This window comes from Manis javanica, chromosome 3 (assembly GCF_040802235.1).
Source record: "Manis javanica isolate MJ-LG chromosome 3, MJ_LKY, whole genome shotgun sequence".
Lineage (NCBI taxonomy): Eukaryota > Metazoa > Chordata > Mammalia > Pholidota > Manidae > Manis > Manis javanica.
Window position 1 is genome coordinate 165000620 of NC_133158.1, and position 68457 is coordinate 165069076.

General features: G+C 43.4%; 1 protein-coding gene across 1 annotated transcript; it reads left to right on the plus strand.

The window, feature by feature from the left end:
• The first annotated feature begins 24465 nt into the window (after nt 1-24465).
• Nucleotides 24466-57851, plus strand: GRK7 (G protein-coupled receptor kinase 7). Its single transcript, XM_073230435.1, has 5 exons — nt 24466-25104; nt 25397-26150; nt 27408-27845; nt 52765-53039; nt 57462-57851. The coding sequence occupies exons 2-5, from the start codon at nt 25539-25541 to the stop codon at nt 57796-57798; spliced, it is 1662 nt and encodes a 553-aa protein (XP_073086536.1). The 5' UTR covers nt 24466-25104; nt 25397-25538; the 3' UTR covers nt 57799-57851.
• Nucleotides 57852-68457: the final 10606 nt, after the last annotated feature.

Below are 68457 nucleotides of genomic sequence, written 5' to 3' on the forward strand. Positions count from 1 at the left end.
ACTTTTTCCCACCAAAATGGTGGGTTGTGTCTAGGGAAGTTCTGAACTTTCCTAACTGACCAATGTACAATATTTTAAATGTCAGTTGCATATTAGGAAATTTCAATGAATTTTAAAGCTGTGCAAAAAACTTTGGGTTTATAAGTAAAAAGGGTTTCAAGGTTCAGATCATACAGATTTTTCCTCATAAATGGACATTGAGATGTGCAGGATTCTGAACTACGTTTCATCCCGTGAGACTGTCACATACATCACAAGATATCGTGCTTTCCTGGCCCCCACCCACCACGTGCCAATGGTGCCATCAGTCTTTGTGCCATCCAAAGAAAATATGTTTCCAAAACGTCCCCTTGAGAGGTAGTATTGGCTGCTCTGGGAGCAGTGATAAGTGCTTGCAGAGGCAGCTACCATGTATACTTTGCTGTCACAGTCTCCTGGAAGCATCTGAAAATAATAGACACAAATACCTTCTTTAAAAGGTATGAAGGGTTCAGAATTTTTAATAGCTGCTTTCCTAAAAAGAGTTTACAAAAAAAGTTTACAGAGCCAAATCTTGCTGATCTGTGCACTCTTCTCTAGCATGTGAACAACTCTTAGGTTTAATATCCAGAATACACACGTGGTGGGAAAATATTCACTTAGCAATCTTCTAAATAATAAGTTCAAAATTGTTTTATTTAACTGAAGCTAATGGAGAAGTATTCAGGATCAGAAAAATATTTTTTTAAGTGTCCTTTTAGAAGTTTAGTACACCTCTGATAAGAAAGGAAAACACTGTTGCTTCCTAAAATGAATTGCCAAGGGCCAACTTGGGGCAATGCTCTGAAAAGAAAATTAGAACATTTGAATGTTCACCTTAGTAGCCTTTGTTAAAAATATATATTTAAAGGAAAAATGTTGATATGAGGAAAATTGTAATTAAAATACAAATATATTTTAGATTTAAGCAATATTTTATGTTGAGCATTTGAATAATATATTCATATGTTCAAAATGCATGAGAAATGCCTGGAATTCCCCTTGCCATTTTTACTTCATTCCATTCCTGCCATGCTTAGGTTTCGTTAAAAAAAATACGTCTTGGGGAGCCAAGATGGCGGCGTGAGTAGAGCAGTGGAAATCTCCTCCCAAAAACACATAGAGCTATGAAAATATAACAAAGAAAAATCTTCCTAAAATAGAGACCACAGGACACAGGACAACATCCAGACCACATCCACACCTGCAAGAACCCAGCGCCTTGTGAAGGGGGTAAGATACAAGCCCCAGCCCGGCGGGACCCGAGCGCCCCTCCCCCCGGCTCCCGGCGGGTGGAGAGAAACCGGAGCAGTTTTTTTTTTTTTGGCGAGCGCTTTTTGGAAGCCTTAGAGGGACGGGCCCCCGTTGCTGGGGAGGCAGGGTGGCGGGACCGGTGAGGAGGTGCCTGGGAACGGCGCCGGAGGACAAAGAATATCCCGCGTTTCTCCCTGCGAGACCTGGGGGCGGGTGCCTGAGACCGGTGCCTGAGGACGGAGGAGGTCGCGCGTTTTTCCCCTTTTTTTTTTTCTCTTTTTGGCAAGCGCTTTTTGGAAGCCTTGAAGGGACGGGGACCCCAGTGCTAGGGAGGCACGGTGGCGGGACTGGTGAGCGGGTGGCTGGGACCGGCGCCTGAGGACAAAGAATATCCCCCGTTTTTCCCTGCGGGACCGGTGGGCGGGTGCCTGAGACCGGCACTTGAGGACAGAGGAAATCGCGCGTTTTTCCCCTTTTTTTTTTCTCTTTTCTGCAAGTGCTTTTTGGAAGCCTAAAAGGGACAGGGACCCCGGTGCTAGGGAGGCAGGGCGGCGGGACTGGTGAGCGGGTGCCTGGGACCGGCACCTGAGGACAAAGAATATCCCGCATTATTCCCTGTGGGACCGGTGGGTGGGTGCCTGAGACCAGCACCTGAGGACGGAAGAAATCGCGCGTTTTTCCCCTTTTTTTTTCTCTCTTTTTGCCAAGTGCTTTTTGGAAGCCTTGAAGGGACAGGGACCCCGGTGCTAGGGAGGCAGGGCGGCGGGACTGGTGAGCGGGTGCGTGGGACCAGTGCCTGAGGACCAAGAATATTGAGCGTTCCTTCCCTGCGGGACCGGTGGGTGGGTGCTTTTTGGAAGCCTTGAAAGGACAGGGACCCTGGTGCTAGGGAGACAGGGCAGCAGGACCAGTGCGCGGGTGCCTGGGACCGGCACCTGAGGAAAAAAAAAAAAAAATCGCGTGTTTTTTCTTTTTTTTTTCCTTTCTGTTCCCTCTCTCATTGTTGCTGTTGTTGTTTTGGTTTGGAGAGTGCTTTTTGGAAATCTTAAAGGGGCAGGACAGGTCACTTAGACCAGAAGCAGGGAATCTGGGGATCTCTGGGCACTCTAACCCCCTGGGCAGCAGGGAGCACAGAGGCCCCTTACGGAGATAAATAGTCTCCTGGCTGCTCCCCCTCTAACGGGGCTCCACCATTTTGGAGGAACAGCCCCAGCCAGGCCAAGCCCACAGCAACAGTGGAGATAAACCCCAAAGCAACTGGGCAGGAAGCAGAAGCCCTGTCTGCGCACAGCTGCCCCGCACAAGCCACTAGAGGTCGCTATTCTCCCAGGAAAAGGCCACAAACCAACAAGAAGGGAAGCTCTTCCAGCGGTCACTTGTACCAGCTCTGCAGACTATCTCTATCACCATGAAAAGGCAAAACTACAGGCAGACAAAGATCACAGAGACAACACCTGAGAAGGAGACAGACCTAACTAGTCCTCCTGAAAAAGAATTCAAAATAAAAATCATGAACATGCTGACAGAGATGCAGAAAAAAATGCAAGAGCAATGGGATGAGATGCAGAGAAAAATGCAAGAGCAGTGGGATGAGATGCAGAGAAAAATGCAAGAGCAGTGGGATGAAGTCCGGAAGGAGATCACAGATGTCAGGAAAGAGATCACAGAAGTGAAACAATCCCTGGAAGGATTTATAAGCAGAATGGATAAGATGCAAGAGGCCATTGAAGGAATAGAAGCCAGAGAACAGGAACGTATAGAAGCTGACATAGAAAGAGATAAAAGGATCTCCAGGAATGAAACAACACTAAGAGAAATATGTGACCAATACAAAAGGAAAAACATTCGTATTATAGGGATACCAGAAGAGGAAGAAAGAGGAAAAGGGATAGAAAGTGTCTTTGAAGAAATAATTGCTGAAAACTTCCCCAAACTGGGGGAGGAAATAATCGAACAGACCATGGAATTATACAGAACCCCCAACAGAAAGGATCCAAGGAGGACAACACCAAGACACATAATAATTAAAATGGCAAGGATCAAGGACAAGGAAAGAGTTTTAAAGGCAGCTAGAGAGAAAAAGGTCACCTATAAAGGAAAACCAATCAGGCTAACATCAGACTTCTCAACAGAAACCCTACAGGCCAGAAGAGAATGGCATGATATACTTAATGCAATGAAACAGAAGGGCCTTGAACCAAGGATACTGTATCCAGCACGACTATCATTTAAATATGATGGTGGGATCAAACAATTCCCAGACAAGCAAAAGCTGAGGGAATTTGCTTCCCACAAACCACCTCTACAGGGCATCCTACAGGGACTGCTCTAGATGGGAGCACCCCTAAAAAGAGCACAGAACAAAACACACAACATATGAAGAAGGGAGGAGGAGGAATAAGAAGGGAGAGAAGAAAAGAATCTCCAGACAGTGTATATAACAGCTCAATAAGCGAGCTAAGTTAGGCAGTAAGATACTAAAGAAGCTAACCTTGAACCTTTGGTAACCACGAATCTAAAGCCTGCAATGGCAATAAGTACATATCTTTCAATAGTCACCCTAAATGTAAATGGACTTAATGCACCAATCAAAAGACATAGAGTAATAGAATGGATAAAAAAGCAAGACCCATCTATATGCTGCTTACAAGAAACTCACCTTAAACCCAAAGATAAGCATAGACTAAAAGTCAAGGGATGGAAAAACATATTTCAGGCAAACAACAGTGAGAAGAAAGCAGGGGTTGCAGTACTAATATCAGACAAAATAGACTTCAAAACAAAGAAAGTAACAAGAGATAAAGAAGGCCACTACATAATGATAAAGGGCTTAGTCCAACAAGAGGATATAACCATTCTAAATATATATGCACCCAATACAGGAGCACCAGCATATGTGAAGCAAATACTAACAGAACTAAAGAGGGAAATAGACTGCAATGCATTCATTGTAGGAGACTTCAACACACCACTCACCCCAAAGGATAGATCCACCGGGCAGAAAATAAGTAAAGACACACAGGCACTGAACAACACACTAGAACAGATGGACCTAATAGACATCTATAGAACTTTACATCCAAAAGCAACAGGATATACATTCTTCTCAAGTGCACATGGAACATTCTCCAGAATAGACCACATACTAGCTCACAAAAAGAGCCTCAGTAAATTCCACAATATTGAAATTCTACCAACCAATTTTTCAGACCACAAAGGTATGAAAGTAGAAATAAATTCTACAAAGAAAACAAAAAGGCTCACAAACACATGGAGGCTTAACAACATGCTACTAAATAATCAATGGATCAATGAACAAATCAAAATAGAGATCAAGGAATATATAGAAACAAATGACAACAACAACACTAAGCCCCAACTTCTGTGGGATGCAGCGAAAGCAGTCTTAAGAGGAAAGTATATAGCAATCCAGGCACACTTGAAGAAGGAAGAACAATCCCAAATGAATAGTCTAACATCACAATTATTAAAACTGGAAAAAGAAGAACAAATGAGGCCTAAAGTCAGCAGAAGGAGGGACATAATAAAGATCAGAGAAGAAATAAACAAAATTGAGAAGAATAAAACAATAGCAAAAATCAACGAAACCAAGAGCTGGTTCTTTGAGAAAATAAACAAAATAGATAAGCCTCTAGCCCAACTTATTAAGAGAAAAAGAGAGTCAACACAAATCAACATAATCAGAAATGAGAATGGAAAAATCACGACAGACTCCACAGAAATACAAAGAATTATTAAAGACTACTATGAAAACCTATATGCCAACAAGCTGGAAAACCTAGAAGAAATGGACAACTTCCTAGAAAAATACAACCTCCCAAGACTGACCAAGGAAGAAACACAAAAGTTAAACAAACCAATTACAAGCAAAGAAATTGAAACAGTAATCAAAAAACTACCCAAGAACAAAACCCCGGGGCCGGACGGATTTACCTCGGAATTTTATCAGACACACAGAGAAGACATAATACCCATTCTCCTTAAAGTGTTCCACAAAATAGAAGAAGAGGGAATACTCCCAAACTCATTCTATGAAGCCAACATCACCCTAATACCAAAACCAGGCAAAGACCCCACCAAAAAAGAAAATTACAGACCAATATCCCTGATGAACGTAGATGCAAAAATACTCAATAAAATATTAGCAAACAGAATTCAACAGTATATCAAAAGGATCATACACCATGACCAAGTGGGGTTCATCCCAGGGATGCAAGGATGGTACAACATTCGAAAATCCATCAACATCATCCACCACATCAACAAAAAGAAAGACAAAAACCACATGATCATCTCCATAGATGCTGAAAAAGCATTTGACAAAATTCAACATCCATTCATGATAAAAACTCTCAGCAAAATGGGAATAGAGGGCAAGTACCTCAACATAATAAAGGCCATATATGATAAACCCACAGCCAGCATTATACTGAACAGCGAGAAGCTGAAAGCATTTCCACTGAGATCGGGAACCAGACAGGGATGCCCACTCTCCCCACTGTTATTTAACATAGTACTGGAGGTCCTAGCCACGGCAATCAGACAAAACAAAGAAATACAAGGAATCCAGATTGGTAAAGAAGAAGTTAAACTGTCACTATTTGCAGATGATATGATACTGTACATAAAAAACCCTAAAGACTCCACTCCAAAACTACTAGAACTGATATCGGAATACAGCAAAGTTGCAGGATACAAAATCAACACACAGAAATCTGTAGCTTTCCTATACACTAACAACGAATCAATAGAAAGAGAAATCAGGAAAACAATTCCATTCACCATTGCATCAAAAAGAATAAAATACCTAGGAATAAACCTAACCAAGGAAGTGAAAGACTTATACTCTGAAAACTACAAGTCACTCTTAAGAGAAATTAAAGGGGACACTAATAAATGGAAACTCATCCCATGCTCATGGCTAGGAAGAATTAATATCGTCAAAATGGCCATCCTGCCGAAAGCAATATACAAATTTGATGCAATCCCTCTCAAATTACCAGCAACATTCTTCAATGAATTGGAACAAATAATTCAAAAATTCATATGGAAACACCAAAGACCCCGAATAGCCAAAGCAATCCTGAAAAAGAAGAATAAAGTAGGGGGGATCTCACTCCCCAACTTCAAGCTCTACTACAAAGCCATAGTAATCAAGACAATTTGGTACTGGCACAAGAACAGAGCCACAGACCAGTGGAACAGATTAGAGACCCCAGAAATTAACCCAAACATATATGGTCAATTAATATTTGATAAAGGAGCCATGGACATACAATGGCAAAATGACAGTCTCTTCAACAGATGGTGCTGGCAAAACTGGACAGCTACATGTAGGAGAATGAAACTGGACCATTGTCTAACCCCATATACAAAGGTAAACTCAAAATGGATCAAAGACCTGAATGTAAGTCACGAAACCATTAAACTCTTGGAAAAAAACATAGGCAAAAACCTCTTAGACATAAACATGAGTGATCTCTTCTTGAACATATCTCCCCGGGCAAGGAAAACAACAGCAAAAATGAGCAAGTGGGACTACATTAAGCTGAAAAGCTTCTGTACAGCGAAAGACACCATCAATAGAACAAAAAGGAACCCTACAGTATGGGAGAATATATTTGAAAATGACAGATCTGATAAAGGCTTGACGTCCAGAATATATAAAGAGCTCACACGCCTCAACAAACAAAAAACAAATAACCCAATTAAAAAATGGGCAGAGGAACTGAACAGACAGTTCTCCAAAAAAGAAATACAGATGGCCAAGAGACACATGAAAAGATGCTCCACATCGCTAATTATCAGAGAAATGCAAATTAAAACTACAATGAGGTATCACCTCACACCAGTAAGGATAGCTGCCATCCAAAAGACAAACAACAACAAATGTTGGCGAGGCTGTGGAGAAAGGGGAACCCTCCTACACTGCTGGTGGGAATGTAAATTAGTTCAACCATTGTGGAAAGCAGTATGGAGGTGCATCAAAATGCTCAAAACAGACCTACCATTTGACCCAGGAATTCCACTCCTAGGAATTTACCCTAAGAACGCAGCAATCAAGTTTGAGAAAGACAGATGCACTCCTATGTTTATCGCAGCACTATTTACAATAGCCAAGAATTGGAAGCAACCTAAATGTCCATCTGTAGATGAATGGATAAAGAAGATGTGGTACATATACACAATGGAATACTACTCAGCCATAAGAAGTGGAAAAATCCAACCATTTGCAGCAACATGGATGGAGCTGGAGAGTATTATGCTCAGTGAAATAAGCCAAGCGGAGAAAGAGAAATACCAAATGATTTCACTCATCTGAGGAGTATAGGAACAAAGGAAAAACTGAAGGAACAAAACAGCAGCAGAATTACAGAACCCAAAAATGGACTAACAGGTACCAAAGGGAAAGGAACTGGGGAGGATGGGTGGGCAGGGAGGGATAAGGGGGGGGAAGAAGAAGGGGGGTATTAAGATTAGCATGCATGGGGGGGAGGGAGCAAGGGGAGGGTGGGCTGCACAACACAGAGAGGACAAGTAGTGACTCTACAACATTTTGCTAAGCTGATGGACAGTAACCGTAATGTGGTTGTTAGGGGGGACCTGATATAGGGGAGAGCATAGTAAACATAGTATTCTTCAGGTAAGTGTAGATTAAAAATTAAAAAAAAAAAAAAGAAAGAAAGAAAGAAAAGGGGGATTACTCCTTAACAGGATAAAACTATTGGTAAATCAAAGATCAACGCATGCTTTAAATATCCTTAATGTTGATCACTTAAAGGGTGTCAGATGATCAGCTATGGAGGTACTCTTTTCTGATAATATTCCTTTCTCTTAATTAAAAAAAAAAAAAAAAAAAGCAGTTACTGTGTGCTGACCTCCAATGAGTTCTGCACAGTGGTATAGAGGGCATGTCAAAGTGTGGGCAAAGGGTCTGTTTGTTTCTACGCAGAAGATCAAGGCCTAGCTTGGATACCCAGAAAATGAACTAAGATACGATATGAGGAGGAGCTTCCGGCATCAGCACTCTCTGGAGGACTCGTGCCGGGGGATGATCATCAAAAAGCCTCCACAGGGATCCGGACGATGCTGCGGTTGTGGCTGCATCCAGCCCACCATCTCCTGGACTTGCCATGAGAAGGAGGAGGGAGATGTCTAGGCTGGCATGTGCATACAGTGAGACAACGAATTTGACTGGATCTGTACTGTTGGAACTCAACCAGGAGTTGGGAGGGGTGCAAGTTGTAGCACCCCAAAATCTCATGACTATAGACTATCTATGGTTAAAAGAACATATGGGATGTGAACAGATCCCAGAAATGGGCTGCTTTAATTTGTCTGATGGTTCAAGTACAGTTGGAAAATATCCATCATATCATAGATAAATTTTCACAAATGCCTAGGGTGCCTAAATGGTTTTCTTGGCTTCACTGGAGATGGCTGGTAATTATAGATTTGCTTTGTTTATGTCACCGTATTCCTATTATGTTAATATGTGTGTGCAAATTAGTTAGTAGTTTAAAACCTATACATACTTAAGGTACTATACAAGAAGATATGTCAAAGAAATAATCAATCCTCCCAAGTTTCCTTCATATGCTACATCTATAGCTTTTCTTCTTCCTTCCTAATTACAAACTTTAAATAGAATTCGTGCCTCATATCGAATTTACCGAGTATCATAATTCCTCCAGGTGGTAAAGATACCTCGAGACAAGTGCTGGGCATAGAAGCCACAGGGCATAAATCTGCAAAGAAGTAAAAAGCTAACCTTTGCAAACAATATGGCTTCTCTCTCACTTACCAACTTTACATTTCCCTGTATGGCCCCGGAAGATGACTGGTTAGCCAGAGACGGGTAAGATTCCTCAAGGGAGGAACAACCTAAGACAGGCACAGTCGCAGGGGGGCCATCAGGTGAGAATTTGGGGATCAACAGAGGTGAGGCTCAGAACCTCACCCCCCCTGCTTTGAGAGAAATCTTCTGCATCCGTGGATGTCTTGCTGCCCTTGTCTAGCCTGGATTAATACTTAGTCCATAGGCACACACCTGATCATCTGATCATCTACATTTGCCTTCTTACAGCACTAAACTATGTTTTCTACCTTTATCTTGCATCTACCTACCACTTCAGCATTTTATTAAAAATAAAAATAATAATAATAATAGGAGAAATGTGGGATCAACATATAAATCAAGTACAAAAATCAAATGAATATTCATATTTGACCTGATGGTTTATAGGTCATATTGCATGATCAAAACCGAAAGTTTCTGTGATGACTGCCCTTGTACTGTTCACCATGTAAGAATTTATTCACTCTGTAAGAATTCGTTCACCATGTAAGAACTTGTTCGTTATGCTTCAGAAGATTGGAGACTGACGAGAATTAGGCTTGAGATGGATTAATGATTGTACATTGAGCATTGACCCCCCTATACTGAATTTTATTGTTGTTAACAACCATTTGATCAATAAATATGAGAGATGCCCTCTCAAAAAAAAAAAAAAAAAAAAAAAAAATGATCACAAAAAAAAAAAAAAAAAAAAAAAAAAAAAAAATACGTCTTACAGAAGTATCTTCCCTGGATTTTGACACTCAGTGGCCAAGAGCTGGGACTGGAGCCAGGATAGCTGAATTTGAATTCCAGTGCCACCACTTCCCTGTGTGACCTTGAGCAAGTCACTTCTGTACCTGACTTCCTCATGTGCAATGTAAATGATGATGATAATACCTATCTCACTAGATCGTTTTGAGGATTGAAGACTAAATGTGTTAATACACATGTAAAATTCTGAGAACAATTTCTAGCACATGGTAAGTGCTACTATTATTTCATTTTAGTCATTCCTGGCAGCTGTTTTAATAGAAGTGACACTTTAAAAACAATGTGTTTTTAATTATGGAGTAAAACACTCCTAATTGAAACACTCAATAAAACCTTTGTAAGAAAAAGTTCATTGTTGTAACCATTTTAGGTTACCTGTAGCACAGTGAGTTTTTGTGAAAAAAGGTAATGAGGCTTTAGTGATTTGCCTGTTAGATTTTTTTTTGTAATCATTTGTTCAATATGATTTCCAGATTTTATATTAAAAGGCTCTGTAAATATTGTGCTCATTAAAATTTGAGGTTTTCCATCTTAGTATTTGATTGGATCTTGCAGATATGACAATCGGGGTACATTTTTTGACCACTTGATTTGGGGAATATCTATATGGTTTAGAAAATAAGCCTCTTTTACAGTCCTCAGTTTTAATCTTTCTAGCCTTTCACAGCAGTAGCAAGCTTTACTGTCAACCTGCTGCTTTCTCTTGTCTATGCACCTGATAAACCTGAGTTGGTTAGGACAGAACCTGCCTTTCCTATGCTGGCTCGCAGCCAACTTTCCCCGGGTGAGTGCCGCTGCGGAACAGCATAGGAGTAAGACTGCAATTTAGGAGCCACTCAGCCTGGCTTGGAATCTTGACTCTACCCAAATCCTTAACTTCTCTGTGCCTATATCCTCAACTAAAATGGGAATAACAATATTATCTACCCCATAGAGTTGCTATGGAGATGAGATGAGTTAGGACACGTTAACTTAGAACAGTGTCTGAAGCACAGTAAGCCCTCAATAAATGCTTGCCATTGTTATAGATCACCACCACTACTAATCTCTGCCTTAACTAGAGAATGGCCTTTAAGAAACGTATCTTGTTTGCAGTGATGGTTCTTGTATGAAAAATGTGTGTGCACCTGCACCTGTGAAGAACTGTCAATGGGAGTTCAGAACAGTGGTTTTCAACTTTTTTTTTCACCACCCCAACACATCTGAAAAGCTGGCAATACATTTTTCTGCAAGTATCAGGAAACCTGACTATGCTGGCTTAAACAGGTTTACTGTCTCACACAGTAAGTAATCTAGGGGTAGGAAGCTGGGGCTAGAGTGCCACCAGGAACCAGGCTCACTCCTTTCTGCCCTTGGCATCTTTTGCATGATACCTCCCTCTCATGCCTACTCCCCCACGGTCCCAAGATGGCTGCTGTATTTTCAGGTCTCATTCACATTCTTGGGGAAAAGTGTGGGGCAAGAGGATTTTTTTCCTTTAGCAAGACTTTGACTTGGAAAAGGTTGTCCTCCCTAGTGTCTTTAGTCTACACCTCAGTGACCAGAATTATGTCGCACCGCCACTTCTAGATGCAAAGGAAATGGGAGATGTAGTTGGCTTTGTAGCTTTTACAGGAGCAGAAGAAATCAGGAGAAGTAATTGGGTACAGGTGTTGGATGAATCAAACTGTATTCTCTTCACAGTATTCATAATTGGGAAGGATCTAAGGGAGCACGTTATCTCCGAAATGACCTCTTTGTGTCTATATTTTTTAATATGCTGACTTGTAAAGCAAAAATTTTTTAGTGGGGCTTTAGAGCATGTCCATTATGACACAAATTTGGATAGTCCTTGAATTAAATTATGTCTGAAAATAAAACTCCATACAGAACAAGCATGTTACACAGGCTATAACAGTACTTCCAGATACTTTCCCTGACCCTAATTCTATGCAATTTATAGAGCAATTGTTCTTCATCTTTTGAAAGTTTGAACTGAAATAGCACATGGAGCCTTTTACAAATATTTTTTTAAGTGTTCTTTTAGAAGACAATTGCTTCTACAATTGTCCCGAGAAATGTAAACTGCTCGGAAAGATCTAAATCTCACGCTCTTACCTAGCTATCTTATTTCTGCCCTTGCTGCCTCATTGTCTGCACAACGTTCAGCTTCTCTTATTAAAAAAACAGGATCAGTCAACAGAATAATGCCTGAGGAGGCCATACTTTTAACAAAATCCTCAAGAGCCAGCTACTGGGCAACAGAATTGAAAAGAAGCTTAATGAAAGAAGATATACAAATAGGCAATCAATACTTGAAAAGGTACCTAACGTTCCTCATGGGAAATGCAAGTTAAAATCAAAGTGAAATACCTCTATACACTCCCTAGAATAGCTCAAGTGAAAAAGAATGTTGCATCAAGTCTGGGGGAAGATGTGGAAGACCTGGACTCTTATATGTTGCTGGGTGGGGAATAAAAAATGGAGCAGCCACTTGGGAAAAACAGTTAAGGCAGGATGGTAAAAATCTGCATCAACCCTATGACTCAGTGATTCTATTCCTAGGTATTTGCCCCAGAGACATGAAAACAGAGTGTCTACAAAAAGACCAAGACAAATATTCAAAGCTGCTTTTTTCATATTTAATAGCCCCAAACTGGAAACAACCCAAATGCCCATCAACAGAATGGAATGCTACTCAGCAGTAAAAAAAGGAATGAACTACCGATACATGCTACAACATGGTTGGATCACTATATTGAGCAAAAGAATCCAGGCACAAAAGAGAACTTAACTGTATGATTCTGTTTGTGTGAAGTTTAAGAACAGGCAAAACTAATCTATGGAAATGAGAATAATGGTTGTCTCTCAGTGGGGCTGTTAACTGGAGGAAGGGCACACAAAAGTTTTCGGTGGTGTGGGAAATGTTCTATATACTGATCTGGGTTATGGTTACATGAGTGTATAGATTTGTCAAAACTCAATGTACAATCTGTACATTTTATTCTATGTGAAGTAAACCTAAGTTTTGTTTTTTTTAAAGAGATGGGCATTATTAAGACCACAGCCAAAAGCCCTTTTATATTTGCTACTAAGTGGAAAATACAAGAAAACCCATTAATGGTTATTCCATTTTTCTTAAGTTCAACTCTTCAAGAAAGCACTCAAATCAAAATAATCATGTTTCTCATCTTGTTCTGGTCCCCTGTGGAGGTAATCTGAGAAAGCTCCTTGGAGTTCATTAGAAGTGATACATTTTCAAGAAGTTCATCAAAATGCAGAAGAAATAAGTAGTGGAAGAGGTGCTTTTCAAAAAGGTAATATGTTATATTCATTCCAACTCTGTTCTAAAATATTTTTCATGGTTTTATATGTACAAAATCTTGGAGCTGCCCTCAGTTAGGTGGAAATGTTAGTGTAGCCTGAAATTCCTCACTGAACTGTAACACTAACACAGAACTTTTCTAACAACAGGCTTAGATTTAAGGTTAACAGAGACAGACTTGGGTCTTTGCCACACCTTTGCTTTAAAAAGTCCTTGATGGCCATGAGGCTATAGTGCTGGGTTTCTGTCTGACAGATGGCTGAGGTCTGGTGACAGTACACAAAGACACCCTAATGAAGCTGAGGAATGCTAGAGTCCTCCCAACCCACCACAGCCCTGCTGTTAGGTCCTTAGGTGGATGTAAAGAAAAAGGAGTTACTCTTGAAATCTTTGAGCTGTACCCACCTGCAACCCTCAAACCTACCATCTAACCATGAAAATGGCCCAGGTGCTCCCAGCTCAGCTTGGACCAACCCTCTGCCAGATCCACCCACATGGATCAGGCAGAAGGCAGTCCAAGGGCTCCACATAAGGCCCCCAAACTCAGCAGTCCAGCGAGTCCAGTGGTCTCAGTGGGCCAGGGGGAGCTCCAGCACCTGGCATGTCCATGCCAGGCCAGCACCCCTCTCCGCCCCAACACTCAGGGCCTGGCTACCACCATCTGCTTTGAGACCATCAGTCTCATCCTGCCCTTCATCCCCAGTGGGTCAGACAACCCAGGCTTTCCAGGTCACCTCACATTCTCTCAAATCTAATTCCAAGTAGTTCTTGACATCCTCTTTTATTCCTCTATCTCCCATGCCTCCCCAACTTCCGAAACTCTCTGTGCCCTCTGATATTTATATCAACAAAATTTCCTCCATCCCTTATCCTATGAAAGTTCCCTTCACTTTCTTATTCTTGCTAAAACCTGTGTTCCACCGAGGACACAGCTTCTCCTGCAGCCCTCCTGCCTCCCTCATTCCACTGGACCTGGCAGTGTGCAAGATGTCTTCATTTCTCTCAGTTGCTGCTTCCCTCCCTAAAAAACAGCCAGCTCTGACCATCCTTCGTTAGACGACCACTCACCACAGCCTACTGATGGCCCTGAGTCACTCCTCTTCATTCCTGAAAGATGCCAGTTCTGCTCTCTGTCCATCTCTCCATCAGTACTCTTGGATAATTCTTAGGGATTTCAATATTCATATGGATGATGCTTCCAGTACCCTGGTCTCCCAATCCCTTAGCCTTCTCTCTCCACCCCCACCTTGGCCACTCACTCCAACGGTCTTAACTTTGAGCAAAACACCTCAAAAGAGTAGCTTATACTGACTGCCTCCAGTTTACCCCCTTCTCTTCTCTATTGAACTGGCTCTAATAAAGTGTTAGTCTCACCATTCCATTGAAACTGCTTGTGTCAGGCTCCCTAGTGACCTCCATATTGCTAAATGTTCTTCAAGCTTCAATATTTTATTACAATAGCATATTTAACCGCTGTTAACCACTGTGTCCTGCTGCCAACAGCCCCCTGCCGAAAGTGCAGCATGACAAGGTAGTGATTTTAAATACCCTTGATCATGGTAACCAACAGAAATATTTCAAAGTCAAGTTTGCAACTAAAATCTAGACCTTGGAAAATTCTGAATTAAAAGAAATACAAAACTCTCAAACAAGTTCTTTTATCTACCCAAAGAGTGAGTGCCAGAGTGCCACTCACCTGATAATACTGCTAAGGTTTTTTTCCCCCTGAGTATTATGTCTCAAAGAAGTACCACTTTTATAAATAAAATCAACATTTTCCTTCCCATTTACTGTTCCTTTTCAGCACCACAAAGAAACCAGTTTATAAAACTGTCGATGACAGTCAACACTCCGTCTTCACCCTGCTTGATCTGCCAGCATGTGTAGGAGTCCTTGCCACCCTTCCTGCACTTGGCTGCTACGACACAAGTGGTTTTCCTTCTATTCCTCTGCTTCTCTCACCTCCCTGATCTCTAGGCCCTGACCTCACACTTCTCAGTGATCTCCCTGAGAGTGTCACATCCAGTCCCATGACTTTAAATGCCATTTATATACTGGGGGACTCCTGGTGACTGTCTCCAGCCCAGGCCCACCCTGGGGTCCAGACCCATAAATCCATCAAACTGCTCATGATTCCCATTGGGATGGCTCATAGGCAGTTCAAATTTAACAGGTACAAGACTGAGTTCTTGATTTTCCTCACAGCCCTCTCCTCCCGAGGATTTCCAGCTGAGTTTGTGGGCAATTCCTTCTGGTTACTGAGGCCCAAAACCCTGGAGTCTACTTTGTCATTTTTCTTTCTGCCACACCCCACATTTAACTCATAAGCAAACCTTCTTACCCCCTGCACTGATGTATGTCTCACCAGGGTTCCTGTCTAACCCTCCACTGACTAATTTTTACCCTTGCATACTTCAGGCTGTAATCTTGTTAAAATTTCCACATCCCCCTGTAGCAGTCCTCTGCTGAAAACCTCCAGTGGCTGAGCTCGGCTGCTTACTGACCCACCAGAGTGCAGCCACAAAAGTCAGATCAGCCAAGAGCTGCCCAATCAAAGCAAAGAATTCATGAGAAAGAATAAATCATTATTTTAGGCTATGAAGGTTTGGGGTGGTTTTTAATACCACAATTTAATATACTATATATTTTACTTGTTTATTGACAGTTTCACCCACTAAAATGTAATCTCCATAAAGATAGATATTTTTGTCTATTTTTTTTACTGTTGTATATCCAGTTTCTAGAACAGCGCCTGGCACAGTAGGTCCTGTCTGTCTGTCTGTCTGTCTATCTATCATCTATTTGTAGGATGAATGAAGAGACCAAATAGGCAAAAGAAAATGCCAGAATTCTGTGTGGATTTAATTGATAATGACTTGGTGGTCAATCTGTCTTTACTAATGTTCTTTTATACATCAAGGTCATTACTTGCAATGTAATAACCAGGTATGAGGTGTTTTCGTCTCACCAACTACATCTTGCATTGCACTGTGTTCAATTTAACATATCAGAGTCCAGCCGTCTATTATGGCCCCAACTATAAATGGAAATAAAGTGTTCCTCTCATCTGCTATTATCAAATGAACTTGATGTTACTTCTGTGTATTAAATGTGGTGGTGTTTATATACTTTAAAATATTTTTAACATAACTTTCTCCCCCCGCCCCCCAGTGGACATTTAGCTGAGATCTAATGCTTAACTCATTTTCCCTTATAATTGCCTTATTCTCTCAACTCTTGATTATTTATATTCTTTAAAAAAGAAATTTTTGGAAGCAGACTTACCAAAATTTGTAGCAAACACTTAATACTCTCCATTCCAGAATACAAAGTCTTTTATGCTACTGAAAATAACTGGCTTTTATCCCTTTGTTTCATAGTTCATTATAACCACAAGAACTTTTTCCAGTTAATTCCCACATTTCCCCCACCTACCAAATATATGTTTTGTGGACTTCATTTTGCTTTTTTCTTGTTTTTAACATCGTATTGTTTGGTCTTCTCAATAACCTCTATGTCTTCTTCAATGAATCTCTTACTTCCCAGAGAATTAGTAGATTTAGAAAATCTCATTGTGAAACACATACAGAACATTTTCTTTTGTATACCTGCCATTATTCATTTCCAAATCAAGTCTCTATCAGGAAGTATTTTCTATTTCCTTCCAATATACCAACTACTTAAATTTTTCTCTGAGCTACTGGGGCTCCTTGTTTAAGAATATCCTCTGTTATGGGTGTGTAGTCATCATTAAACAACTAAGAGTCTGCCTTAAAGAGGATGTTTATGTTATTCCAGGTTATGGGTCTTTCGTTTCAATATTTATGAATTCAGTCTATAATAAAAAAACAAGAAACTTTAAACAGGTCTACAGATTCTTGTACTGCTAGTAAAGTACATGTAACTTCTTCTATCTGAAGTACCCTCAAAAGCAAAAGTTTTTACTAACTATTCTTGGTATGGCTTTTGAGGAATATCAGAATTCCTGATGAAAAAAGGATTTTTCCTTCAGGTGAGCAGTAACTGTTTCACTATCAATTGAAACAGAGCAAGAACTAGATGCTTAGCATTATACCATGTCATCACGCAAACCTTATAACCAGAAAATGTAGCATTTTGATAGGAAATAAAGCACAAGAATCATTTTTAAATACAACCCCAGCTTTTCCCAGTCCAGACTAGACTCTTTCGACCCCCTAGCTTCTCTGTGCCACAGGGACAGTGCATGGTGAAAAAAAACCTTTCCTGGAAAGGAGGACCCAGAGTTCCTAAATCAAGTTGAGCACTTATATTCTTTCTGGTCTCAGTTTTCTTCATATATATAATAATTTAGACCAAGTCAACACTAAAGTTACTTACATTACAGATAACTCTGAGTCTATGACTGTTAGATAATGTTTGAAGTTAATAAGAAAATGTTTGGTTTTAACTGACATTTCCTAAAAGCTAGAAAGCAAATTGCTCCTTTCTTTATGCTTCCATGGGATTGATTCAATGCCTGCGTCTATGATGACTGTAACTGCCCAGTATCATAGTTATTATGGCAAATGGAGCCAAACATAATACCTTGGCACCCAGACCCACCTCTTTCTCTCCTTATGATCAAAGAGCTGCCCATCATCCTAAAATCCTTCCCCTGTGTTTTGAACTCTTGTCTTTGCAGGAATCGTAGGCATTTATTTCCATATGGTAACCTTGCCCTCCCCCTGTTGAATGCTTTCTTTCATCTTTTCATGTGCAGAAGACACTGCCATGACTTCTTCTCCCCACATGCCCTTCACTCCCCCATCATCTCTCCCCTCCTTCACAGCTCAAGTTCTTCTGTTGCAATCACAGTTTTCATCTTCCTTCCCTCCTCAACCACTCCAGACAGGCTTAAACCCAAGACTACAAAACCATGGAAACTAATCTCCAGGACCTAGGATTTCCGTCTTGCCCCTTCAAGGGTCATTTCTTGGTCCCCGTCTTCCTGACCACACAGCGGCACCCAGCATAGCTGGTCGCTCTCAGAGTTGACCTTTGCAGCGCTGCACTTCCTGTTTTTTCCCTTGTAGGGGGGCACTTCCGGTTTTTCCCCTTACCCGGGCTGCACTTCCTGCTTCTCCTTGGTACTCAGCTCCTCTGCAGGTTCCTCCACTTCTCTATGCCTGGGAAATACTGAGGGTCCTCAAGGCTCAGTCCATGTCCCTCTTCATGTCTTGCCTAGTCCTTGTCCTTCTTCAGGTCTCATTCAATCCCTGGACCGATTTTTCAGTAACTGTAGCCATTATCCACCAACTCAAACCAAGCCTTCTTCCAGGTTTGCCCTATTCTGGTGAATGACATAACCAACTGTCCAGTTCCTCAAAGCAGAACCCGGGAGTCACCCATCCTTGCCTTCCTCCCCCTTCATCTCCCCATGTCCTGTCCATTTGCCCTCTGAATAGGCTGACACTCTTCTGCAGCCATCATTCCTCACTGGGCTGCCTCAGTTGCCTCCCGCAGATGCCCTGCTCCCACTCTCTTCACCACACATCAGCCAGTGGGATCATTCTGAAAACACAAGTACAGTTAGTTGACCCATGAACAACATACGTTTGAACTGCGTGGGTCCACTTACACCCAGATTTTTTTCAATAAACATACTGGAAAAATTTTTTGTGATTTGTAACAATTTGAAAAAACATTTTCTTTTCTCTAGCTTACTTTATTGTAAGAATACAGCATATTATGTACATTATATAGATATATAATATATATATCATACAGAGGCTGGTGTATATATATATATATATGATACAGAATATGTATTAATCAAATGTTTGTGTTATTGTTAAGGCTTCTGGTCAACAATAGACTATTAGTAGTTGAGTTTTGGAGAGTTGAAAGTTATATGTGGATTTTTGACTGTGCAGGGGGTTGGTGTTTCTAACCCTTCATTGTTCAAGGGTCAACTGTATAACCATGTTATATGCCTAAACACCCTAGTGGTCTCCCATTGTTCTTAAGACAAAGCCCAAATCCTTGAAAGGATGATTTGACTCCTGGCTGTCCCTGCAGCCTCATCTGTACCATGTGCTTTCCCCCTCATTCATGGCGCTCCATCTACACTGGTCTTTGGCATTGAGCAGGTTGCTCTCTCTTCTGGAAATGCTCCTACTCTCCTCCCTATTCTTTCTTCAGGACAAAGCCCAGCCCTCCCTGAGCAGTCCCACCAATCCCTCTGCCATGTCCAGTCATGGTATCATATAACTTCCTGCTGATCACTTCACATAAGTGGAAAACCACATGGTTAATGTTGTCTTCCTCACTAGATGGTACGTTCTATGAGGGCAAGGATGACATCTGCTTTGGTTCCCCGCTGTGGGCCAGAGCCCCAGCACAATGCCAGGCATGTGGTAGACCCCAATAAACACATGTTGAAGGGAGGAAGAAATGGCAGACAGCATAGCCATTATTCAACATTGTACCCCGAGGACTTGGTTGTGATCTCTGACACACACTAGGTGCTCACTCAATGTTCTGAATGAATGAATGCATGCATGGATGTTTTCAGATAGCACTCGGCCAGAAGCAAGCAGTAACATACAGGCTAATAAACAATTGCAGGATAAACTAAGCTGGGCTGGGTAATAAAGAAACCCCCAAGTCTCAAGGCTTGTTAACACATAAAAGTTTACTTCTGGATATTAGATTATATTAAGAAATTATTGGTAATGGTGTTGGGGTGATAATAGCATGATAATTATGCTGATCAACAGCTTGTTTGTTTTCAGATACTCTTCTCTGACCTATTTTTCAGGTGGCTCATCTCCCAGCCTCTCCCTTGCTGTACTAGCCCGCTCAGGGTGCCACAACAAAATACCACAGACTGGGTGGCTCAAACAGCAGAAATCTATTTTCTCACAGTTCCAGAGGCTGGGAGTTTGAGATCAGGGTGCCGGCATGGTCAGGTTCTGATGAGAATTTCTTCCTGGCTTGGAGATGGCCTCACCTTCTTGCTGCACTCTCACATGGCAGGTGTGTGTGTGTGTGTGAAGGGGATCTTCCTCCTCTTTTAAGGCCATCAGTCCTATAGGGCCCCACCCGTATGAACTCCCTTGACCTTAATTACCTCATAACAACCCCATCTCCAAATACAGTGACATTGGGAGTTAGAACTCCAACATATGAATTTAGGGGGACACAATTCAATCCACAGCACTTGCCTTCTAGCTTTTGGCCAATTCTGCAAATGGAGACAGGCTGCCAGGGCATCTGTCCCCGTCTCTTCAGCTTCATGGGGACTGCATCTCCACGGATATTTCAGCCTCCCCTGGACAACCAGCACCTACCACAGAGCTCCTGTATTACTTTTCTGTGATTGCTGTAATGAAGTACCACAAACTGGGTAGCCTAAAACAACAGAAATTTATCCTCTCACAGTTCAGGGGATCAGAAGTCCAAAATCAAGGGGTCGTGAGGGTCAGTTCCTTCTGAAGGTTCTGAGGCGGAGCCTGCTCCATGACAGTGCCTTCTCTCTGCATCTCCTCTGTGTCTGTGTCCAAATCTCTCAGCACTTTTTCTCATAAATATGCCAGTCATTGGATTTAGGACCCACCCTAATCTAGTAATTCCTCATCCTAATTTGATTATATCTCAAAGTCCCTATGTCCAAATAAGTCAAATTCATAGGTACTGGGTTTAGGAGTTGAACATATCATTCAACCCACTCCAGCCCCATCATGTTTCTACGGGTCACTGTTCGGTACCCCGTGGCCCTGGTGACACACTCCTCCCTCTGTGCTGGAGGCCGGTGGGGTGGAAGCAGCTTTCTGCTAATCTCTCAGAATTAGTCTCTGAGCTGCTTCACTGGTACCTGTTTGTCTATATTATTTAAGATATAAATATATATTACATATGTGGGTATGTATTATATATATTTATTTACAGATGTAATGATGGGATTTTCTTTAAAACACTCTAGCAAAAAAAAAAAGTAGGGGGGCCCTACTCTGAGCTGTTGACTTTGGGTGGTTATGATGTGCCAGCGTAGATTAATCAACTGTAACAAATGTACCACTTGGTGGGGGTGGGGAGATGCTGGTAATGGGGGAAGGTATGCATGTGTGGGGGCAGCGAGTATGTGGGAAATATCTGTGCCTTCCTCTCAACTTCTCTGCGAATCTAAAACTGCTCTAAAACATCAAATCTTAAAAAAACAGAACAAGCAAGATAGGGGGATGTCTGATGAAAGTGAGAGAAAATTGGTAGAATGCTAATGATGCTGATAATAAAATTAGGTGATAAGTGTATGGAGTTCGCTCTACTATTCTCTTTATTTTTATATGAGATTTCCTGTAACAAAAAGATGTCTAAAAATGGTGAGATAAAATGGTGATTTTTATCCTCTGTGTGATTTTTATACTTTGGTCTCTGAAAATACCTTGTATAACTTCTTTCTAATCTCACTAAAACCTCAGTTGTCTTTAGAATATTTGAAGAAAATCCAGCAGGACCACTGATTTGTCTAACTTTCAGCATTTCAACAGAAAAGACAGGTAATTAAAAACTAATTTTTTGTGAGAAAATTCTGTGATCACATTGAATTAATAGGCTAAAATTTATCTAGTTTCATCTCTTCTCTGTTTAGTATTCAGCAAATCTTAGCCAACGAAATGTCGTTGATGTCTTCAAATTATTAAAATATACAGTGTCGTCAGCTGTTGTTGGAAGGATAAAGACCCTTTTGCTTTTCCTTCCAGTAGAGGGCTTCTACTGAAAAAAATAAGGCAAAATCTTTGGTATGGAAGGATTTTAATCAGAGGCTGAAAAATAATTTAGCTATTGCAGATATCCTAATGCTAGCATATTAATCTCTTTCAGAATTTACACTGAATTTACAAAACGTCTTCTGTTTTCGAGATGATATAATATCAACTCAGGTTATTCCGTAATTCTTGATCCTCAAATAGATATGCTATTGAGCCATGCAGAGAATTGTGCATTTTAAAGAAAGGTTACATTCTTACTAGGAACCTTGCTTTACTGCTTTCCTTTTTCTAGAACCTACTTTCAATACTAAAAATCCTTACAAAGAGAAGCAAACCAAGCAAAGCCATTACTAATTTAACCTGAACTTTAAAAATGTTCTTTTTGTTTCCAGTATTGTATGACATTCAAAGCATTTTAAAATTTAAGAACATATACATCATAAGTAGTGCTTTAAACCACATCATGCAAATGTAATGGAAGACCTGGGTAGAGATTTTTTTTGTCTTTTCTCTAGGTTACAAAATTAGTCATAAAAGATACTAAAATTTTCATTGTTTTCCCCTATCATCAAAGTTTATTTTTCTTTCAAGATGAAATATCTCCTCTGTTCACATGACAGAGTTGTCTTCTTTTATGGCAAAATATAAATAATTTAGTTGCAATAGCTTGTTGTTGGAAGTCTTGCACGCCTCTTAATAAATCTGATCTCCCTGTCTTCTGGGTCCACCACACCCCACAGCTTTCCAAGGTCACATGAAATGCTCAGTTGACTGCAGTATGCTGGGTGGGCATTGGACACTGGAACCCACCTTCTTCCACGTTGCTTATGTTTCTCCTGCCTCCAATACACATAACAGAAAAGCATAATTTTGAATCAGTTTTGATGATTGATAGTCATCATTTAAAACCTCGTGCTTTTTGATCACTTCATTGTGCCAGGTGCTATTTGACATTTAATTATTTTAAGAAATCAACCTTAATTATCTCTGTTTTCAGATGAGACGGAAGCTCAGAGAATTTAAGTAACTTGCTGAAAGTCACAGAGCCAGACTTCATAGAGCTGGAAGTCAGCTCTCCCAAAAAGTGCCCAAATTATTGTTCATAACCAATTGGCTACCACATCTCCAATCCAAGGTTGCTGGCATTTCCCCCCATTGTTTCAAGGTATCCTGAATGTGCTAAGCACCTGGCTCTGCCTCTAAGCTAAGAATTCAGTGCTATTCTTTAATTGGATCTACAGTTACCATTTCATCCAGTTGGGAAAAGCCTTAAGCCCTAATTGTTAGCAATCATATAAAGTGTTTCATTTTAAATAGGGTCTTTTTTTTTTCAGGTAGATGAAAGTTTAAAAGTAATGATACTCTGTTGAAAATTGCCAGTAGGCAATACATAGTTATTTTGTAACTTCTAAACTTTGTTTTCAAACAGATGAATTCTGTTCTCATCAGTCAGCTAATTTCTAATTAATGAGTGAGTTTTTTTCCCAGATGGTGTGTCGTATTACTGATTAGAAAACAAACACAAGACAAGCGTCCTCTTACTTATGAATGGCAAAGCTGAGTAAAGAAGGGTTAAGTCTGTGCTGTCCAATAAAGTGACCACTGGCCACATGTGGCCACTGAGCTTTTGAAATGTAACCATTTTGAACTGAGAATTGTGGTGTCAAAAACAAACCATATCCTGAAAAATCAGGACACAAAAAAGGATGTAAACTATCCCATTAGCAACTTTTATATTATTACATGTTGAAATGATAATTTTTGGCATATTTAAGTGAAATAAAATGTTGTTAATTTCACTTGTTTCTTTTTACCTTTTTAATGTGGCTACTAGAAAATCTTAAATTTAATTTGTGGCTTTGAATATTTCTATTGGACAATGCTGGGTGAAGGGATTACTGGTGAGAAAGGAAAGGGTTACTGCAAGCAGAATCAAGCAGTTCATAACATATACTCATTTATCAGTGAAAAGGCATTCAGTGATAAGGTTAAATATCTGTGTGACGACAATTCTACCATGTTCTCAAAGTTTTGCACTTTGAGGGCGTTTGTCAGATGGCCACTGTATTCGTAAGAAACATGGGAAAAGGCGTTTCCTCCTCTGTAGAGGGTCTTTGGCTGATTTTTCACTGCTCAGAAATGTGGACCCAGGATGACATATCAAGAACAAAAAAATGTACCAGCATTTCTTGTGTGAGATTCAGAGCAGATGGTGTGGCTCTGAGCAGTGGCCACTGGAGTAGCTCATCCACGTCTGCCACGAGGGTGGAGGTTTCTAGTGCAGTGGTGCGAGGCCAAACGGCACCCACGAGTTCATTACATAATTCCTAGTAGCGCGAGGCCAAGTGTGTATCGACCCTGGGGAACAGTGGGCAGGCTCCGACAGGCAGACCAAGGTGGTTGTGGCAATGTTTGGACAGTGTGTGCTAGGTGTTGTTTGTTTGGAAAAAGACTGACCAGCTTTTTTGCCCCTCCTCCTTCCTCTTTCTTTTTCCCCCTTTGAAACACTCTGACATAATACTGAATGACTTTGTTTTTAAGCTGTCTAAGCCTTACTCTGTGGAGAAAAAGCCTGCATATTCTTTCCCTGTAGGACACCAGTGTTATTTTTGGAGCAGAGGTTCTTAGGCTGATCTCTGTCTAAACCGATTTCTGTTCTTTGTGAAGTCACGGTCTGGGGCAGCTCTGAGAGATCTCCACGGGCGTAAGCTTCCTGGCTTTGCAGGGATGTCAAGGGGACATGCTTGAAGCCTCACTGGTCTGGGGCTCAACGCAGGGACCTTCGTATTCAGATCCCGCTCCGCGGACTGTGTCCTGGGAGCTGCGTCACACTGGTGCACTTTTACTGCTCCTGTCACTTCATGGGACGACCCACTTCGCGTGGGTCCAGGTGACCCCTCCTTCCTTTCTAACCCTTGTACTGCAGGTCTCAGGCTCCTCGAAAGACCAGAGCTGGGCAGTCCCTGCGGACTTCTCGGGGTGCATCCGGCTGCGGGAGAGCCACTCAGGGCGCAACTCGAGTCCCTGAGGACCTCTGGGAACACGTCTCATGATTCGAAGTTAAGGGCATCCCCTTCTGCGACCTGCTCTGCGTCTGACTGCTAGACACAAGGAAGGAAACCTCCCCTGCTTCTCTCAGTTCCTCTTCCTGATCTATCATTACAGTAAGTTCACATAGTCCGAGCCAGGTAGGAAACATGTAAGATTAGACACAGTCTCAAATACTGCTGTCCACAACAAGTAATATACCACCTTGTTGTGACTCCCTTCCTCTGGAAGTTGGTAGCTGTGTTTCCAGGGAGCAGGAGCGTACGGAGAAAGGCTCCTGAATAGCGAGAAGCCCCTGCAGGTGTCTGGCTGCTTCCCCTGGGGGGTGGCGCCGTGACCTGTGATGTGCCCTTCCCTGGCCGTTTATACATAGCCAGCAAAGCTTCTTACAAGAGAACCCTCTTTCAGCACCTGCAGACTGGGAGACTTGCTGTAAATCTCTGTGACTCCCGGAACGGAAGCCAGCCGGCTGTTCCCCAAACCTGGCCAAGTCCCACCACAGCCCTCCATCCTTCCTTTCTTTTCCTGGGGGCACGGCCTGTGCTCAGCAATGGTCGACCTGGGGGGCCTGGACAACCTGATCGCCAACACGGCCTACCTGCAGGCCCGGAAGACCCTGGATGGCGACAGCAGGGAGCTGCAGCGGCGGCGCCGGACCCTGGTGCTGCCCGGGCCGCAGAGTTGCGCCGAGCTCCGCCAGGCCCTGCCCCTCGACTTCAGCAGCCTGTGCCAGCAGCAGCCCATCGGCCGCCGCCTCTTCCGGGACTTCCTGGGCACGGTGCCCCCGTACCAAGAGGCAGCGGCCTTCCTTGAGGAGCTGCAGAGCTGGGAGCTGGCTGAGGAGGGGCCTGCCAAGGGCAGCACGCTGCAGGGGCTTGTGGCCACTTGCACGGCTGCCTCCGCCCCAGGGCACCCGCACCCCTTCCTCAGCCCAGCTCTGGCCACCAAGAGCCAAGCGGCCACCACCAAGGAGGAGCAAGTGGCCCTGGTGGCACTGGCCAAGGATGAGGCCATGGCTTTCCTGCAGGACCAGCCCTTCCAGGAGTTCCTGGCCAGCCCCTTCTACCACAGGTTTCTGCAGTGGAAAGCTTTCGAGATGCAGCCCGTGTCCGACAAGTACTTCACTGAGTTCCGAGTGCTGGGCAAAGGGGGTTTTGGAGAGGTAAGTGTCTCAGAACAGCCAGGCTGAAAGGTGACGCGCAGTGTAAAAGGGGTTTTGTTTACCTCTGCCTATTTTTTTTTTTTTTAAGTCTCAAGGGAACTTACTTAGAGCTACCTACATGTGAAGAATTCCTAGCTCGCTCTCACCTCTTCTTTCTGGTCACCACGTGAAATAAAAGGAGAATGGCATAAGAAAGGCAAGCAGCATATGGAATTGGCAACGACTCTGTACCCTGGGGTCTGCCCCAGGGACGCACTGTGTGCCTGGACACCTAGGAGAATGATAGTAACAAATGAGGGGTATCTTCCCCTCACTTGTGGTAATGGAGGTAACCAGGGAAAACTTCAGATATCTAAGAAAAACACTCAATTGAAGTAAAGCTGAGAGTCCATTTTGTACCACCGCTGTGCTCCACTTTCTTTTCTTAAGTAGAAAACAGTTTTTTGAGGTAGAAGTCACATAACATAAAATTAGCCATTAACCATATTTATGTGTACAATTCAGTAGCATTTAATATGTTTGTAAAGCTGTGTGACCGTCACCTCTCGCTCCACGACATCTTCACCCCAGCCCCTAAGAGCCTCTGGTCCGCTTTCTGTCTCTATGGATTTGCTTATACTATTGTTTCATATAAATGTAATCAGTATATGACCTTTTGTGTCTGGCTTCTTTCATTGAGCATAATGTTTTGGAGACCCGTGTATCAGAACTTCATTCCTTTTTATGGCTGAATAATATCGTATTGCATAGCTGTACTACAGTTCATTGATCCATCCACCTCGATGGACCCTGGGTTGTTTCCATCTTCTGGTTATTGTGAAGAGTGCTGCTGTGAACATTCACGTGCAAGTATTTGTTTGAACACCTGTTTTTGTTTCTCTCGTGTATGCTTAGGAGTGGAATTGCTGGGTCAGAGGGCAATACTGTGTTTACCTTTCTGAGAACCACCGAAACTGTCCACATTTTACATTCCCACCAGCAATGCCTGAGCGTTCCAACTTCTCCACGTCCTCACCAACATTTGTTATTTCCCTTTTTTAAAAAATATATGGTTCGCCCAGTGGAGGTGACGTGGTACCTCACTGCAGACCCAGCTCTTCCTTGAAGAACCCCTCGTCCTTCCAGCTTTGCTGTCTCAGAAGCCTGCTGTCTTCTCACCTTGGCTGGTTTCTGCCCCTCCAGCCCCGTATCATCATCTTCTCCTCTTTCATGCTTTCTACTTCTACCTCTGCCTCTCCCTTTTCTTCTTTCCTTAAGGTATGTGCTGTCCAGGTGAAAAACACTGGTAAGATGTATGCCTGTAAGAAACTGGACAAGAAGCGGCTGAAGAAAAGAAATGGTGAGAAAATGGCTCTCTTGGAAAAGGAGATTTTGCAGAGGGTCAGCAGCCCTTTCATCGTGTCTCTGGCCTATGCCTTTGAGAGCAAGTCCCATCTCTGCCTGGTCATGAGCCTGATGAATGGGGGAGACCTAAAGTTCCACATCTACAACGTGGGCACGCGGGGCTTGGCCATGAGCAGGGTGGTCTTCTACTCAGCCCAGATGGCCTGTGCTGTGCTGCACCTCCACTCCCTCGGCATCGTCTACCGGGACATGAAGCCTGAGAACGTGCTGCTGGATGACCTTGGCAACTGCAGGCTGTCTGATCTGGGGCTCGCGGTGCACATCCAGGATGGCATGCCCATCACCCAGAGGGTGAGTGGCTCTCCAGCTGCCCCAAGGGTGGGGCACAGGGTCGGAGAGAAAGGCAGAGGGCTGTTCTACTCCCAGGGCAAACAGTCTTGGATATGATCCTTCTCATTTCCTTTCTCCTAAAGCCCTTATGTTGTCACCTTGCCTTAGTGGAGTGGGGAGAAAGGATTAGCTCCACTGGCTGTTTTGCGAGTGCTCTGCTGTCCTCTCAGGGGCAGAGGGGAGCCTCCTCCGTGCGTTAGAGATGGTTGGGCGCCTTCATGGTGAGATGGAAAGAGCCGAATCCACAGTCAGGGTCTAGGTATGTTCCACTAATAACTACCTCCCTGGTGTCATGTTCCAGAGACAATAGAGCCTTCATTTCCTCTTCTGAAAAACTTTAGGGTCTGGACCCTAAAATTCCAGGATCCTAAGAGGTAAACTCTTAAAAAAAAGAACAACCCCCTAACACTTAGCACATTAAAGTCAATGTTCTCTGCTGAGTGCAGAATAGGGGACTGTTTTATATTGGATAAAGGTGAATTTTAAATGAAAAATATATGGAGGTTTATTTTGATCAATTTGGTTCAAAGAGTCTTGCATAAAATTGTTTGATAAAAAAGGAAATATAATTAAGCAGTTATGCTAAATGAACAATACAACATCTCTGGGATTCTGACAGATCTTTACAGGTGAGTTTCTGTGCACAAGAGTAGGAGAATCCCCAGGAAGACAAGGGCCCAAGTCAGGTTCTTAAATATTCACATAAAACTTTGTTTTTGCACAGTTTCCAACCTATAAAGTGGATAGAACAATCAGGCAAGGAAGTAAAAAAAAATCATGGCAAGTCTGGGAAATAGCAGGTGATTTCATATGGCTGTCATGTCAGGGTGCTGACAAGATGTGTGGGGCTTAGATGATGTGAAGACATGGGAATGACATGAGTGGATCTACATTTTTAGAAGACCAGTTTGGATTGCAGATGGGAGGCAGAGGAGGCCAGGGCAGTGGATCAGGGAGACACGATGGGGGGACCTGCTTGTCTAAGACAGTAGGATTGAAGAAAAGGGAGGAAATTAGAGCTGTTGGAAAGAGACCTAATGGGACTTCAGGACCAGCTGGGTACGATGGTGAGGGATGGGGATGGTCTCTGTCTCCCATGACCAGAAGGACAGTAAAATGGTAGGAAAGCTGGCAAGTTCAATTGTTCAATTGTTGATTGTGTCATATATGCAACAAGTAGGTGGAGCTGGTCACTGGATATTTAGACCTATAGGTCTAGTGTTGTGGAGAAAGTTCTGAGCTGGACATCAGAATTTAGAGTCAGCATGGCTGGGGAAAAAATCAGGCACCCCTGAGTCATTTGGGACAGAAGCTGAGGAACACCACCATGCAGGGGGCACTGGGGAAGAGCCTTGAAGAGGTGAAAGAAGAGGACTAGAGGCAGGAGTGGCGTAGTCACGGAAGCTGGATCATTTATGGGTTAATTTCAGTAGCACATCAAAGAAAACACAAATAGTGGATTAAGCAAAGGGGTTTATTTTTCTTATGTAACAGTATGGTGGAGACAAGCAATGGGTGGCATTAGTTCAGCAGCTGCAGGATGACGGGTTCAATGCCTCGTGATCTTGGCCTTTTCCGTGTGTTGCAAGATGGCTGCTCTAGTCCCAACTACCAGGTCTATGTTCCAGGCAGGAGAAAGGAGGACGGGTCAGGAGTAACTGAGCATGTGCAGAGCAGCCAAGTGTGCCTCCCTTTAAAGAGCTTGCATGGACACCCGCCTCTGAACAGCTTCCATTAAAATCTCATTAACTAGAACTATTATCTGGCCGCACCAGTCTTCAGGGGAGCCTGATAAATAACATTTTTTTTTGGAGTAGGAGAGAGGAGTACTAGTTAATAAGGAAGAAGAAAGGCTGGATATAGAATGCATAACTAGCAGCTTCTGCCACAGAAGCCAGAGGAGAAGAGGATTTTAGGGAGGAGAGTGGTCAGCACGGCCAAATGCTACAAAGAGGTCACACAGTCTGGGATTTGGCAAGTAGGGAACCACAGTGTCCTGGGTGAGAGCAATTTTCAAGGTCTAAACTCAAATGGTGGAGGTTGGGCTGGCCTGGAAGTAGAGAGTAAGACTAAGGAGGAAGGCTGATCACTCTAGGGGGTCACGGGGAGGAGGATGGTGTTTTAAGGGGGTCAGATTTAGATGCTGAGATAAGTGCCAGGCAAGAAAGTGATGACGCTATAGGAAGGGAAGAGAGTGAATTATGGAGGAGAAGCCGAGGAAAAGGCCAATGAGGAAGGAGGGCCTCAATGACACTGTCCCCTAAGTGGGTGGGGAGGAGCAACAGGTTGATGGGGGGAGGCAGCATGTTTGCCTCCTTGGGTCCTTTCTGTGGAGACAGGATTTTGTGAATCCATGTCTGTCTATGCATGAAAAAAACAAAGTTCTTTACTTTGTGGTTTTAAATTCATGTTGTCAATTATGCAAAGTAGAAATGTTCCTTTGAAGTGTCCCATAAGCATGTGTCATGCTAATTGGTGATATAACTCCACCTTGATGGAGACTTAGGAGACACATAGCTTTGTCTCTGTCTTAAAAATCCTTCCTTCTCCAACTCTGTTTATGGGCCAACAGAATTTTTAAGGACAGTTCCTTCAGTGGCCCCTGTGTTCAGCTCTCCAGCTCTATTGGGGCCTGCAGGAAATTACCTGTGCCTCCTTGATATTGTCCACCATAATGAATGCACTCGGTGAAAAAGTTACTGCCTAGAGACCTCGGCCCTTTTGCCTGTCCTGAGTACTCTCTGTCTCTGGAGACTAAACTTCAGGGTTTAGACCACTTGCTCTCTCTAAGAAGATTTATGCCTCAGTCCCCAGGCCTGCCACTGAAGCCCAGGGGACTGTCAGGATGGGTAGGGGAAGAGTCAGAGAGTAAGACTGGAAGCCATAAAAAGAAAAGAGAGAAGAAAGGAAAGCCTCCCTCCTTCACTGTTTACCCTCCTGCATAGCTAAGAAAAGCCCCTCAGAGTCCCCGTTACTGTAGCTCTCACATGTGTAACTGGCCCCCAACTGGGTTTTAAGGTCATTATATTCATAACATTTCACAGAATGTTACTGTAGCTCTCACATGTGTAACTGGCCCCCAACTGGGTTTTAAGGTCATTATATTCATAACATTTCACAGAAGAAATGAAAAAGGAAATATTTATAGGGCTTTAGTAATAACCATTAGCATTGTTTTGATGTCAAGATGCTATGTAAAGAATTCCTGTGAACATTATGAAGAAGGTAAGAAGGAACTATCACCCTGATTATAAAGGTTGATACCTGCATTGACTGTCCTGTCCTCCCAGAAGAGGTGAGGCTTCACGGCTATGGAGACTCGACTGGATTCTTCCCATTCAGCTACTCAGTAGTCTTGCATAAGTCAGGATTGCTTCCTGCTACAAATAACAGAATGCCAGACTCCCAACAATTCCAGAGCCAAGCGCTCTGGAAAAATCCCCTGGCCTTTCCCTTCTTGCCACAAGGTGACTTTTGCAACTCCAAATATCAAGTCCACATTCTAGGACAGAAGAAAGATGGAGAAAAGAGCAATATCAACAGACTTCTGTTTACATACCATTGGCTGGGAACATGCCACATGTTCACCTCTAGCTGCAAAGGAGCGTGACAAATAGACTTTTTCCTTTTCCACCCATTATAGGCGATGGTAAGAGAGAAGGGGAGTGAGATTAGGTGTTGGGTGAGTCGATGACATCGGTCACACCAGCCCCCAGAAAAAAACTTTTGATAAGGATTAGGAAATCTCATTCAGCTTCTTAACTCACATGGGCATTAAAGCTAGAGTATAATTCTTACAATGGTGTGATAGGCAGAATTCTAAGATGACCTCCAATGACTCTTGCCTTTCTATAATCTACCCCCTTGGGTGTGGGCAGGATTTGGGAATATAATGAGATGTCACTCCCATGATTTTACTACATTATAAGGCAAAATAGATTATGAAGATGTAATTGAGGTTACTAATCAGTTAACTTTGAACTAATCAGGAGAGAAATGATGCAGGTGGGCCTGATCTAATTATATGAGTTCTTTAAATATGGGTATGGAGGTCAGAGACAGCAGAAGTCAGAAATTTAAAACATGGGAGGCCCTCAATATACCATTGCTGGCTTTGAAGATGGAGAAACCATGTGGCAAAGTGTAGGTGACCTCTAGGATCTGAGAGCAGCTTCTGGCTGACAGCCAGCAGGGAAACAGAGACCTCAGTCCTACAACCATAACAAACTCAATGCTGCCATTGCCATGTGAATTGGGAAAGGATCCTGAGCTCCAGGTGAAAACGCAGTATGGCAGACACCTTAACTTTGACCTTCTGAGATTTTGACCAAAGAACCCTGCCATGCTATGCTTAAACTTCTACCTACAGAACTGTGAGTTAATAAATGGGTGTTGTTCTAAGCTACTAAGTCGTGGTAATTTGTCACACAGCATAAGAAAACTCATATAAATTATAAATAAAGGAAGGTAGCCAGTGGAAAGATTTTTTGTATGATAGCATCAAAATTAATTGAGAAGATAGGAGGGTGCTGGACATCGTTAGAGCAACAGAGCTTTTCTTCCCAACAGGGCTCGGAATGCCTACTGCATGTTATAGAACTTGAGGCTGTAATTGACTTTGAAACTCCGGGCTTGGTTCTTCCAAGTGTAACCCTTTCCTTGGCAGAAACTCAACCTCCCTAGAGAGGCTCTTATGGGCTATTGCAGGATGTGAGGTGAAATACTTTGGACATTGCTTTATAGGCAGTAGGAAGCCATTGAAAGTTTTTCAACAGGAGAGTGGCATGGACAGGGTGATTCTCTAGGAAGATGACTCTGACTTTATACAAGATGAAGGAGAAGGACATGGGGGTGGGGAACCTGCAGGGAGCTATGTAATGATCCACCCATGAGGTAATGAGGGTTTAGGTAGGGCCCTGGCCTCTGAACAGTCTCATGTCCAGAACTCAGCCCCCTGACCTCTCACCTGGGCTCCATCAGTTCCCACATCTGGACACACCTCTCTTAAAACGTTCCTGTCCCAGCTGTGCCTGCCAACTCAGGAAATCTTTAATCTCTAAGAATTTATGATTCTATGAGATAGTCTTTGAATTATTTGGAGAAAAAGGTTTGGCAACTCAAAAGATTAACATAGGGAATAAGTCGTTATGATTTACTACACTATTGGTCAGGGTTCCTATGGGACAAAATGAAGTTTATCTAAGGAAATGAAATTAATGGTTTACATAACTAAGGATCCCAGAGACTTGGCTTGATCCAGGCATCTAAACAGTGTCCCAGGGAATCTCTCCCTCTGCTTCCCAGCTCTGCTCTCGTTAGTGTTGGCCTCACTCTCAAGCAGGAGCTCCCCACATCGAGGCCAGATCCACATATAGCCTACCAGATGAGCAACCCCATGGAGAGAAAACACTTCTTTACAAACAGGTCCTTCACAATTCCCAGGGAAGACTCTCAATGGACAGCTCAGGACATGCCCAACTACAGCCAATTCCAGCCAGAAGATCACTGCTGTTCCCAGGAGCCAGGGGGAGGTCTGTCCATCTTAGTCTCATGGACAGAGAACAGAGGAATGTGTTCTCCAAAGGAAAATCAGGATGGAAAAGTATGAGAGAAGGATGGCAGATAGGCAAAAACAGTGGATGCCCCTAAAAACTGCTGTTACCCCAATGGTTTGAAAAGTTTGGAAGTCTTCTGCCCCCTTAATCAAATCCTTTACAAAATAATTCTATGAGGTAGGAACTATTATTAGCTCCATTTTATAGATAGAGAGATCGAGTTACCCATCCAAAGTCCCATCACTGGCATGCGATATGAACCCGGGTGTATCAGATTCAAGAGCACTTAATGGTTCCCACTCCACCTTAAGTTCACACACAGGGCAGAACATGGCCTATGGTTTTTAGTGCTGTAAAAGGCTTTCCACTCAGTAAACTCAGGCTGACTAAGTGCATGTGATGACATTAGCGTATCTGCCTCATTCTGGTCTGATACGGATACCAACCAGAAGCCTAGCTGAAACTCTGACAGAGTTAAGGCTTCAGAAAGGAGCTCCCACCTACACAGGGAACGATGTGACTAATGTCTCAGAGCCAGCCTCCCATGTATAGGCACAGTATAATTGCACACGGTCCCAGCCACTGTCTGTGTTCACTTTGAATACACATGATAGGCACTCCTGCCAGTTCTGAGCCAACATCCACATGCACACAATAAAACTAACCCACATCACTTTTTAGAGACTCCAGGAAAATACAAAAGGAAAATGGGGAAGGGGAGCTCAGGCTGGGATCTTTCAAATTCAGCATTCTATGTGGGGAAGAGTGACCCTCAGATTTCATGGGACATGAATCCTTACAACTTGTTATTTTGTCAGGAATGGGAATGAAGTTAGAACAGTGCCCCGAACGCTTGTGACATGCTTGGTTACCTTGTCCTGCCTGGAAGTCTTCAACTCCTCCCGTTCAGAGGAGCTGAGTGACAGACGTCAGGCTCTATATTTATTCTGACACTTCTATTGTTCCGAACTCTGAATGCTGAAGACACACTGAATAAGTGATTTTTATAAGATCTCAGAGTGTTTTTCATCACAAGTTAACACCAAAGTACAGCACAGTCATGACCCTGCTCCAGAATTTTTTCTCTTTGAGAATTTACTTCTGAGAAACAGTTTAAGAGCCACAGAAGAGAGGCATTCTGGTTATTTCATGGTCACACGTTGGTCTCCACCAACCATCATTAAATTTGGTTCTTAGTGACTTTTGACTACTACAAAAACTTCAAATCCATTCTCTAAGTATTTACCACTGTTAAGACCTTTCAAAAAATACTCATGACAGTCTTAGAATCATTTTTAATATCCCTTCATTCAAAAGGCAGTCATTCATTCATTCACTCCCTCCCTCATTCATTCAACATGTATTTACTGAGCATTTCCCACATGCCAGGACTGTGCTAAACCTAGGGATAGAATGAGCAAACAATGGACATGATTTCCTGCCCTGATGAAGTTCACTGTCTAAGGGGGGAGAGAAAACTTAATACTCACTCAAAGGGATGTAAAATTTCTATTATGATGAGTGCTGTGAAGATGTGGTCCGTGGGGCTCTCCAAGGATTTGACTAACCATGTGAGGATGAGAGAGTTAGCCGCAGGGGAAATGCGACGTGCTTGATATCAGAAGGACAGATGGGAATTCACTCAGCAAAGGAATTGGGGTGAACTTAAGCTGAGTTCCCTGGAAAAAGACTCTGCAGATAGATTTATTTATATGTGGAGAATTTATTAGGGAGTTCTCTTAGGAGACCCACACATGCGGACGGCAGGACGGGCAGAGGGTGACACTGACCACAATGAAGCAGACTAGGTCAATCCCTCAGCGAGCTCTGGAGTTGGAAGGGCCCTTCAGCGTTGTCCAAAATTCAAGTGGGGTCTGGGCTTTTTTATCATACTCCATAAGCCAGTTAGTGACCTTGGCCAGCTGCCAGCAGGGGGCAGCGTGGACAAGGCAGTTCCCTGCTGCGGAAGGCAATCCGCTGGGAGGGGTGCCTCTGTGAGACATCAGCAGTCAACCGCACCAGCCACAGGGGGCTATATAATTTTCCGGGTTCATTGTGAACTGAAAATCTGGGGCCCTCTCATTCAAACATCAGGAAAAGGCTTTCTCCTTTCTTCCATGATCAATCTTTCAACAATCCATGGTGTTTTTTTAATTTGCTTTTTAAAGTCATACTCCTTCAGGCTCAGATACATGAGCAGTGGAGAATCTCACAGACACCCAGGGCCCCAACCCACAACTAGACCTGAGGAAGCCTGTGCCTCACTCCAACGCTCCCTGAAGCCGAGTTCAGGCCCCCAAAGGGGACATAGGGTAACAACAGTTGCTGAGCAGAGTCAGGTGGGGAGCAAACAGCCAGGAACCCATGGCTAGGAGGCAGTAACCCATGTGGGAGACAGGACTGTGCGAGGCCAGGCTCCAAGCGCCAGGTGTATGCTCCATCATCTCACTGGACTTAATTTACAAGATGCAAATTCACAAACTTGTCAAGACAGCCTCCGCACAGCTTTTCACCCTGCACCTGGCTGCTTCTGAGCACAGGGCCCTGCCCAACTGCATTGGAGGCTGTCCCTGGTGCCAGCAGCTGGGGAGCGGAGGCCAGGACCTGAGGAGGGGTTTGGGCAGAGTCCCCAGCATCCGCTCCAGGTGGGGCAGAGCGCTTCAGGCACTGGGAACAGCCAGAGCAAAGCACCTGCTGCTTGGGGGAAATGAAAGGAAGGCAGGAAATGAAAAGCACTAAGCAGGAGGAAATGTGGTTCAGATGAATCTGGGGAGGTGGCAGGGGCCAGACCAAACCTGCCATTACAGGCTGTGTGAAGGGCTTTGGCCTTCTGCTTAAGAGCACTGGAAGCCTCTGAAAAGATTGTACCAAAGGGTCAAGTAAAAGCCTGTTTTGAAAAAATAACTCCATCGGAGGTGAGAACATGTCAGAGGGGATTCAGGCAGATTGTGGTCATTGATAATCCAGGTGAGAGGTGCTGGCAGCTCAGCCCACGATGGCGGGCAGTGGGGTGGGGGGCAGGGGTGGAGCCAGGGCACAGTGTATGAACTGGGAAGAGATTTCAGAATGAACAGGCCTCAGTGATGGTTTGGATGTGGGTGAGAGAAAGAGTGGTGCCAAGGGTGATTTCTTAGGTGAGCTGGTGTCACAGGTACCGACTTGGGCACTGAGCACAGGGAACTGAGCTAACACATGCCTGCCATGATGCGGAAGAAACTGACAAGCCAACGCGCAGTGATAACCTGAGACCAAGGCTGCCCGAGTTGGTGCACCTGGAGTCAGGGGTCAGGGGTCAGGAAGGGCATCCAGGAGAAAATGACAACCAAATTGAGATTTTCAGAGCAAACTGAAACTAGGCAGGTGAAGAGGAAGAATGGGATGCTGACCTATGCAAAGGGATGAGCACAGGTCAGCAGTCCTCAAATGAGGGTGACTGTGGCTCTCAGGGGAGTTGGACAGTGTGGAGGCACCTTCGGCTGCCATGACTGAAGTGCCATTACTGGCATCTAGGCAGTAGAGGCCAGAGATGTGCTAAACACCCTACAACACACAGGACAGGCTCCATCAAGAACCTTCTGATCCACAGTGTCCACCGTACCCTGTGGGAAACCCTGGCCCAGGGACAGGCCTGGCAGGAGACGCCCGGGCTCAGTCACAGAACAGAGTGCCTCTGCAGCGCCTAGAATGTGAAATCACAGGGTGGGAGGGGTGATGAAAGCTACAACTGGAAAGTGTAGCAGATGTCAAGCCGTAGGGGGCTGGAGGAGTCAGACAAGAGCATTTGATCCTGATGCTAAAGGTGATGGGGAGCCACTGAAGGCTTTCAGGCAGGGAAGTGACAAAATCAGCCTTGGAAGGACACTCAGGAAAACGATGGGGCTGCACAGGAGGGTAGCGTTGCATAGGATCTGGGAACTGGGCAGGTCAGCCGGCACATTGTCTAGTGAGTTGTGGAGGCGGGAAGAAAGAGAGCCAGGACGTCTGCAGGGGGTGGCAGGATGCGAACCAGTGAACAGAAGTTTGCCACGTGATCTAATTTGATATATTCCCATGTTGGAAGCTCAGAGCAGCCACTCAGATCACAGGCAGCTGATGAAATACGGTGTTCAGGATCACCCAGAGGGAAGAAGCAGAAGTGTGCCAGTCCTCATTCTGCCTCCTACTATGGTTGTCGCGTACAGATGCACAGGCTGACCTGATCACACAGGGCACCTGGTCCCAGGGACAGTGAGATAGGAGGCCAGCTGGTGCTCCATGCACCAAGCTATGCAGAGCAGCTTCTAATTGACACAGACATGCCTCTTAGGCTGCGCTTGAGCCCAGGTGGGTCATGCCTCTTCTCTGAGCCTCTTTTATGCTGCCTGACTCTTAGGTTTGAAGAGAAGATTAAGAAACAAGGTAGATAAATGCCTAGCCGAGGGTCAGCCCCTTGGTAGGCACTCAAGAAATGACTCAAGAAATATTCTACAAGGAGCCAAGCACTTGAGGCCAGTCCCCTCAGTCACACTCCCCACTGGTGCCTTGTTTCTGCCTTGACAGGCTCTGGAGCCGCTCAGGTGGAGTCTGTAGTCGTGCTTTCTTCTCTGAGTGGCGCAGGAAACCAGCAGGACCCATGGCTGCAACCGAGTGGGCAGTGGCTGAGGGTGCAGCTCACCTCTAGGCTGAGCAGAGCAGGCATATGCTGACGTATTCCTGCCGCACAGCCACATGGAGATTCGCTTGCGGTTTTATTCTGCGTTTTAAAGGCACCATGGAAAATATGCCTTAGCCTGATGCTGGGCAGATTCAGGGAACATGAAACCACTAAAGAACATACACCAGTGGAAGGGTCACAGCTATTGATCTCTGCCCATGTGCTAGGCCTTCCCTGCCTTTCGGTCTGCTGGAGTCTTAAGATGCTTCTGAGTTTTTCTTCTTGGGTAGCTGCCCTGAGACAACCAACCAGAAGACAGGCTTGGTGACCATGGTTACTAACACCTATTGAGGGCGTGCTATGTGCCAGGCTTTGGGGAGGCACTCAGTGTGTCTTATCACTTTAATCTTCAACACAGTCCTATGAGCAAAGAGCCAGGAGGCTCTGGAGGTTTAGTAACTGGCAGAGGGTGGGGGTGGGGAGAGTGGCGACCAGCCAATGACCGATAAGAGCTGGGATCTGAACCTCCGTGGAGGGTCTCCAGGCTGCATAGCTGCGGGAAGCATTATTGCAGGGACCCCTCTTTGGGTCTCCCGTCGGGGCTCTCTCAAGAGTGTCCGCAAGAGCAGGGAGCCGGCTCTGGTGAGGCTCGCGCTCCTGGCCCAGGAAGAGGCTAGGAGAAAGTGATCAGGCGGCAGGGCCCAAGCAGGCCCCGGTGCCCACGGCACTCTGCAGGCTGCAGCCTGGGGCTGAGCGCGCGGGCGGAGCCTTGGAACTAAGTCCCCTGGGGTTTCGGGCCGCATTCTTCCGAGGTCTGCAAAGGCCACCGCTTAAAGGCGCAGAGGAGCAGCTGGGAATGAGAACAAAGCGGCCAGGACCCCCTCGGGGAAGGAAGGAGGGAGCCCCAGGAAACAGCTGATAGCGCCAAGCTCAGCTTGTTTTTTTTCCCCTGCTCAACAGTTCTCCTGCCACGGCAAACAAAAGATGTACATTCTGATTCCCTCTTCTGTTTGGATTTGCTGTCGAGTGGATCTGGTTTGTGATGAGCTGGGGGGAAGAGGCATTCGAGGGCGGTTTCTTGCTCGGCTGGCCCGTTTGCTGGGCTGGGCTGCCGCTGCCTCCGAAAGACGCACAGAGCCTCCACTTCTGCCTCCTTCTCCCAGCCCGGGTCATCAAGGCCAGAATGGCCACACCAGGGGCATGACACCAGCGTTTCTTCTAAGGTTGGAATTTAAGGTTGCCAACTTCTCAGATTCAGTGGGAGCTGATGATTTACTCGTGACCTTGACCTTGAAAGGATCCTGCACGTGCGCACGCAGGCGCACACACGTGTTTATGGATTTAAAACTATTATGTCAACTGTGCCCTCTCAGCCCCACTCAAAGGCCCCTCCCTGTTCTCACTGTCAAGTTCACAGTTCACTACTGTCCAGAGCCATACTGGGACTACTCAGAGTGCAGAATCCGCCCAGCCTGTGTCTTGCCACTCAGGTCCCATGGGCCCGGGGTGAGAGTGACAATAGTTACTAGGTCTGTGGAAGCCAGTATCCAACAGTAAGAGCAGTGCAGGGGGTATCTGCACAGGTCCCAACAGACTGGCTCTGATCCTGATCCCAACTTAGTGTGTCCACATTCCTCAAAGTCTAGACACTTGTAAGTGACAAGTGGCCTTGGTGGGACTAAGCAATATACATGCCATGGCTGTGATAGATGGACTTCTTGCTGCCCCTCTGGGGGACAATGGGAGAGGGGGCAGCCACTGCCTGGCTAAATCCTGTGAGATCTGATGCTTGATGCCATGCAATGCTGGGTATACTTTGTCTTGCCTGACCTGGTCCACCAAAGGGCACTATAAAACCAAAAGCAAAACAAAATGAAGCGAAAAAAAATTAAAAATCCACATGCAAACACCTCCACTAAGAGTTCTCTTGCTGCTGACACTTGGGTGATCCCTGTAACCATGGCAATGGCAGTTTCTGTCACATGGGCTGAAAGCGACTGTTTTGACAACACAGAGACTGACGTGCGGGGGCCCTTTGTAACTTCAGGAGTTAACAGAGCCACGAGGTCGGCGTGGTTGGACCCTGCCCCATGCTGCTTGGCCCGTTCCCTCCTCCCACTCTGAGGAGGCAGTTCACATGCAGAAGACAAATGGCATAAAGGGCAGGCAATTAATTTCTTCAGCTGGAGGCTGTGATGGAATTTGGGTGCTTAGACTCTGGCATGCGCCTCTAATTCCATTCTTCTCTGTGAAATACTTCCAGTCTTCAAGGAAGTGATGCCCTTCAAAATTCCATTGTTGGCATTTTCTGTCTTTTAGCAAGAGGTAAATTTCTTCCTGCGTGTTAGTTGGAATGAGTCTAAGGCTATTCTGCATGTTGTCTCATGCTCTTTCCATCACGGCAAGGACCGATAGCCCGGTAAAGATGGTAGGCTCATTCTTCTTTTATTTCCTTGGGGAGGAAGAAAGGTGGTCCCAGGGCATGGCTCAGGGTCTGGTCCCCATCTCCCAGCAACCTCTGTAGTGTGGAACAGCCCAGCTAGCCTGATGAGCAGAGATGCCCGCAAAGAATGGAAAGCCCACTGGGGAAAAGGGAGGGGAAGCAGCTTAAGCAGGAATGGACAAGACGAGGACTTACTACTTGCCAGGTGGGGAGAAGGAAGGAGGGGACTCCAAGGGGAGTGTAAGTCCAGGGAAAGGAAATTCTGGGGCAAAACACCTCTAAAAACTAAAATCAGTCCCAGGGAGAAATAGTTTAAAACCTGTTTATTGCTTACAAACTGCAGTCCTGGGCCATCTCTCTCCCCTGCTCCAGAGGAAGCAAGCAAGCAAGCAAGCAAGCAAGCAAGCCCCTCCCCTTAACCTCTCAGGTTCAGACATGCCCTCGGTTGCCCAGGTAATTACCCACTGACATAGAGACAACTTCTATCCACCCCTGAGGATATGCAAATGCACTAAAACCAGGCGAGATATTCTGGAAATGTCACAGTTTTACCCATAGGCCACCCCTCCAGAAATCTCACTTTACAATCTACCCATTCCCCTTCTTCCACAATGGTCCCTGGGCGAGAAAACTGGAGCATTATGACCAGACTAATGAATAACAATAGCAACAGCAATAAAATTATGACAACCCTCAAGCCAGAGGATTGGCTAGGTTCAAAAGTCTTAGGAAGATAAAGTCCATAGCTCAACCATTCCATAGGCGGGCAGTAGCCGAGGGTTCAGAGCAATCGTCATGCAACAGCTGCACCCAGGGGGTCCATTCAGGCCACAAGGACTGTAGGAGAAAATAACCTTAAGGGCTATAAGATACATGTTTTAATGACACCAGCATAGGCAAATCTTGTCCATCAGGTAGGATGCATGCAAGAGTGGTCCTGTGATAGAACAGTGGCAGGAATGGGATCTTGTCCTGGTCTAGTATACCAGACCTTCACCCCCCTCCCTGTGGGAGTTACAGATGGGTCAATATATAGGGCTACAGGAGTTACGTGTACTGGCCATAAAGATAAAACAAAACTTCCCCACAAGATGCTCTTACCTCTTGGACATTTTGGGTATACTACCATGACCTTTAGGGGCCATTCAGCTGTTATTCCAGGAATACACAGGAGGCCAGCTTCCAGGTCTTCTCCCCAAGGTGCCAGAAGCTCCAGCCATCTCTGGTCTATGTGTCGAAATGTCCAGGGCCAGGTCCATTCAACAGTGTCTCCAGGGCTTAATGCAGTAGTGGCTGGCAGCAGGATGTTGGTCTGCTGGCCATATTCTGGCATCAGTAACTCTTCTTTGGTTTGGATGTACAATTGTACAGGAGAGGCAAGGTGTGTGAGCATATCCACAGGGCTCAAAGCTCCTTTATGTGGCTTCTCATTCAAATACCACAGCACTGTCCATAGGCAAACTAACCAACCCTGTAGACTATTGGTGTCTGACTTCAGGCCAGATTTCAACAAACCGTTGTACCTCTCTATCATGCCTTCCCCAGTAGGATTATATGGTACACGAAATTTCCACTTTATTCCTAATTGCTGCACCCATTCTTGTAAAATGTCTCCAGTAAAGTGGGTGCCATGATCACTCTCAATCACCTGTGGCTGGACATAGGCTGCAAAGAGATGCTCCAGGGCCCTCTTGGGTGGTTTGCTGATCTGCACGACATGTAGGAAAAGCAACCAATAGTCCAGTAGCCATGTCCACACAAGTCATGGCATACCGATATCCTTCTGATGTGGGCAGAGGCCCAATATAGTCTATTTGCCACCTGACAAGGGGTATTGGCCCCTTTACTGTGGTCCCATGTTGCTGTGGGACTCAGTGTAAGTCCCTCTTAGAGCACACCAGGCTCTGCTAACTTCTTCAAAGGTCAATGGCAAGCCCCACCTACAGGCTACGGCCCACATTGTCTTTTCCCCCATGTGCAACGAACGCTGGTGTAGCCATTGGGCCACATCAGAGGCAGGCTTTCCTTCTAGCCAGCACACCTGGGCCAGTGTGTCTGCTTCATCATTCTCTGGGGATGCCAAAGGCAAATGGCCAGTCACGTGATAGATGGTAACAGTCTTAGTCTGACCAGAGGGCCATAGGTCTTGCCACAACTCTTCCCAAAGGGGCTGGTGACCAGCCCTCCAGTTGGCATGGCACCATGTTGGTAGCCACAGGATCAAGCCCCGATAGATGGCCCAGCTGTCAGTGCAGACAACTATGGGGGAAGGCTCCTGGGTGATCACGAGCCATACTGCCTGCATCTCAGCCCATTGAATGCTCTTCCCTCTCCATCCTCCATCCATATTGTCTCAGTCTTAGGATGGAAAGCCACAGCCCTCCACTTCGGGGGCTGCCCATGACTGGAGCCATCTGTGTACCAAGTATCTTCAGGTATAGGGGCTTCTCCCTCCTGAAAAGGAGTCTTGGCCACCAATGGGTCAAAAGCAAGTTGTTCCTGCTTTCCACTGGTACAGGTCACTGGCCCCAATAAGCGCTGGAGTTCTCCACTTAAGGGGCTAGTAGAGAGGGCGCTGTGCTGCTATAAATATGCACCCCATTGGCCAGTTTCGGTTTCTGTGCCACACCACTCTGTGGCTTTTGGGTCCAGTCTTGCACCCACCCTGCGATGGGATAGGTGGTTATGACCTTTATCAGGGCCATTCCAGTGATGGGTTCTGTAGCTAGCAAGGCATGGTACACAGCAGCCAGTTGCTTCTCTATCAAGGCATACCAGACCTTTGCTCCTTTCCATAGTTGTGACCAGAATCCAATAGGTTGGTGTGTCCATTCAAGCTGCTGCCAAAGACCATCCATAACCATCTTCAGTTACATGAACATCCAGCTCACAGGGTCTTGATGAGTCCATTACATCCAAGGCCTATACAGCCTTGATTGCCTGCTTGGCAGCAGTAAAAGCAGCTGCACATGTCTCATCCCAGTCCCACCTGATGCCCTTTCATACCAACCTGTATAAGGGCTTCAGAATTTGTGCCAAGTGTGGGATAAACACTCTCCAGTAGCCCAAAAGACCCCAAAACTCTTGTAATACTGCCACAGTGGTAGGGGTAGGGAAAGCCTGGACTTTGTCTATAACTGCTTCAGCAATAACTTTAGTTTTACCCGACCAGACAGTCCCCAAGAATTTCACAGATAAACCAGGTCCCTGAACCTTGGTGCTTGGAGCCGATCCTTTTTCCTGTAGATGTTGCAACAGTCTAGGAACTGCCCCTTCTAAATCTGAAGGAGAATCAGATGTGAGCATAATAGCATCAATGTAGTAATATAACCACACTGTTTGTGGTTTCTTCCATGTGGCCAAGTCCTGGGCTACAAGTCCATGACAGCTGGTGAGGATGTGGAGGTATCCCTGTGGAAGGACAGTGAGTGTCCACTGCTGGCCTTCCCATGTGAAGGCAAACTGTTCCGGGCTTTCCTGTGCTATGTCAATAGAGAAGAAAGCATTAGCAAGGTCTACTACATAATGATACATTCCCAGTTCATGGCTGAGTGTGTCCAGAATGTCTGCTACAGAGGGGACAGCAGCATGCAAAGGGGGTGTGACTTGATTCAATTCCCTGTAATCTACACTCATACGCCAGGAGCCGTCTGGCTTTTTCACTGGCCACATTGGGGAATTAAAAGGACTTAGTGGGCTTTATGATGCCCAACCCCTCCAACTCCTGTAGAGTTTCTCCAACTTCCTTGTGCCCCCCAGGCAATTTATACTGCTGAATATTTATCACCTGCTGAGGTACAGGCAGAGCTACAGGTGGCTGCTTAGCATGTCCCCTCAGAACTGCTTTTACCACATGCACCCTCAGTCTGAACTCACCTGCAGCAGCCACAGGCCCTGCAGGATATCTACACCCAAAATATATTCAGGGATGGGAGAAATGTTCACAGTATACTCATCTGGGGGTAAATGCCCTATTCCCAATGGGATTTGGGCTTTCTTCACTCTAACTGCCTTACCCCCATAGCCATCTATCACAGCAGGGGTTCCAGGAAAACGCTCGGGGTTGCCATGAATCAGAGAACACTTAGCTCCTGTGTCCACCAGTGCCAGGACATGTTGTACATTCACAGGGGAATCAATGAATTGCTGATTCTACATGTGGCCTCTAGTCCCCACCATGTCCCCCAAGGTGGGACTTTGACACCCCCTTCAGTTGAACCACAATGCCCATTCGTCCTCCTGTGGGGGTGAGGGCTCAGGTGAATCCTGAGTACTGTTTCCCAGGAAGTTTTGCAGGGACACAGGCCGGGCATGAGGCCTTGACTCTGATTTCCATGTCCTGGACCTGAGCCGCTGGAACTGCTGCTCTGACTTTCATTGGTACCACAGTTCTAACAATATTCTATTGGGCTGCCCATCGAGTTTTTCTTTCACTACCCCAGCCTTTATCAAATCAACCCACATCTGGGTCCTGGAGACCTTCACGGGGCCTTTTGCACTTCTCCTCTCAGTCGTGGCCTGTACTTCCCTCTGTGCCCTTATTGTTTCAACCTCCCCCAGATCTGCTCCCCCAACCCTCATTTATGGGCTGCCCTAGGTGGGGGAGCAAGAGTAGTCACTAGGGACCCAAAGAGAGATGTGGGAGCTGTATGCAGCACCAGGTTTCTCATTCCTATAGCGAACATCTCTTTATCAGGGCCCTGGGGGTCCATATTATAGATGATATTTTTCATACCCAATTCCCGCAGTACCTGTTGGAGCTCTGCATATGTTTTCCAACTACTGGGAAAATATGGTAAATCACCCTGATCAGGCCAAACTGCCCTAATGGCAGCTGTCAACCATTCCACGAGTGTCTGATTCCCTGAGGCATGATGGGCATTTTGCAACTGCTGCTGGAAGGAAGGGTGAGTCGTCAGGGAAGCCATTCTGCTCATCTCAGCACCCAACACAACAATGTTTTCCACCCCCACATCCGAGAGATGTAAAAGCCATATGGGCAGAGATTCAGATGGCTTCTGCCTATACTGGACACTCATGTCCACCAGCTCATCCTGGGTATAGGGGCAGAGCATGGAGTGCTCCACAACCTGGGGAGGGGGCAACCTCCGCCTGAGGAGCCCACGGTTGTTTCGTTTTTATTTTCTTAATTACAGCTGGGCGGGCCTTTAAAACAGGAGAAGATGGTACCTCCAGCTGTGGCCTGGGGAGCACGTCCGCCAATGGCCCCACCGCCTCCTCTTCTCCCTTGGGCTCCTCCACCAACGGCTCCTCCTCCACCACTTCTGGGGCTGAGGGCACTCCTCTTTCCTCCCCCTCCCCATGGCCTCCTGCAAGGTGGCTCTTCCTGCTGCCAACCCCTTGCCGCTAAGGAGTCTTCTAGGAGCATGACCTGTCTTTTCAGTAACTGTCTCTCTTCTTTAATAGCCTCCCACAGGTTATCGCCCAGCTCCAAGAGATGCTGAAGTGTGTCTTTCTCCCCCTAAGTCCCTCTCTCTCTTCGCTAACCCTCTCGATAATCCTCTTTCTCCTGTATAACATTTTCCACTATCTGGATGAAAAGAGACCCTACAATGCCAGCCGCTACACGACCCCCTATGGTCTCCAAGCAGTCTTCCAACTCACAGAGGGCTAACTCTGCAGCTTCCAGTGTTTCCACCCTTCCTCAGTTCTGGAGAATGTCCCACCCCTCTAAGAGGTACTTTACCCTAGACCAATTTCCCACTAGGGATTCCGAAATTGGAAGCCCCACAGCTGGGGGGATAATAACAGGTGGAGTGGCCCCCTCTGCCGCTGCATCCGCTGGGGCCTCCCCACCATCTACAGGAGCAGCCCTCCCAAAGGTGGCACCCATTAAGACAGATTTTGGGTTGAGGCACCCTGCTGACTGCCACCAGGTATAAATCTGGGGAAAGGAAATCCGGGGGCAAAATACCTCTAAAAACCGAAATCAGTCAAAGGGAAAAACAAAGTTTAAAACCCGTTTATTGCTTACAAACTGCAATCTAGGGGCGTCTCTCTCCTCTACTCAGGAATAGGCCAGCAAGTAAACCAGCCCCTCCCTTTTAACTCTCAGGTTCAGACACACCCTCCTTGTCCAGGTAATTACCCATTGACTGGAGATTAACTTCTCTCCACCCCTGAGGATAATGCAAAAGTACTAAAGCCAGGGAGATAATCTGGAAATGCTACAATTTTACCCACAGGGAGAAAAGAAACCCTAAAGGAACTTGGAAGGGAAGAAAAAGCCACCTCACCTCCCTCCTTTCATAGAGGCAATGGAATGTAGTGGTTCCAAGCGCAGGCCTCTGGGTGACCTTGGGCAAGATTTAACCTCCCTCACTTTTCTAATCTGAAAAATGGGCAATAAGATTGTTTTTATTTCATAGGGTTATCATGAAGATTAAACAAATTCACATAAGCCCTTGAAAAAATATTTAGCATGTAATAAGCACTCAGTAATTATTGACCATTATGATTTCCAATGTTTCTCCCAGTGTGTGTCTCACAATCCTTTGCTCAGAACAAGGCATGTTCTCCACTTTCACCCTACACCTTATTCTGAGCAACTGATGTCTATCTGGTGTCCTGGTTAGTGATTTTAATCTTTAAAGTCACTCACGTCTGAAATCTGCTCAATGGAAGGATACCACACATGGAACAAGGACACCGTAGATGTTGCTGAGTGGAACTTACCCATCACCACCATCTGGACTGCATTTGGATGTGGTTTGTAGTCCTTCTTCATTTCTCTCGCACCTCAGCAGAAAAGACTGAACCAGACAGAAACTGGACTGAGAGTTGGGAAGAGTGAAATACTACATATAGGGAGACTCTCAGCACCTTCCCCACCTTATCTCTGAAAATGAGGGCAAGCAGGCTGACACCTCTCAGGTGGGGTAGTGGAGGAGTGCTCTCTGGGAGACTGAACAGCCTAACAGAAAAGGTCTGCACAAACTCACAGGTGGGGTCCTCATTGAAATGGCTTAGTAGGTTCACTCTACAGTGAAGCCTGTCAGTTGAGATCTTCTTGTCAGCCTTTTGGTCTTGCACTCTAAAATACGAACAGTCAAAGATCTTAAATGTGAAATAGTCAAGATCATTTGTTTAAAAAAAGAAAAAGACTTTCCAAAATGAAATGTAATGCCAAAGCAGAAGAAACTTGTAGAAACAGGAACAATGCAGGAAGTAGAAGAAAACATGTTTTAAAACCTATAATTAATATCTTTTGAATTTAAGAGAAGATATTGAATCCATAAAACAAAAACAGATTATAAAACAAGGAAGAAGAAGAACAACGAGCACATGTGGAAATAAAAAATACAGAAATACGTTTGCAGAACAGCATGGATAAATCTTAAAACATTATGTTAAGAAAAGAGTATTCACCATACAATTCCATTTACATAAAATCTAAGAATAGACATAACTAATCTATGGTGACAGAAATCAGAAAGTGGTTGCCTGGGAAGTAGGGAGGAGAATGGACTAGAAAGAGGCACTCAGTAGATGGAAATGTTCCATATCTTGCTTGGGTGGTATTTACATGGGTGTATTCAATTATCAAATTCATCAGCAGAATATCTAAGATCTGTGCACATTATTCTATATTAATTACATGTTAATAAAAAAATACATGTGCTGAAATGAGAAGTTCAACAGAAGGATTAAGCCTCTAGATCTAATTATCAATTTAGAGGACACACAAAGAACAGAGGAACATATTAAATGACACTGTAGGGATGCAGTCCATAAAATCTGACTGTGGGAAACTTTACAGTTTAGCCAGTTTCCTCCATCAAAAATTTTCAAAGTATGGGGGAGACAGAAAGAGAAGAAACATATATTCACAGAGATTTAAGAAACCTATCAATCACATTGTATGAACCTTATTTGGATCCAAATTTAAACAAACTATTTACAAGTTTATAGGACAACTGGAAAAGTGCAAATATGTCTAGATATTTGATAATGGTAAAGAACTGTTGGTATTTTTACAGTGAGCTAATGGTAAGAGCTTTGTTTCTTTTAAGTGACCTTGTCTTTTAGAGATTCATAGTGAAATACTTACAAATTATATGATATCTAAGGTAATCTGTGGCAGCGGGAGTGGGTAGGGACACAGATGGAACATGACTGGCCTTGTGTTTTGTTAAAGTTGGGTGTCGCATACACTGGATATTATTCTAGTCTCTTTTTGTATATGCTTGAAATTTCCCATAACAGAACACCTTTTTTTGAAAAAACAGAAGCATTGGAAGAAAAAAATAGAGGAAGTCTCCCGGGAAAAGAAAAAAGACAAAGAGATGTAAAATAAGAATGAAAGATAAGAAGCATAAAGGATAACTTCAGGATTTCAAAAAAAGAGAGCAAAGAAAATGAAAAGGAGAAAATGACAAAGAAATAATATGGGAAAAATTTCCACTACTGACAGCCATTAGTTTCTGCACTGAGAAGCCAGCCAGCAGCCAGCTGGATGAAAACAGTCCCATCCTAAAGTACATCATTGAGAAATGTCATCCAGCTGGTGTACAAGGCCACGAGCCTCACACATCTTCTTACAGTCCCTCTGCTGCCTCCTTTTCTCTCTCTGGGACACTATACTGCTGGCACTACTTCTAGGCCAAGCTGTTCCTCTGTTTTTAGAACTGGATGAAATACCATACTGAGGGATATGGGACTGGTGTCCAGGCAGCTGTTAAGTATGTGGGTGACATATCTGGAAATCTAAATAAGTTAACTTTTGGGTAATCCTTGACTAATGGAATGGGAGCTGGGAGGGAGCTGGGCAGTTAGATTACCCTCCCCCTCTCTCCCCTTTGGGTCCTCCTTGTGACCCTTCCAGAAGAGTCCCTTGTGCCTGAAACTAGCAGCCAGTGTGGTAATGCCTGGCATCAATGCCCCTTCCCTCACTCCTTTTCCCCCACTATATTCTGTTATGAAAACCTTCAAACACATAGGAAAGTTGAAAGAATTTCACAGGAAGCACTTGTATACCCAATACCTCGTTACCACTGATGTTTAAAACAGCTTTATTGAGGTATAATTTAAATATCATAAAACTGACCCATTTAAAGTATAAAATTCAGTGGTCTTTAGTATATTCACAGAGATATGCAAACATTATCACTCTTTTAGAGTGTTTCTTTCACCCAGAAAAGAAACCCCTTATCCTTTAGCAGTCACTTCCATGGCCCTTTCCTAACTCTAAGTAACCTTTAATCTACTTTATGGATCTATGAAATTGCCTATTTGGACATTGTGTCTAAAGAGAATCACACAATATGTAGCCTTTTATGACTAGCACTTAACATATGTTTTCAGGGTTTGTCCATGTTATAGAAAGAATCAGTACTTTGTCCTTTTTTATTGCCGAACAATATTCCATTGTGTATCATTAACATTTTATTAGATTTGCCTTATCATGTTTCTCTCCATCCCTCTATTGCTCCATTTTTTCATCTTATATCTTTTATGTATTTCCACATAATTTAATTTCCTGTTTCCCCAATGCTCAGCACCTTCACAATATGCACCTTTCCAATAGAACTTACACCGTATGGTGCAAAGGAGGCTGGGCAGTGGAGAACTCAGCCTTCTGGCCTCTGTCACAAAGGGGACTGGGAAACTGGGAATGGATTTTTGCTACCTTGGCATGCAGCATTTCTCAGTCTCATCCACAAGTCTCCCCTCCTATCATTTCATCGCACAGATTTTTATATTCCAGAAATGCCAAATTTCTTCAGGTTCCCTATGCAGTCCACATTTTCCCTGACTCCATCTCCTGCACATGCTCATTACCTTGGTAACCTTGCCTGTGTGACAGATCCTTCCTTCATGACTCAGCTTAGCTGTCACTCTTCAATGCAGTATCCCCAATACACACACACACCCTCTAGCCTCCCTGTGCTGTTTTACACTCCCATTATGGCATATTCCCCACTTTACTGAATTAACCTTTGAGCCTGCCTGTCTCCACCAGCCTGTAAATCCTCAAGGTTAGGGACCAGGCCTTTTATGTCTTGGTATCCCTAGAACTACCATAGGACACAGCTCAATAAATTTTTGTTGGATAGTGAATGGAAAACATCTAGTTACCATCTTTACTGTTGTTTATTTAACAAACTTTGGTTGGACACGCCCCAAATGAGGCCCTGCTGTAAGTACCTGGTTTAGATACAGAAATGAGTAAGACTATACCCTAGGCCTCAAAGGAGCTTACAAGACCCTTTCGCCTGAACAAGTGGAAAGCTGAATAAGATGCCAGGGTGACAGATGTAAACTGAGACTGTCCCAGGCAAACTAGAACATATGGTCACCCAAATTACACATCAGCTTCTATGAAAAGAACATTCCCACACTGACTCATGCCCAGCTTGTCAGAATCCCAGTCACTTCCAGAATGTTTTTGTAGAGGCCAATTACTGCTCATTAGTGCCTGGGCCATTTTTGTCCTTCACTGTTGTTATCCATGAAAGTTAATATCCCTAAACATACACTGTGCACATAAAACATACGTATTTAAGCAATTAGAACAAAATCATGTAATGAGCAGTTAAAAACACTTTCCAATCTTTTTTGATGTGCTGAAATACATATTTTAACCCATGTGTGAAATCCATTACATATATACATTTCTTGGTCTTAACAGTAGGTCCTGGTCTGTGGTCTTTGTTGTTGGGCATTTGGATGTTTCCGGCTTGTGACCATTATGAATAATGGAGCTATGAAAATCTTAATAGGCAATCCTTTTTCTTTCTTCTGAGTCGTTTCTTTGAGGCATGTACTTCTGAGTTAAATAACCTGATTGAAGGATGGGAATAGTTGATGTATCTTGTTTTCTATCTCCCTATGTCTTATTGCTTTCCTAAGAGTCTGAGTCAATTTATAAGGCATGTCTGTTTCTCACAACTCTGCCAATAATTTATATTATCATTTTATATGCTAATAGAAGTCCATTGTCATTTTAGGGAGTTCTTTGTTTGCATTTTTAATTGTTGCAGAGGTTATACATTACACTTCAACCAAACGTAACTTAGTTTTTATGAAGACATAATATAAATATGTATGTTACAATTGCAATGTCTGTTGCAGGTATTCATTAAGTAGTTGTTGAATGAACGGATGTATTAAAATTACACACAGTCACAAAAAGACAAACACTGCATGATTCCACTCACATATAGAGTAGCCAAATTCATAGAGACAGAAAGCAGAATGGTGGTTGCCAGAGCCTGGGAAGTGGGGGCAATGGGTAGTCATAAAGGGTATAGAGTTTCAGTTTTGCAAGATGAAAAGAGCTCTGGAGATCGGTTACAAAATAATGTGAATGTACTTAGTATCTTTAGCTGTACACTTAAAATGTATTAAGATGGTTATTTTCATGGTATGTGTATTTTACAAAAGAAAAATTACATATATATAAGTATATAAATTTAACCCAATGGTCAATTGGCATATATTGTCAGTAGAAGTGTGCCTACAACATATAGTCATGCATGTTAAATGAAGCAGGTTAAATGTGTGGAATTTTCTAGTTTACAATGACAGTGTCAATTTTTCAGTGCAGAAACACACAGGCAGAGATATGTGATATTAGTATCATTATGTAATGTAGAGCATATAGTAATACATGTAGAGCATACAGAGTAAGAAATATCATAGACCAGTTAATATTCTGTGAACATGCAATATTAGCAATAAGGTGCTCAAATCTTAAAAAAATGATACATCTAATTTTCTATAAATAAAATGCAGAGGCAGAGCTTAGGGGATTGTTAAGACAGCCACTTAAACTTTTCATCTACAAGATGAGGTAATGAGACTAAGAGAGGCTGGGTGATTTTCCCATTTCAAGAGCAGCCACAGCTGTCCCCTTTAGAATGCACTCCAGCCCAATTCTCTTTATGTCTCATTGGCCAGAATGGATCACATGGCCTGTCCTGATGGCACCACAGGCTGCTGGGAAAGCAGGAAACCGAAAAGGTTAAATACATGGTTACCCCCATTAATTTGGGTTCCCCTAACAAAGAAAGAAAAGGATAGGGACTCTCTTGTCCCCTCCTGGCATGAGCCAGGAGCTCTATTCTCTCACTTTATTTCTAAATAAAAGCCTCTCCCTGGCTCTCCTACCTTGAAAAAAAAAAAAAGAAAAGGATAGTGGATATTGGATAGACAATCAGCAGTGTCTGTTACACTCATGTTAGTGTTCTTGTTTTGTTTTATTTTATTTTTTTTGGGGTGCTACAGGCTGGAACCAAGGGTTATATGGCTCCTGAAATCCTAATGGATAAAGTGAGTTATTCCTATCCTGTGGACTGGTTTGCAATGGGATGCACTATTTATGAAATGGTTGCTGGACGAACACCATTCAAAGAATATGAGGAAAAAGTCAGTAAAGAGGACTTAAAGCAAAGAACCTTGAAGGAGGAGGTCAGATTCCAACACAGTAACTTCACAGAGGAAGCAAAAGATATTTGCAGACTCTTCTTGGCTAAGAAACCAGAGCAACGCTTAGGAAGCAGGTAAACTGCCATATAACAAAGATAATTAGTGATGTCAGCATTGTCCACAGTGATTGGATTAGCGACAAAGCCTAGGGATAAAGTAGTAGTATTATTTCCCTATTATTATTTACATTTTGTATGGTTAAGTATTTCTGAAACTTTGAAAACTATGAGCACTTGATATGGAACAATCTCCAAAAAATATTTTTAAGTAAAAAAGTGAGGTGTAAAGCATCATACATGAAAAAAAAAGAAAAAGAATATGGGATTCAAGTAATTGCATATTTGGGGCAAAGTATACAAAGGATGTATAGGATTGGTTGGCTCAAATAAAGGTAAGTTGGTTGGGGGCTGGTGACAAGGATACAAATGAGGATTTCACTATATAACACAATTATCTTTTGAATTTTGAATCATGTGAATGAATTATGTATTTACAAAAGAATAAAATTAAAACTTAAAACCATTAGTATTGACGGCCTTATCTCTGGGAAATTCTGCCCCTTTTGTACATCTGTGTAAAATACCCTCAGTCAATCAACAGATAGTGAGTACATATGATATTGCCACCTATGTTAAATACAGCTGAAATTAGTTTTGAGGAAAGGCAAGTTTTATTGCTTACACTGGAATAGTAAAATCAAGATATTTAAAAAATAAAATGATAAGTTAAATTAGGCCTGTGAAAAGACCCTTGGGAATGGGTGACTGTATTACTGTAGAGAGAAAACCAAGGGTTTTAGAGTCACAAACATAGCCTCACATGGCAGCTCTACTCTGTATTGATCATTGTATTCAAAGCAATTGAATTGCATCTTCTGAGTCTCAATATATTCACATATATAATGGGAGTTTGTGGGTATTACAATGAGTTTTATGTGTCAACTTGACTAGACCACAGTACTCAAAAATTTGATTAAACATTATTCTAGATGTTTCTGTGAAGGTATGTTTTTTATATGAGCTTAATATATAAATCAATAGGTATTGAGTAAAGCAGATTATTCTACATAATATGGATGGGCCTCATCCAATCAGTTGAAGGCTTTAATAGAAAAAGATTGACCTCCCCAGGAGAGGAGGGAATTCTGCCAGCAAACCACCTTTGGACTTGACCTGAAAGTCTTCCCTGGGTTCCCAGCATTGCAGAATTTGGGCTTGCCAAGCCTCCAAGGTCATGTGAGCCAATTCCTTAATATAAGCCTTTGTCTCTTCTTACTTTGCTCATATACATGCACACATACTGCCAGGAAGAAAAAACTTTTCCTCTACTCTCTTAGGTTTAGGAATTGAGGCCTGCACATTAGACTGTTAAAAAAGAGATTAGGGAGGGGAAAAAGAAAGGGGGCATTACGATTAGCTTGTATAATGTGGTGGGGGGGCATAGGGAGGGCTGTACAACACAGAGAAGACAGCAGTGATTCTATGGCATCTTACTACACTGATGGACAGTGACTATAATGGGGTTTGTGGGGGAGACTTGGTGAAGGGGGGAGCCTAGTAAACATAATGTTCTTCATGTAATTGTAGATTAATGATAACAAAATAAAATAAAATAAAAAAGAGATTAGCAAGAGAAAAAAAAAACAGATTTTTATTTATGTACCTACTACACAGGAGTTCACAGAAAAATATGTCTAGGGACTTATATACCACCCTAACAGGAGAGAGGGAGAAGGACACTTTCAGGAAAACAAATGACTTATTAGAAATTGTGGAGGAAAGGGCACTTATGGAGAACCAAAGACTTAGGAAAGATAAAAGGGCTCTACAAGAATAGAAAGAAGATACAGTTGTGTGACAATGTCCATTTATGTGTGGTGCTGACTTCCGTCACTGGTGATATGGGTCAATCTTTTCTGATTTTTGAAACTCCCAGAACTCCTGGGGAGAGGATGTATAAATTGAGTTCTTTTGGGAGGCTCTGCATTTAGGCAGATAAAAGGAGTTAGCCTGCGTCTGTTGACTCACAAATGCCTTCAGCTCAAAATAATTTGTATGCCATTGTGGTGCATTCTGGACCCCTTGAACGTCCTGATGGTCCTGTGTCTCTGGAGAGCCCTGACTAATACAGTATGGATATTTTGAGGTTTAAATATAATGTATGTAAAGTTAGGTATAATGTCTGTTAGGAATCATTCATTAAGTGATAGTAATTATTAATTTGTTCTAAGGGAAATACCAGATACTATTTTGATTAAACTATGAGCCTGAATGTCTTAAATTACTTGGATTAAGTTTTCAAAATCTAAAATTATATACAAATTTGAAAGCTACAGCTATAAAGTGATGTGACTGACTTTTGGTACTGCATCAAAACTTAGGCAACCATATTACTCTCAATCTTCTAAAAAACTGCCAGTGAAGCTTCTAGAACAAGGCTGTCTGCCTTAGCTCAAAATGCTTGAGTATGGAATCAGCTTTTACTTTTTGACCTGATTTTTAAAAAAATAGACAGACAAAATTCATTTGTAATAACTTTCAAAACATGACAGATAACCAGTAGCTAACAAATGAATATTTTGAAATTAGATGGAACAGTACATCTATGTGAAATAAAATGTGGAACTGATTTTCCTGTGTAGATTCCAACGTGTAGGCCATGTTATGATGACAAGCAAATCATAAAGTCTCAGCAGCTTCAAACTAAAGGATTACTTCTCATTCACACAAAGTCCATTACGGGTCCAACAGCAACCGGATTACCTCTCTCTGAGCAGTGGCTGGGATCCAGGCTGCTTCCATCCGATAGCTCCATTCGAACTGGTGGCTTCCAATTGCTGTGGCAAGAGAAAGAGAGCACAGAGAACCCAGGAGTGCTGTGTGACCTCAGCGGGAAGTGACCCACTTCGCCCGGCAGTTCATACACACTTCTGTTGGCCAGAGTGAGTCCTCAGGCCCTGCCTAAGGGTGAGGGGGCTGGCTAGCATTGTCTTCTGTGTACCCAGGAAGGAGAGGGGAACTGGATAGAGTGACCACTGACCATCTCTGCTGCTCTGGTTCTCAAGTGCAGGGAAATCAGAAGGCACACAACAGAGGCTGAAGCAGTGGGGAAGGCAAACCCTCTCTTTCGATGCTTTCCCTCAAGAGAACACCACCCACTTGGCATCTTTGTCTGAAAACCTATTTCAATTCTTTATAAGCACACTGTGGGTCTATAAAATGAAATATCAGCAAGCATCTTCAAGAAAACACCACCTGAAAGCACTGGATCATTGCCTGAAGCTGCTTCAGCAAAGCAAAACCTTTCTATAAGGCATCTGTTTTTGTGGCTGTTTTGAATAAAACTGTTTACGACATTAGAGAAAAGGCATATAAAAACCAGCTGCTCCATGAAAGAGAAAACCGTCCAACATCTTCATTACAAATCTATGTATTTTTAAAAAATTTGTTCAAGTGAGATAACATTTGATTAATTTGATGGGTGTCTTCCAAAGCTGAGCAAATGCTTGGACAGCATGTTACACAGCGGAGAGGTCAAGTCCCCCCTCCTGGTTGCATTCACAAGCATTTGAAATAAATTAAAAACCCTTCTCCTCTAGACAGCATGGAAAAGGATCTCCTTTGCCTTTATAGGTCTGTCAGTTAATTTTACAGAGAAGCCCAAAGCTTTTCTGAGCATCTCACAGGGGCTCCAGATGCAGTCAGCTGTGGCGTTTTCCAATAAAATAAAGGGTGAAACCATTCAAGTATATTGCAGGTTTTATTCTGATCAGTTAATGCAGAAGAACAAAAGCAAATAACCACGCAAGGTCATGCCAATACCCACTGTTCTTGGCAGACCGAGCCCCACCATATGGTTCTCACACACTGGCATGTGGTATCTTGTCTTCCTTGGCTGTTGTAAGAAAACCCACTGTGTGGGGTTCCATAAAGTCAAGAGTCCCTGTTAATGCTCTGAAATACATTCTACTCTGACACACAGGAGGCATCCCCTGCAGCTGCCTGTCTGGCTATCCCTCCCCCGATAGCCTCCCCTATTGTCTGTGGTGCACCATATGATGATGGACCAAAACAGCCTTGCAGAGTTTCCAAGGAAAGAGTCAAGAGTAAAATAATCTTCATGCTTCTTCCAATTGCGTAACTGATTTGAGTCACTTGTGCAAAAGATCACAGTGATTAGCTTTACAGCTTCAATTTATGTCAGTAACCCTCCCCAAGAAGGAAAGTCACGTCAACTGCTTGACTCTAAAGCTAAAATCTAAAAATTACGTCTACTTGTGGAGGTGGTCTGCAAACAATGAGTGCTACTGTCTGCTCATGGGGAATCATGGGTGATTTCTAAAGTTATTATTTTTCTAAATTATTCACTATGTTATTATATTGTCTGCAGTTAAAATGAAATGTAGAAAAAGAATACCACATATTTTGTATCATTAGAACATTTCCTATTTTGGTTTGTTAACTGGGTCTCAGGCTGACCATCTCCTTTCTTCACAGAGAAAAGTCTGATGATCCCAGGAAACACTCTTTCTTCAAAACCATCAATTTTCCTCGCCTGGAAGCCAGCCTAGTTGAACCCCCATTTGTGCCAGACCCATTGGTGGTTTATGCCAAAGACGTCGCTGAAATCGAAGATTTCTCTGAAGTTCGGGGAGTTGAATTTGATGATAAAGATAAGATGTTTTTCCAAAGATTTGCAACAGGTGCTGTCCCCATAGCATGGCAGGAAGAGATTATAGAAACGGGACTGTTTGAAGAACTGAATGACCCCAACAGGTCCACAGTTTGCGGGGAGGGTAATTCATTCAAGTCTGGCATGTGTTTGTTATTATAAGTTGTTTTCCCTAACAGCCAGCCAGCAGAAGTCTCTGCTGACATAATCCTTGAATGTTTCTAACAAAAAAAGTCTGTTGAATGGTGACTGATCAAGCAGGAGGGGCATTTCAACCATAGAACAGTTCAAAGAATAGACCGAGCTCACCCCTAGGACACACTTTCACCCCTCCCCTCCCTCCTTCCCTCCCTTCCTTCCTTCCTTCCTTCCTCTCTTTCTTTCTTTTTTCATAAAGACAGTCAAGTCTCAGTTTTCACTGAGGGCTGGAAAAAGGAACACTCAGGTTTATTTTGATGACCTAAGAGCATGGGGCCCTCCACCATCATATCCCTGAAAATTACACAAAGTCCTAGGAACAGAGAATGGAACTTTGTGGTGTACTGGGAAAGTGAGCATTTGCCATTCTTAGTAAATAATCATTTTAGTTTTCCTTTGTTTATATCCTTTCTTCCCTTCATCTTTCAGCATTTCTTCTGCTTCTATATTTATAAAAAGAATTTTGAAACTGGAAATAAATGTTCCTGATACTCCTCCCCCAAAAAGGAGTGGATTGTAATATTTTGGTAATATGTCAAATCACAGGATAATTTTTAATTTACTGGCAGTCTCTTTTTAATATTTTTAATATTTTACCACTATAAGTTATTTTAAATATGTTAAACGTAAAGTGGTTATATTTTAAATGTGAAGTATTTTAAATATACATGAGATCTGTGAGTTAAAGTACTCTGTGAATCACGTCCTTTAAGTAGTATGCTACAAGTTGCATGCATGCGTAGTTCCATGTACTATTGGTTCCCAAACTTTGGTGAACTTTGGAATCACCTGGGAAACTTTAAAAAATGCTACTGTCTGACTCCCACACCCAGGTTCCAATTAGTCTGGGGTACAGCCTGGCATCTAGAGTTTCCAAAGCTCTGCAGGTGATTCTAACGTGCAGGCAAGTCCGGGAAGCATGGCCATGTTGGTGCAAATGTTATTACAAATGGGTCCTTGTTTTGGTTGCTCAAAATTTCAATCATACGTGTCTTAGAGACCTGGAGAAAAGAGGAATTCCACCCAAATCTACAGGTACTGCAGGCAAAACCTGATGGCAAGTCTGGCTTGGCTGTCTGGCCTCAAGAGGCCTTTTTAAAGTCCAATCTGAAATTCCTTACAAAAAGTTCCAGCAAGACACGTTTAAAAGAGCCTATGTAATCAATTGCTCTTCTTGCTGCACTTATGCAAATCATAAAGCCAAGTGTTAATTATTTTCTTAACCTGGTTACTTCTAATAAAAATGAAGGTGATTTTAGAGAAAAGTAGTGTTTCAATAATGCAGCCTTATCTGTACTAAATCCTAATACTAGTCTAGATTCAGAATTCTAGCTTCTTCAAAATATCTAGCTATGATTCTCTAGATGTTTTAGTTTTCTCCTATCATTGCAATGAAAGTTTTACTATTTCTAATTCTCATATTCAACCATGCATTCTTAATCTCATCAAGGTTGTCCTTCCAGAATGGAAAATCCAACTCCAGATATTGCTACTCAACCTAATAACACAATTTGTTCCATCTTACCTAGAAGCCACAAAACTGCAAATAGAACTAGAACCTGGAATAAAAGTGCCCATCTTCCGAGGTCCTCTCAAATGACCGCTGATGGAGACCTAGCTGCACCCCTTACTGTGCCCCCTTTCAGCGTGAAGCAGCCAGAGCAGTCATCTCCCCCTTTCCCTAGCAGCAGCTAGGGTCTCTATCTGTAGAGGGGGGAATAAGACAGGGACGGTGGATGTAGTCAGAGTAGGGTGAGGGCCTCTGGAGGGGGCAGGGCGAGATATTTGCAGTCAGAGCAATGTAACTACATGCAAGGAAACCCCCCTGCTAAAACTCTTAAACATTGAGCTCTAGAGTCATTCTTCAGTGAAATCAGTTAATGTTCCCTGGATAAAGAGTAGCACATGTTTTATTATGTTCAAGGGGAAAAAAATGGATATAACAAATGTTTTTTTCCTGGAAGATTTACCATATTAGTCATTTTGATTATCAAAAAATGAAAAAGACTCCCTGAGTTTTCTTGGATCATCTAGGAAAAAATAATTCCAGTTATTTAGTTTTAGTTATTCTTTCATTAAATATTGGTGCCTGCCATGTGCTGGGTTCCATTTTGGTTTTGGGAAATAAGCTGGGTTTTTCCCACTAGGATTTTTTGGTTGGAAAGTGCTTTTGTTCTCCGTGTGCCTCAGTAAAACTTATATCTCTCCAGGTAGAGATGAATTTCATTCTTTCCATTTTTTCCTCAAGTTTTCTGCCCCAAACACATCTGTCTTTTAAAAAGCGGGGTATTATTTAAAGTAAGGCAGGACCCATTATAATTGGACCTGGGTGTGTGGGCTGTGCCAAGGCTGGCTCTGGAATAAACCAGCTCCTGAGAACCCCCCTCCAGGCCCAAGGACATCTGCCTGGGTACCAGGGGTAAGGCCAGGACTCCCCATCTGAGCCAGCAGGTCTCCCAGGACAAAGCCAGCAGCTGGTGCCTAAGGTTGGGTTGTAACAGCGGTTTCACAGCCCAGAATATGAATGTGGCTGGGAGTGGTGATGTTCTTTCCAAACCTCAGAGAAATGAGAGAAAGAACAAGCAAGGATTTCACGCACTATTAACTTCAAAATGTCTTCTGCCAGGAAGTCATTAAAATGCCTTCTTTTATGAAGTAGTTGGTACTTGACAAAAGTAAAAATTTAAGATCCTCTGGTTGTCCCTCAAATATTTATTTTGAAATTTGATTGACCTGTGAAATCTCATAGTCTGGGAATCCCTGGACTGGATGGCCTTGAATGGTATTCCAATAGTAGGGAAAGATTTGTGCTTCAGTGGAAAATGAAGTGTTGTCTAGAGGTGGATCGGCAAACTTTTTCTGTAAAAGAACAGATAGTAAATATTTTAGACATTGCAGACAGCAACTACTTAACTCTGCCTTTATAGTGAGAGAGCAGCCATAGATGTGACATAAAGGACTGAGCATGGGTGTGCGCCAAGAAAACTCTCTTTACAAAAATAGGTGGTGGGCCTGGACATGGCCCCCAAGCAGTAGTTTACTGATCCCCATCATAAATTAAGTCTTATTATTCAACTGACTGGGTTATTTGATTCTAAGGAGTTATTTTACAAGTCAATAAATTGTAGATAACAAATGAAGAGGTGCAAAATAATTCTTGTCTATAAACATGTAAATGGCCCTTCCCCACTATATTAGTTTATTAGGGCTGTGAGAACAAAGTACCACAGACTGGGTGGCTTAAACAACACAAATTTATTATCTCACAGTTCTGGAGGCTGGGAGTCCAGATCAAGGGTTAATGGAATTGATTCCTTTGATGCCTCTCTCCTTGAGGTCTAGATGGCCTCCTGTCCTGTCTGCCCATGGTTTTCCTTCCATTTGTGTCTGTGTGCAAATTTCTTCTCCTTATAGGGACACAAGTCATATCAGGTCAAGGTCCATCCTAGTGGCCTCATTTTAACTTAATCACCTCTTTAAAGACCCTATCGCCAAATTTGGTCACAGTCTGAACTACCTGAGGGTTAGCATTTTAACATGGGAATTTGGGGGAGACATAGTTCAGCCTTTAACATGTCCTAAGCCAGTTTTAAGTCCATTTTCTCATTCATTTCAGCATTCCTTTACTCTATATAAATGTGTGGTCTTTATTACTTTTTTTGAACTGGTTGTAATGCCGGTTTCCTGATTAATAAGTTAAATAAAATCTTTAACGTGTGCATTTCTATGAATGAGTTTGACAGTCATAAATCTTTTTTTTTTAAAGGATTATCCATTATCTCAGAATGTCACACTGCCATCAAGGGAAACTGAGGCATATTTTTGAAGTTCTCCTTCCATAAGCAAAAGTTCTCAGCAAGAGCGCTTTCTTTTTTGTTTTCTTATGAAACACAGCAAAGAGAAAAGACCCTAAACAGAGGGCAGGTGGCAGTGGTGGCGAGCACAGAAAGTGGCTAGCATTTCCCTGGGAGTTGGATTGAGGCACATGGGACCAGCTGACTACTATGTATTTTTAAACCAGTTCTCACCTTGCCCCTCCCATGTGCACTGCCAGCTGTCAGAGACATTCCTGCCTTGCCCACAGTTACTGCATGCCCCAGGAGAAACTGTTGGGGAATGGGGAGAGAGGGAGGAGAAAGCCAGGCGCCGGAGGAACCAAGGACAGCTGTAGAAGGTCACCAGCTAGGAGTGCAGAACGTGCGGAGGCATGGAGGCCGTCTGTGCAAATGTGCATTCCTGAGGCATACCTAGAGCCGGGCACCATTTTAGAGTCCCAGAACTAACGACTCCCCTCCGAGGTTTGCCAGTTCAAATGCAGAATGTCCAGTTAAATTTGAATTGCAGAAAGCAAATTAATTTTTTTTCTAGTAGAAGTATATCCCAAATGTTGCATGGGACATACTTACACTAAAAAAAGTGTATGTTGTCCACGAGAATAGATAATAGACTAAGAATAGTCTGTGGTCAGGATTAAAGAAAATGCAGAAAAATCCTAGCACAGCACCTGGCACACAGCTCTACCTGGGCTGCCTGAATCTGCCAAATCTGCCCTCCCATAACATTTCCACACATTTTTGTCAGCAAGTCCACATATGCTCTCTCCCACTCAAAGAGTTGGCCAGGCAATGCTGCCAGCATCCCTACTACTGCTGCCAATGGTAATAACAATAAAAGCTTCCATTTAGGGAGCACCTACTATGTGCCAGGTGCTGCACGTTGCACTTTTTGTGTATTACTTCTGAATGATCCTGATCATCCCATGAAGTGGTTCTTATTATCTGCATCTTATTGATAAGGAAAAGAAAGCCCCAGAAGTTATTGGACTTGTCTAAGTATGCAGTAAGTGCTGAGTAAACCCAAGTCTACCTGACAGCTCTTGGCTATGAGGTCCCTGGGGTCCCACGGTAGAAACCACTTCTGTCTCTATTCCCTGAAATGTCTCGTAGGGGGTTCAGAGCAGAGTTAGTGGACCACGCCCAAGGAAGAAATAATTTAAAAAAATATTTTGTAGGCCCTAAATGGACGGCAGGGCTGGGGCTAGAGTAGAGTTAAGTGAGCACCCTGGGCGGTATTTGAGGCGGCACTCCCTCTCCGGGGCGTGCAAGAACACTGTCCAAACTTGTACAAAACTGAAGGTGAGTGCCTCTGTCAGCTTTGCACCTGAGGCCTTTCATTCCACTCTCCCTAAGCCTGGTCCTGCGGATGGGGAGCTTCAGCGGCAGATGCCTAGCAAAATCCTTCTGATACCACATTTCTCAAAATCAATCATGTCCATCCATTCATTTCACAGATACTGATTCAGGGTTTACCATGTGCTAGGCCTTGTTGTAGCAGGCGGGAACACAGCCAAGGCAGGCAGGCCATGGCCATCCTGAATAGTTCCCGCTTTGGCTGGATATCTCTACTCGCTGATACGGGTCAGTGATTTTCCCTGCTTCTCCTGTCAGTTTGTGATGGATGCCAAGGACCAAGAAGCACAATGCCCGGGGAGGGGATTTAGGAACCAGAATTTAGCTTTCCCTTTCCCTTTTTTCTTTACAAGACTTTCTCCCAGGTTTATGCTTTAAAATCCTTGTTCTTAAAAAGCTGTAGAATCAGGACTTGTAAACTCCGTATTACGTCTGCCTCACGGTGGAAAGTTACAGGCAGGCTGAAAGATGCATCCAGACTGGATCTTGGTGAATGTTGTTCTAACAAATACCAGTGGAATGAAGGGGCCAGGGCTGCTCAGAAACATGTCACAACTGGTAACAAGGCAGACAATGGTGAAATCGCAGCTCCAGCAAGCATTCGGGTGCCTTGGTCTGTGCCTCACCTCCCGGGAAGCAGTGTGCCCTCCGGCCCTCGCCTCCGCTCCACCGCTTTCCGGGCCAGGCCCATAAAACTGCACAGCAGAATACTGTGGGCCGGAGCTTTGCCCAGACGTGTGCTGTTGGCCCTTTCATTATTACTTATTATGTCTTTGTCAGCAACATTTCCTGTCATCGTTTGGTGTCTGGTCAGTTCTAAGTCACTCAGGTGGGATATGCAGTCGGTGGACTCTCTGGTCGATTTGCTTCTCCCTCTCCAGGCCATTTTTGGTCGTTGGGCTGCTTGCTACGCCCTGTCCCATGGTATGTAGGGATGCAGAAGGGAAGAGAAATCCATCTGTCCATTTGGTTTTGGAACCGGTGTTTAGGAAGAAATTTGAAACCATTAACTGAAATCTGATTCTCTAAGAACTTTAATGACATAATCTATCTGCTCCCCTCCACCCCCTTTCTTTTTCCGTAGTAATAGATAACTCAGCTACTACAATTCTTTCTATTTTTGTTTATGTTTTAATTTTTCCAAAACAGAAGTTCAGGAAAACAAGCACAGCATGTTGATTGTATAAAATTGGTAAAATCAAAAAATAAAAAACAAAAAAACCCCAACTAAACTAAATACAAAAAAAGAAAATGCCCATCACTATCTTGAGATAAGCACTGTTTATATTTTGGTGGATATATTCAGTGGACTGATTATACTTTTGGTAGATCTGCTGGATTATTTGGTGTATATATATATATATCCATATTGGTTTTTAACCTCTCTTTGGTGATACTATAATTATTGTTTGACAGTCTGTTTCTTCATTTAACAATATTTAAATTTCAAAGAATTTCCTCATTAATCATTTTAACAATAGCATTTCATTCCATAGATGCACTATAATTTATTTAACTCTTCCTCTGTTTTGACTATCAATATTTTTCCATATTATATGTCCTTATACATATTTTCCAATATCCTTAGTTATTATTTATCATTGTCCTAGGATAAACTAAAAGTGGAATTTGGGGGTAAAAATACCTTCAGGGTTTTTTATAAATATTGCCAGATTGACCTCCAGAAAGGTGTACCAGGTTGGAATCACTAGCCATAGGTTGAGAGGTCTTCTGATAAGATCGTAGAAGACTGAGGGATTGGTGGTCAGCTATCCCCTACGCCTGACTGTCTTTTCTGGGTTGCCCTGAAGGACACGTATTACTCGCATGCCTCAAAGTTTCCATTAGAAAAATGCAAAGAATATAATTCTAGGCTTTTAATTCTAGACCTTATCTGGTTCAACTCCCTCATTTTATAGATGGGGGAATTCAGGCCCAAGATCACATAGCTGATTTAAAAATTCACAGAACTTCTGTGCCACAGAAGAGCTGTTGTCATAGCCCTAATGACAATAACAGCTAACTTCTGTTGAGCACTTACTTCATGTTTTCCATGAATTAATCCTTGGACCTCTCCCAGACCCTTAGTGTTGGTACCTTTATATTCTCATTTGACATTTAAATTAAGGGGGCACTAAGGACACACAATAAATACTTTGAAGATCCCAGGTTCAAATCAAGGTAGGCAAAATCCAAACCTAAATCTAGCCATAGTTTATCAGCACATCCGTTATGTAAACATGGAAGGGAGATTTAACAGATAGTTCCTTCAGGCCAGGCTCATCCCCACCCAATTTACCAGGAGCACACGAGTGACCCGAATCTGTCCCTACTATCCCACACCTCCACCCACCCTCTCGCCTGTCACTGCCCACCTCTAAAGGGAAGGATTTTTATCTAACTTCATGCTTGCGAACTTCTTTCCTTACTGATCAGAGAAACTACTAGTTTTGCGGGAAACCCTGTTTGGGTAGAGCCTCAGGGCGGAATGTTTGTGATGCCCTTTTCCTTAATCTGATCAGAGCTGATACGCGAATTTTTAGCTCATCGGTAGCATTAGAAAAATGACAGACACCCACCAATTGTATGCTGTGAACAGTTTCTAACTGACAGCCCTTCCTGGGGTCTTCCTGTCAGAAGAAAGGAGTCCTGGCTGCACCTGGGCTATTATTTGCTTAAAACAATGAAAGTGTTCACAATAGCAATGAGGAAAAAGTTACTGGACCAGGAAGTAATGTAACCTGCAAATAATCCCCAAGTTTCTGGAGCAAACCGGAGTAAGGATTTTAAAAGCTTTTTCCTCTTTGTATCTTCCAAGGTGATGAAACATCATGAATCTCATTGGCGATGAAACATCATGAATCTCATTGCCTGGGCAGGGCAAGCATGACTCAGATACAAGGCTGGCAAATCAGATGTGCCCGCAGCTCTCGCAGGAAGGGAAGGCTGAGGCGATGGACACATTTATAATAAAAGTCCCTCACTTCAGTGTTTCTCCCTCTTCCCAGCCCTAACCTACACTTAGAATTCTGAGAGAGAATGTGGTCCTTAAAGAACAAGACAGGCACCAGATTACAATCTTATAATAATATTATTTTTTCCAGAAAGGAGCACCCCACCTCATGAATCATCCAGCCACTATTCTTTGTTTGGCTTTTCTCAGCTCATTTCCTTAGTTCTACCAATTGCCAGGTTTTTTTTTTTTTCTTTTCTTCTGCTTGAGAAAAAACCTCACTTCAAGTTAACCCTCTGTCTCTGGTGCCAAAGCCTGCCAACAGTATAACCCACTCGAGGTAAGGGACGTCTTAATCATCTATAGCAGAAAGAAGCAGTAGTCGACAGGTTCTGTGAAGTTTGGGGCTGCAAGCGGGAGGACAGAGAACCTGACCCCTGGGACTTTCTCTAGGGCATCAGCAGAGGCAGCCACATTGCTGTCTTGCCACGGGCTTGTTGCCAATTCACCTACTTCCGGTTGCAGCCTGAAAGGCAATATAAGAAGGGATGTTAAGAAAGCAGGATAGAGTATCTTGGACAAACCAGCTAAATTGTCTAGCTGTGTGTTCTGTGGGCTGTTCTCGCAGATCTTAAAGGTCATTAATTAAACCCTCTTATTTCTGTCCACGTGCACAATGTTATGTGCAGCATCCTGCATTACAGGGAATGGTACCTATTGATTACAGCTCATTGATTCTTCTGCCAGGTGAGACCCGCACCTTCAAGGCTCAGAATCATCACCTGGGCCTCTCCTTTCTTCACTCTTCACTCAGTCTTCATCAGCACCACAGAGCTTCATAACAGTCCCAGCCCATTTTCTGTCCCCTCAGTGGGTTCATTAGGATTTCTCAAATTCTTGAATGTGGGTCAGCCAATTTTATATATTTTTTAAAACTCTCAAAATTTTGAGCAAGTTAATAAACGTTCAAAAACTCTTTTCAGAGATACAAGTGACCCTCATCAACATTCCATATGCTGCAATAATTCAAAGTAAGGGATGAAAGTTTGATTTTCAGAAGTTTAGAGATTGTAGGCTGAATTACAAAAAGTAGAGTTTCTTCTTGTGAATAGTCACTGTCATAAATAAATTAATCAGGCTGAAAGAACAGTAGAGGGAAATGGATAAGCATGTGAACACCAGAATCAGACTTGCCTGGGTTCTAATCCCACCTTTTACTAGCTGTGTGACTTTGGCCAGGTTACCTAAGGCCTCCCCATCTGTAAAATGGAGGTGAGCAAGGCAGCATATCTCACAGTATTGCTGTGACACTTAACAATGTTTTTATGTGTAATTATTAATTTAATACTAAGAAATCATATAAAGTACTTACAAAAGCATCTGACACATAGTAAGCACAGAGGAATTGCTAGCTATGAATATTTTCAGAGGATCACAAAATGCAGGAGGATATAAATATTTTTACTCATGAAAGTCAGTGTTTTGTACATGGAATTATCCCAGAAAATGGATTCGACTTTGCCTCTTTAAATTTATATTTGCTTCCAGCAGATCCTGGACATTCTAGAGTTTATGGTGATAATTCTATACTTATGAACAATAAACTCTAATTATCAAAAATTGGCCTAACATTATCTATATACCCTAGGTTTAATTGGATATAATAAGTATCTTCCAGGGCAGTATTTCTAGGAATTTCTCTTTATTCTCTGTGTCCTAGGCTCAGGGGTGGTCTTTACAGTCAAAAGGTAAGATCATGATTTCATTTTTTACCCACAGATGTAAGCCAAGCTCTAAATTTTCCCTGGAGTACACACATACACACTCTTATATTTGTATAGTGCTGAACAATTTATAAAGAGCTTTCAAATATACTCTCCTTTGATCCTTGGAATAGCACTTTGAAATAAGCAAGACTATTCTTGCCTTCATTCCATGCATGTGGAGCCTGGTGTTTAAAGAAATTCAGTGACTTACCCACCCACCATTCACTTGTGATTCTATGAATTTTCACACCTCCAAGGCTGTCTGTGCTCTCTCTTCTACCTAGTATGCCTCACCTCTTCTTCATGATGCTACCGAACCTCAAGTCTGGGTTCGCATGCCTGATGCATCGTAAGCCAATTTCTGAATCACCAAGTTTGAAGCAGAGGAAGCTTTATTATCAGAAGGGCAGCCCAGTGAGCAGGCAGGCCTTTCCCAAATCTGCCTTACTCGTTGGGTGGAGGGATGGGTTATATACTATTGGCAAAAGAATGTAGAGGTTAGGGCAGAAACTGGAAGGGCTTTGAAATTTCTCCAAATTATGCACCAATCCCATCTTCCTGCCACCTCCTGAGGCGTTGTGGCGCAGTTCATGTGGACTGGCATCAGCTCTGTGACATCGATGTTATCAGCCAACATCCCCCAATCGTGTAATCAGCTTCAGTGAAGAGGATGAAGGACAAGACAAGGTTAATGATCCTTGCAAGGTTGCACAGC

Excerpts from the sequence above, each read along its gene's own strand:
- GRK7 (XM_073230435.1), top strand. The coding sequence starts at position 25,539 with ATGGTCGACCTGGGGGGCCTGGACAACCTGATCGCCAACACGGCCTAC. Across the intron at positions 26,151-27,407 it reads GCAAAGGGGGTTTTGGAGAG|GTATGTGCTGTCCAGGTGAA; the intron begins GTAAGTGTCTCA and ends TCTTTCCTTAAG. Across the intron at positions 53,040-57,461 it reads GAGCAACGCTTAGGAAGCAG|AGAAAAGTCTGATGATCCCA; the intron begins GTAAACTGCCAT and ends CTTTCTTCACAG.